Here is a 72,089-nt window from a genome sequence, read left to right as displayed (position 1 = left end):
GGAATAGCCTCATCCTTGAGATTCAGAGAAGTCACCTTATTAGCCTTCCAGTGGGCTGTGAAGACCCATCTCTTGGTCCAGGATCAAAGCTAGGGTAGTAGTTAACCTAGCAAATATAAATGTATGTAGAGCATATGGAATATTGTGGAGCTGTGATAGAGAAATATGATTTGGTTTGTTTTATTCTGCTTTTACTGATTATAATTGTGAGCTGCATAAGATAATCGTGTATACGATGGACAGATATATAAGTTTCTAAATAAATAGGAAAACACATCTTGGGCCATGAAAAAAAGAGAAGTAGACTGACGACTAAGCTTCATTTCATTTCAGGTTATAGCCTAATTGGGGAAATCAGGATGACAGTGATGGTGGCTTCTCCAACTTAAAAAACAGGTCAGTTGCTGCTAAAACATACTTTATCCAATACTTAAACCTGAATGATAGTGCTGACCTGGTGTGTATTTCAGATAATTGTTTGAGAGAAGAGGTTAGAGTTCAACTCTGCCAGGTTTGTCTTCTGAGTTATTCTATAGTATAACAGGCTGAAAAGTTTGAAGGTGAGTGACCACAAGCTATAGAAATTCCAGCTTGCTGATGTGATGTTTCATTTGGCACATTACCAAATGCTGTGTTTGGATGGGGAGGGTACCATTGAGATTGCAATACAGTCCTGGATACTATGCAGCCCTTAACCATAATGAGTAGGCTCCCTTTTCTTCTTCCCGTAGTGAAGTTTCACTATAACAAGTGAGGGATTAGAAGTAGATATCTGGGGCATAGTATTTTGTACAAGTCATTTATTTCTCCTCCTGGAGAAAAAAAGATCTCAGAAATAGAATGACAGAAACAAATTTCAGCTTCAAGAAAGGAGTTGCAGACCATGGTGAATGTATTACTGGGAATCTCTTATTCCTGGATCCCAAGGCAGAAGTGTTGCTATAGAAACCACAGCATATCCCTTTCTGCCAGCTGGAGAAGACTTGTGGTTAACAACATGGATGGAATGTCAGACATGTGGCACAGTAATAGTTGCGCTCAGGGGGGAACCAAGTAGCACTGGCACAACATGCTGATTAAACCAGGATATCCAAAGTAGCCCAATTATTTCCGTTTCTAGAGCACATGGAAGCACATACCAGCCAATCACATTTTACAAAGCCTAAACAAATAGCAATGCTCATTGCCCTTATTCTTTTTCTTTACTGGAGTTCCAATGATTGCTGTATTCTTGGTTAACCTTGGGTTATGTAAGATTCTTCTCTACATTCTATGGGAGTGGCTGCAATGAAATATGTTTTGTAGTAGCAGCTATAAACTAAATAGTGTAGCTTGAGCCCATTAGGAAGTAGGCATAATTATGTGCTATAAGGCACTGTTGGTGGTAGATTACCTTTTTCACATAGTGTCACTGATTTGTTAAGCATATTTCCTTCCCAAAGGTAGCTTATGTTCTACAGTGAAACTTGTTTTTAAACAGTCATATCTTTAGGGAAAGAAAGAAAAGAAAAGAAAGAAAAGTCCTCTGCATTGGCTTTGTGTAATCAGAGCTGCAAAAAGATTTATTTCTTGCCAAACTATAACAATTGTGTTTATCAAAATCACAATTAATGTAGGAATTTTCCTTTCTCATTCTGCATTCCTATTCAGTGTGCACTGTCCAAAGGGCCTATCCCAGCAAAGCATTTAATCATTGCTTCAGAATTAAAATACACATCCTTTCCCCATGCTGCTCTTAGACCTGCTTTTTTAAAGAGCATTCACAGGGATAGGGAATGTGAGGGATGTAATGTCATCATCATATAACTGACAGAAATTACATCCGACATTTCATTTGCACCCTGATATGACTGACATAAATTATATTATTCATGCCATTGTGTGGCGGTGTCATGATGCACATGACATCACTGTAGCTTCTACTATGCATTTTCCCTAGTTCAGGGAGTCCCAACTGGGGAGTCCCAGTCTCTCTGTTTCCAAATTGTGATCTCTGAACATGTCTTTTAATCCAGCCTTATTTCTTTACAACAACCAGGAAGCAATTTGACACTGCCTTTACTTCCCAGGCTAACCTGCAGGTCTACCGTAGCTTGGTGGTCTTTTATAAAATAGGATCAAAAGAACAAAAGAAATATAAAAGCAGTTTTAGAACAAAGTTCTTAGCATAGCAAATAAAAAGAAAGTTAAAAATAACATAACCAATACATAAAACTCACTGTAAGCAACATGTGGCCCAGGGCCATAAACAGCTTATGGGTCCCTTTTTTGAGTCCCTTATCTATAATTGCTACAAATCAGAACCTCTATTTTCTGCTGTTTTGAGGTAAGAAACTCATACAAAACTATTCCATACCCTTTAAGTTTAACAAATTAAAACTAAGAAATACTTCTTTTCCATCTAGAGCAGGGGTCTTCAAACTTGGCCCTTTTATGACTTGTGGACTTCAACTCCCAGAATTCCTCAGCCACTGTGCCTGCCTGTGGAATTCTGGGAGTTGAAGTCCACAAGTCATAAGAGCACCAAATTTGAAGACCCCTGATCTACAGAAAAACAGAAAAATCCAAGCCTTAGTGACACGTACAGTAAAGTCTCTATTTGCCTTGCCTCCTCTTGTTTTCCCTTCCTCCTCCTGACAAATGTTGATGGTAGCCTTAGGCATAAAAAGTTCTAAAGCCTTTCTTTGGCACCAGTCACTTGCTAAACAAGATGGAAGCAGAACTCCTAATGAGATGTACATCTAGCTTATATATTATTAATGTGATGCCCTACCACAATTAGTCAAACAACTATGAGTTTTTAGAACTTTCAAAAGCATCCTATCCTTTTCATAACAGAGGTCACACTAATTTAAACAGTTCAGTGACTGAGAGAGAACAAAATGAATTGCTTAGGTAGACAGAAAATGAAAATAGGCAGAAAGAAGCATGTAAAGCAGGGGTATCAAACTGCTGGCCTGCAGGCCGAATGCATCACTCCAAAACCGTGCCCACCCCATTGCTGGCAATGGGAAAAAAGTCACGATACATCACAACACGTCATGTGACATCACAAGTGACACCCATGATGTAAAGCTTATCATACTAAACAATTGCAGGGGAAAAGTGTGAGGTTGAATGCAGATTTCCATTTCTTGAGAGCCTCAGTTTTCATGTTCAAAGTGGAAAAAAGTAACTCCTTTTCATGTAAAAATAAGCTCTAGAAAACAACAGATAATGAGAATTCCAAAGTCATATGAAGATTACAATGAAGTTTAAGGAAAAGAGTCTACCCTATCATACATAACTATTATTCCAGTCCACTATCTGTAGAATAATTATGCAAACCAAGCAGAGGCATTAAAATCAGTAAATACGATTACTTAATATAGACTGTGGAATTAATCACATGCTATGGAATGTGAGTCTCTTTACTGTTTCTATGTAAACTTAAGAAACCATATCTTAGATTTACATCAGCACAGCAAATTAATCAATCTTACTTTTTTTTAAAACCATTTCTTCTTTGGCACTGAGTGCAGCCATGTGACAGCTGGTATTGGACTTTCACCAGATCAAAAAAGAATTTTGGAAGTGGGAGCAATCTCAGAACTTTCCAGAGAAACACTGCAATCCAAAGCCTTAGAAATAAGGGTGAAAAGTGCTGCCAAGCAGCTTGTTTGCTTGTGAGCTCCTGCAAGACAAGCAGGAAATAAACGTCAGCTGAGTTCTTTTCCTTGCTGTGGCAGCTCCGCCTCTCACAGTCCCTCCCCTGAGTTCGAGCTGGATCTTGTCCCTCCAACATGGGGATGCAGGGAAGGGAGGGTGCAGCTCCCACTTAAAGCTGTTGATCCCCTCCCCTTATGATGCCACTAACTGAGCCAGCCTGTGCAATGAAGCTGAGCTTCCAGCTGAGGAATTAGCTTGGGAAATGGGTCGTCAACGCTAGATGAGATGCTTGCCTCCAGTTCCTGTTTTTCAAATAGCAAGTTCAGGACCAAGGATAGCACCACACACTCTGCGTCTATTTCCCACCGCAGGCGCCACCTCAACGCAGCAGACTAAATTCTGCCCCTGCTGGCAGCAGCTTCAAGATTTGAGCGCTTCCTCTGACTATAACACCAGGGACAGCGCCTTTTTTTTGGGAAAGCAGTCTTCTTCCTCATCAAATTGCTATCGTCACAGCTTCAGTCTTCCGTGTGGAGGAACAGCATTGAGCCACGTTGGTGAAACATGGCAACTGAGGTGAGCAACGCCGGCAAGGTAGAACACACATGTACCAGAGCTATGGCTCTGCCGAATCATTGGAGCTGCAGTCAGCTTTTCCTGGTTTGTGCTTGTTCTCTCTGATGCTGCAGGAAGCTTTAAATCAATCACCCTAATGTTAGCTTTTATTGGTTGTTGTAGCTCCATGTTCCTTGGTTTGCTGTGCTAAGGGTCGCCTGTGTTTCCCGAGTTACTGATTTTTTGCAGCAATTGTACGGGTTAAATAAAGAAAGGAAGTTAAAAAAAACCAACCCTGATGATCTTTGAGGGCTAAGAATACCATCACTCACTATAAAGTTAATTGCCTGATTTCCAACCCCCCCAACCAAGGCAGGCAATTGTTCAGAGGAGCAGGTGGCCCTTTGCTTAGCTGTGAATCAATGGATTTCCCTGAACACATGGGAGACACACATAGACAGAAAATCAGAAGCCCAGGGGAGCACTCCTCAGTTGGACTGTGCTAACACCCCGGTCAATGGCCATGCTTGTGGGATGATAGTTATTGTTGTGCTATGAATCTGGAGGGAACAAGGTTGGGTAAGGCTGCTTTATGTCTGATGCTTTGGATTTGGTCTCAGTTATACCTTTTGTGAATAGGGAAGAAAGAGATACATGAGCTATGATTTTCTAGAATAAATGGAAGCTCCATTATTCAGATTAATCAATTATGGACTCGGAGGCAGGTCCCTAATATGATTTTGTTGTTGTTGTTGAAATAAGGTTAAAAATGGCATAGGAGAAGAAGGGAAAGAGATTTTTGAAGTTTTTTCTCTAATTGTTGCTATATTCTGGTTTCAAAACTCTTTTCAAGTCAGCCCCTATCAAGAACCCCATCCTTCACTGATTTTTTCACAGTCATTATTGCTCTTGCTCCATATTTCCCATGTTCCCATTTCAACCAGTAAAATCCTGTTTGTCAATAAAAGATGCATCCCTAAACAGGAGAATTAATCTGAGTCAGAGCAGAAATAGCTAAAAGCTTGCTTGTTGCTAAGGGAAGGGCAACAGTTCCTGAGGGCATAGGAGGGCGGGTGGCAAGAAGCACAAAGGACTTGTTAAAGACTCTGAGTTACCCTTAACACCATGAAATAAAGAAAGCACAAAAGTACACAAATTCTCTCTCACCACCATCACCCCATTTACAAAATAATAGGTAGTTGCTTTTATAGTTATCTAATTTCAATTTTCTTCCACTCCTAAAGTAATTAATTTCAGTCTTCAGTTTCTGATCCTGGAAGTTTTCCATTTAAGCACAGAATAAGTTAAACATCAGGTCCAATTTCTGTTCAGGGAAATCAGGATTGCTTTCAAATTTAGTACATCTGTTAGTTGTTATTATTATTATTTGTTTGAATAAATACAAAACAGTAAAACAAAATGAAACAAAGTGATCAATTAAGTTTAATATTTTTAATTTAATATATAGGATAAGCACACTGACTGGATGTTGAAAGAAAAGAAAAAGCAGTAAATTCTCCTCCCCTTTTACACACACACACACACACACACACACACACACACACACACACACACGTGTGTGTGTGTGTGTGTGTGTGTATAAGAAGAAAGAAGAAAAAACAGTCAACAGGTTGAGCTAAACATTACACTAATCTTCAAATCCCTCTGTTAACCATCTGTTATTATATTTAGGGTGTAGAAAGTCTACAAACAGTTTCCAGTCTGCCCAGTCCAGGCATGTCAAACTTGCAATGCCATGTGACATCGCATGACGTATCACAACTTTTTCCCCATTGCAAGCAATGGGGTGGGCGCAGTTTTGGTATGACGCATCTGGCCCGTGGGCCAGCAGTTTGACATGCCTGATCTAGTCCATTATCTCTAATCAAAGCAGTTAATTTCACCATCTCTGCTAGTTCAGTCAATTTCAAAATCCAAGTCTCCATTCACCATGATTCAAGCTTTTTGGAGTGTATAGATGGGCTTCAGACTCTGTATAAAGCCCAATCTAAAATCCATCTTTTCCATTACTTTATGTTCAGTTCAAGTTGTCAAAAGCTTTTTCTGCATCCAGAAAGACTAATGCAACCTGTTTGTTGCTACTTTGTAAATATTCAATTATATTCAAAATTATTTTTACAATATCTTTTAGTTGTCTTTTAGATAAGAAACCACTCTGGTCTTCAGGTATATAATCCTGTAAAACTTTCATATAAAAGAGATTATTAAGGAGAGAAATTGGCATGTAGTTCTTCACAGAAATTAAATCTAGTCCATCTTTGGGTATTAAAGAAATGTAGGCATCCTTCCAAACGTCTGGTATAAGGTTCCCCTATAAGATAGAATTCATTAAGTCCTTCATTAGAAGAAATAGTTGATCTTCAAAAAAATTATAGAAGCTGCGTGATAGGCTATCTAGTCCCAGAGATTTGCCTGTTTTAACTCTTTTATTTGCTTCTATTATTTCAAAATGAGAAGGAAGGACTCACTGGAGAAGAGCCTAATGCTGGGAAAGATTGAGGGCAAGAAAAGAAAGGGACGACAGAGAATGAGGTGGCTGGATGGAGTCACTGAAGCAGTAGGCGTGAGCTTAAATGGACTCCAGAAGATGGTAGAGGACAGGAAGGCCTGGAGGAACGTTGTCCATAGGGTCGCGATGGGTTGGACATGACTTCATAGTTAACAACAACAATTATTTCAAAAGTTGTTATTGGAGTATTCAAAATGTCTTTGTAGTTTTCCGATAGTTTGGGAAGATTTTTATTTGTTATATACTCCTCCATAGTAACTAAAGAGATTTCTTGTTCTTTATATAAATTGGTATAATAATTCCAAAAAAATCTTTGAAAGTTTTTGTTATCCATATAAGTCTTATTCCCTTCATGAAGCTTGGTTATCATCTTCTTTTCTATCTGTTTTCTTTGTTTGTATGCCAACCATCTCCCTGGTTTTATTTGTATATTCAAAAAAGTGCTGTTTTGTATATTTAAGTTTCTCTCCAATGTCTGAAACAGTCGCCGAAGAAATTTGTTGTTGCAATAATTTTAGCTGATTATGTTAGGATGTTCTAGTGCATTCTGTATGGTCAGAAAAAGTTTTTGGAAGAAGAATAATAGCTTTGGTTGCTTTGTGAAGCAGATTTTTGTAATCCAAATCATATCAATTCTAGAAAAGGATTTCTGTCTCTCTGAAAAGAATGTAAAGTCTTTTGTTAGTCCATATTTATACCTCCAAACCAAACCTAAAGTATCGGTCAGCTCGAAAAAAGTTTGAGGCAGTTTCCCTTGTTTCTTTAATTCCTTTATCACCTGATCTATCTAGTTGTGGGGTTACTACCCCATTGTAATCTCCAATTACACATCAGTACTGAAAAGAATAGGAGAGTAAGTGTTCAGACAGAAGTTTAAAAAACTTGGCTTTTTCTTGATGTGGGGTGTATAATCCCACCACAATAGATTTTATTCCCTCTAATTCAATTTGCACAATTACATACCTGCCTTGATCATCAGCAAACAAAAATGTGGATGTAGTTGGGGTTTTATATACAAAACTACCCCATTTTTTCCCCTTTGAGTTACCAAAAATAAATTCCAGTCCCAAGATGTTATTTGTTAAATACTTTTTGTCAGTCTCTTTAATACAGGTTTCTTGCAAATGTATTATATCAAAGTCCACTTTTTTCAAATAATGAAATAACTTTTTTCTCTTTTGTCAAAATCTTGCAATCCATCTATTATGAAGAGGAAGTTCCAGGGATTCCAGCTGAGGCTCCCATCTTCACAGCCTGTCCTTGATAAGCATCAAACCTCTTTTTATCTTTTTCTTTCTGATCTTTATCTTTTGAAAAATAGTGTAGTTCCAACCCATGTTTTTCCAAAAAAATCCTGTGCTTTAAGTACTAAATTTAGTCTATACTATTGATTTCTAAAGGTAAAGATAACCCCTTCCAGCTTATCCCAGTGAAAGACAATATTATTTTGTTTCAGGAGATCTGTCAGGAAAAAATATTCTTTGCATTTCCTTAATATTGTAATTGGAACTTCTCTGAATAGAAATCTCTTTTCCAGGAATGTTAAATCTCTCGTGGTAATGTTTCTGAATTACTTGTTCTTTAATAGATTTTCTTATAAACTGGATCATAACATCTCTTGGCAGTTTTCTTCTGGCTGCATATGCTGAATTTATTCTGTAAATCTTGTCTATTTCTTTAGAGAAATCTACTTTCCCATCATTAAACTATTTAGTCATTTCTGTTTCAATTACATCTCTTAAGTTGCAAATAGTTTTCTAAGTATTTAGGAAGTTTTATTGAACTGGATGATCTCATATTTAAACTAATAAAAATTGTTGGACCTTTAAGAACATAAAAATAGCTTCCCTGGCCCATTTTTGTTTAACATTATGATGTCATAACCTGTTATTTCATTTTGAACCACTTCTAGGGCCAAACAACATACAATGTGAGAAATAGCCTTAAAGGCAGCACTGAGTCTTCAACACTAATATTTCTTAAACTGCCCATTATGAATTGATTAAACTGCCATAATGTCATGGTAATGCTAATGAATTTTATATAAATTTATATTAAATTCAATGCATCCTATTTTCAAATCATATTGCATCTGCTCCAAGTTTGATATCATCCACAACCTTAGCCAATTCAATGCTTTTAATGCAACCACAGGCTAAGAAATTGAGTCTTATAAGAGATTGTTATTAAGTGAGTTCTTATAATACAGAGGTTTCTCTCTATGGATGATGGGAAGTTTAAAAAGAAATAACCCTTATTAATTTAGGCTTGTCCTGTTTAATTCTGATTGAGTTTCAACAAGTTGTATTCACTTGAAGACTGTTATATGTACAAATATAGAGACAAAAACATATATTTATTTTTTAATGTAAAGTATCCAGTAACATACCATCTTTGGTAACATAATGCTTGAACATCTTCATTCAGCTTGCTAATTTAAATTATTTTCTGTTTTGTGACCTTAGTTAACAAAAAAACCCCTCCCACTTAATAACCATACAGTATATTAGTCTAAGTGTAGATAGATAAGCATATTTCAGTGTGTTGTGAGAATATGATCTTTACATTGGACTCAAATATAAATAATTGAGATTGAAATCCAGTTGTATCACCATTTAGCCATGATGCTTACTGGGTGACTTGAGGAAAGTGTATTATTTCAGCTTCACATGCTGAAAGGCATTATAATGAAAACCAAATTCTGATGATCCCAATCAGAATTGAAATTGGACCGCTCTGTGTGTGCTATTTGAATGGGGGGAAAAACTAGAATTAAGAAATAGTGGGATATTGGTTTTCTGTATTACAGCCTCATAAAAGATCCTTTAATGCTTTGGGAGGGTGTAGCATGAAAACATATAATTATTCTGTTAGGCTATTTTCATTATACTTTGACTAATTAAGAAGATATTTTCTAAATAATTAGGTAATAAACTAATAATTTTCTTTTAAAATGTGTGAATTCAATTTTTTAACTGAAGTATACTGTATAATTAGAAGCACCTGCAGATAGCCCAAAAAGCTTATACAAAAAGAACACCACTTTGAAGATGGTGCCAAATGACTCATGAAACATCATCTAAAAACAATTTCAGCATTCTATCCATATCCCATTAGTATGCATTTTAATGCAGATTTTAGTGCTAGCTAGAGATTGTCCCAGTTCCAATTGTTCCTATTTACAGTATATGCAATGATCAGTAACTACGTACATACGTATTTGAATGATCATGTATCTGAGTGGTGCTGATGGTGTGAATCTCCATGGAAGCAGAATCATTGAGTCTACTTATGGTAGTTAGGCCATTAATATTTTTTCTTAAACAATCCTGATAATTAAGTAGCTTTTCAGAGGCTTCAAGAACAAATGATTATTCTTAAATGGTTAATTAAACAATTGGAATGTATAAGATTAAATTCTCTAAGATGTCTTTAACACCCTTACTCTTTTGTGATGCTGAGTGCATTGCATTGCTCCCTTACTATGTTATAGAATAGCATGTATGCCCTAAGACAGCAAACAAAACAACCTATCAGTATATAAATTATCTTGGGGAGGACTTTAGTATGCAATGCGATTAAGGAAGAATTATGTGTTGTCTCTGAATGAAAATGAAGAAAAGAACAAAGCAAAGCATAGAGCAATCCAGAAATGAAAAAAGTCCATGCATTTGATCTGCAAGTATCAGGATACGGTGTGAGTCTCCACCAGTATAGAAAGATTTTCCCACATTGTAACCTCCTGATTTTAATTTTCTTCAGGTCCACAATCTCCAAGAACTGCGGAGGAGTGCTTCATTGGCTACCAAAGTTTTTATACAACGAGACTACAGTGATGGGACCATCTGTCAATTCCAAACCAAATTCCCCCCTGAATTGGACAGTCGGGTAAAATCTGATATTTCATATGGTTCTCCAAGGTCACAGACTATAGCAAAATTTTATATCAAACCAATGAGTAGACTGGAACTCAGATTAAGCTATGATGTCTCATTAACATTCTATGATTGTTTCAATGACTTTCTTACTTTATTTATTTAAAGAACTTACATGCTGCCTATCTCACCAAGCAGCTCACCCCGTTAAAACACATTATATTCTTCCCGCCAAGGGACCATAATCTCCTATAAAATTAACACCTGACTCAACTCCATCCTAGCCCAAACCTGGGGGAAGAGCCAGCTTTTCATAGCCTTCTGGAAGGTTACTAGGGTGCCACTCCCTCTCCCTCAATTTCAGTTGGGAAGCTGTTGCCAAGGATTGGAGCAGCTCCAGGGAATTTACTGTAGGGGTACTTCTTTGTGGAAGGGCTGAAGTAGCAAAGTAGGAACCAAAGAATTTCAGGCCAGACAGGACTGTTATGTAAACAGGATGCAGGTGTCCTCCACCTTTCTGTCTTAGGAAAAGAACAACAAAATGTCTGTTGCCACAAAAGAGTCCTAGGATTTAATCCCTGAGCACATTCACCCCACATATTCATACAAGGTTGGATTTCTGAATTCTGTCATAATTGTTCTTTTGCATAGGCAGAGTGTGTAAAAATATTCTTAACTAACTACACTGAGTCCTTGAAGTTCTGCTGTTAGGTGGTAACAGAGTGCAAAAGGGTGGGGTTGAGTATCTGAAGAGTTGTGAATAAATCTGACACTTTGAAGGTTTTTTCCTAACCTGTTAACTGTAGCAATCACACATTAAATACACAGTAGGAGAGTGATTTCTTTAAAAAAATATGAATGTTCGCACATAAATGGATATTTCTTGCAACGTAACTTATTTTGATTTATCATTGTCTCTGTTCTGCCTTTTGGCATTTGCATAAAGGAGAACGTCAGTAGTCATTAAAATGACATGCTGCATATCACTGTTATGTCATTTTCTCTCTTTTCCCCTTCCAAAGATTGAGCGGCAACTTTTTGAGGAAACAGTGAAGACATTGAACAACTTCTATGCGGAGGCTGAGAAAATTGGGGGCAGCTCTTATTTGGAAGGATGTCTGGCCTGTGCCACAGCCTATTTCATCTTCCTTTGCATGGAGACCCACTATGAGAAGGTTTGGAGACATAATAGAACATTTACATTAATTAATAAATATCACAAGGGTTTATTATGCTGTATTAATGGCTCCCAAAGTAGGGAGCTGAAACAATATCAAGCTAACTTTTAATTTTACAAGTTATTGAAATAAGTAATGTGCAGTGGCCAAGCAATTTGCCTTTGTTTGCACTGCATACCATGCAATCTTTTTCTAATTATGTAACTCAGGGTTCTTTTCAAAAGAGTCCTAGGATTTAATCCTTGGGCATATTTTTAAAATATATGTTTTATTGCTTTTCAATTAAGAGGAAAAAAGAGCCAAACACAAGGATAAAATGGAGTTATGTACATAACAAGTGCTCTAAAAAAGGGAAGGAAAAAAGAAAATGAATGTCATTATAACAATACACAATTACAATTTTATATATACTTGTCTAACTCACATATGTATATGTGTATGTATTCTGGTGAGAGAGAAGTTCCCTAAGGATGAGCTCCAGTTCGAGTCCAAAAGCTTGGAAGACTAAACTTCTGGTCCTGGACCTGGTGACTGATCCAGATTGATCCTGCAAATATGTATATATCTCTAATACATTTATACAGCTGCTTTTTTAACCTACTGTATTCTGTATAAATGAGTCCCATTATATGGTCATACTTGTCTATATAAAGTCTACATCTATGGGCAATCAACTCATAAGTGGCAAGCGCAACCAGATCTTCAATCCATTGAATAAATGGAGCCATACATTTAGTTTTCCAGTGCTGCAAGATCAGTCTTTTAGCCATAGTAAGAGCACAGAGAATTCATTTATATTGTCCAGATATTAAATTCCATATACTAGGTAGATAGTTCAAAAGAATATTATACTCTGAAAATTGTAGCTTTTGTCACACAGGTTCCCCCCCCCCCCAAAGTTGACTTAAAATGCTACCATCCAATTATTTTACTGATAGATGTCTACATTAGTATAAAATAAACTTTATACAATCCAGCCACAGGCAAAATGCTGGGTATGTTAAGGAGAATAGGTATGGATTCCCTGGACTTTGGTTGACTTACATCCCATAAATGTCACTAGACAACAGGGAAACTGCTGCCAGCCTATCTTTGCAAGGTGGCTGGAGAGATAGGTGAGTTTTAGTAGTGATGGATCTGCCCTATCTCACTCTGGCTTTGTGTTTTGCACAGGTCTGGATGGCAGCACTTTAAGTCAGCCTTGGGGAAAAAACCTGTGTGACAAAACTTTCAATTTTCAGAGGATAATATTGATACAGGTTTTAGCACTATTTTGGACACACACTAATAGGATTCCAAAACAGTATTATTTTGAGATGATACAAAACCCATGTTCAGAAGGAGGATGACTGTCATCTGACAAGGCATGGAAAGAACTGCACTATGAAGCAGGAGAGAGAGGCTAGGAGGGAGGGTTGGGTGGGTGGGTGGGTGAACCGAGGAAAGTCCTTAAAATCATGAATGTGAACATAAAATATGATGGATAAATAAGTGCAAGGATTATTGTTTTTTTCCATTCTTATAACAGTGCACAATTTCTAAGAGAACTTGCAACTTTGTTTAATATACCTTCTTCTCAAATTTGTACAATGTATTATCTGGGAACATGAAACAGGTACTCATTTGGTTCTGACTGGCTCACTAATTATTTCTTCAGGTTCTGAAGAAGATCTCCAAGTATATCCAGGAGCAGAATGAGAAAATCTATGCTCCACGAGGGCTTCTGCTGACTGACCCAGTGGAGCGGGGCATGAGAGTTGTATCCTTCTTGGTTGAAGTCAGGGATGAAATCGGAATACATTATCATCTAAAACTAGACACCTAGCTCTAATTTATGCTGCAGACACTCATTATAACCTATGTTATTATTTTTCTATCCCTACTGAGATTTGGGGTCATGTGGATATTAGTTATTTATTTTTCAATCTTTGTAAATGATAATGATAGTGATTCCCAAAGTGTTTCACATTCACAATAGGATACAAGAGATGACTTCATGAGCACAACAATGTACAGTTTAGTGGTCTACGAATGGGGGAGTCTTGGGTTCAAGTCAACCTTTAACAATGGATGCCAGATAAAACTCACAGTGTACATTTTACACAATGCACAGTTATCATCTAATTTACCATGAAGTGAAATGAAGCATTAAGTAAATCATCTTTTTGTGTTCGCTATTGTTACCCCAACTTGGCTCATTTCTCCCATGCATAATACATTCAAATTGGTTGTTAAGTTAAGCCATTTTCATTTTTAATTAAGTTAAAACTAAGGTTAGCATACTGTGTGCATGCAGCTGCTAAGGTTTCAAGTATGTTACATAAATCCAGAAATTAGTTCTTAGGAAGTGGACAGACTATTGTAGTGCTGTAGCTCTTCCTGGTTATCTGCACTACAGAAGAGCAGGGAAAAGGAAGATGGACTCCACATTGACTGAAGACTTAACTATGCACTGGCTTGCCAGCTTGGGATTTGGCTGTGATGTGTATGTGAAGAGAGTCTAACCAGTAGCTTGGCTTGGGAACAGAAAAAAGTAAGGTGATCTGCTCCTCTCCCCCCATCCTTCCCTGCCTCCCTGTGTTTTTATGTCTGTGTCTGTGTGAAAGAGCAAAAGGTGGTCTGAGGAAAGAGAGCACAGTTGTATGGATGACATAGATCGGAGGAAAAAACGGCTGCAATTGTAGAGTTGACGGTCTCCATACCTGCTTAGCCAACAACAAGGTGACCCACTGAGTTCCAGTGGAGAAAGTGTATTTGAGAGAGGACCTCCTTAGCTGAATGTGGGGTGGAGCAGGATTTTCATGCGTTTGCTTGGTGTCCTTATCTTCTTGCTTTCAGATTGAGATTTCTATCTATGAAGATCATTGCGGCAGTTCCAGCTCAGGCAGCAGCAGCAGCAGCACCAGCAGTGCTGGGGGAGGTGGGGGAGCAGGGGGCCGGTGACTGGCACAAAGTCCCGGCAGAGACTTGTACTGCCGGGACGATGGAGTCTCTGAGATTCGCAGGCTGCGCTATCAGAGCACCCGCTTCTGAGCTCCTTCAGGGGGGTGGGAGGGGGTGTCAGGATGCCAGCAAGGAGTATCATGACGCTCCTGGGATTTACAATGGTCAGTGAAATCCTGCTTCCCAGCAGGATCCCTGACTTTGATTTGAGTGGCTGTTACCCCTGAAGGAGCTCAATTTCTATGACCGAGTTTGTTATCTCCTGAAATATTGGCACTTCCTGTGAGTTCCTGAAGACAAGATGGCCCCTGGTTATTACTCCAATTCTGTCCTCAGTCTATGGGCTCATTATCTGAACTGGCTACAACTGCTAGCTGAGGTCAAGTGATCAGCAAATAGCAACCCAACTTATGTGAGCTGGGATGGGGTAGGCTGAAGGGACAGGAGAATTTTTAAAACCAAGTTATAACCCCTTCACTGAATGTTCCTGCCTTGTTCCTTAACAGGCCACCTTAGCTCCTGTCTTTGGGTGCTATGAGTATTCCTTTTCTGAACTTCAGGCATGCTATATGCTTTGAATATTCAGTGTCCATAGTGCTTCCACTTCAGTTGCCTGCATTCTCTCCTATACCTCTAGTGCTGGTACTTCCAAAACATGTCTTTTCACTGATGCTAGGATGTCTTCTATTCTTGGAAACCATGGAACATGCCTTATGCTCTATTTCTTTCAGGGCACTAGAAAAGAATATAAAGCCACAGAATGGAACTGCTCCTTAGTCTGGGACAGTAGCATGAATACTACTGAAGACTATAATTTCTTCCTTATTTGGAAGTCTGCACCTCATTGACTCTGGCAACCAAAAGATTTCAGTACAATTCTGGGATTGTGGAGAGCATTAAAGATATTCTGAGGCTTTAAAGGTGCATTGTGAGTAGAGAGGTGGGATAATGGTTTATTTAGTTGTTTAACTTAGTCCAGCCCAAGAAGTATATTTCAAGTATGTATGTAAATATCTACTATAGCTCTAACCACCTAGACGTCATCCTGCCTCTACCCCTGAGTTGGTACACAAAGTCACAAGAAAGAATATTTTCTCAAGACTAATCAGAGTGTTTGTCCCTACAGCTCTTAACTTATTTCTCAACACTGCTGTTTTGCAACATCACCTTATCACTTGTATGCACAAGTTGTTCCTTGTGGCATGTTTTCTTATCCTGTATATAGCTGTTTGGGTCCTACAAATATTTAAGAAACTCTAGGTATTGGTGCTTCAGTGCCACTTCTCTGAGTCCCTTAGTGCCATTCTGTGAAACAAGATCGATTAGGAAAAGATGATGCCAGGTTGTCCAATGAATCAGTATTGAAATCATGGATGAAGTTTCTCACTACCTCCAACAACAAACAATAGATCCTTAAATACTTCGTTTCTCACAGATTACATATCTGTCTCTGTGTATGGTAAGCATATGCATGCTGAAAGCCTGAAAGAATAAAACTGTACACATGTCTAAAGAGGGGGGAGTCTTGAGTTGAGTGCACATTAGGGCATTATTATTCACTGAATGCCTGGCCTGAGAAACTTTGCTGCAACTCATTGTCATTACTCAGGGGGCATGGTGGGGCATCTGCTGAAAGCCCTGGTGCTAATAAAGATAAATTGCCAAACATGCCATAGCAGGCATCAGTCCCCTGTCTGGTGCTTCCGTAGGAAAGTTCTTGCTGCGTCAATAACTGCTTTCCCACTGTTTCTATCCATTGTTCCTCTTGTGACTCTCTCCCTTCCTGCTTCCCACATTTCTAGCAAAGTGTGAGCTGCGCCAACTATGACTTGCTGTCATTGCTGTTGGCCACTCCTCTCTAGGTATGGCACTTATGGATTATACTGTAGAATGATGATTAAGCCAACCCTATAGCATCTGCTAAAAGTTGGGGGAGAGAACAAAAAAAATAGGGAGAAGCTTATGCAGACCTTTAAAAAAACATGTTACAGGATGGGACAGAAAGATGCCACATTAATTTTCATACTTATAACTACTCATGGGGCACAAGACTGAAGGAGACATAAGGGATTGGAAGAGGCTATAAGTAAACAGCAATGGGGCATATTACAGAGATTGTGATAACAGAAGTTATAGAAGATATGGCTATAGGATTCCCAGATAAAACAGGGTGTCTTCAACAGCACCATGTTAAAGGTTCACTAACAACAGGAGACAGCCTTGTTATTAGTATTCTTGCCACCTTGATTTCAGAAATGGATTTCCCTGAAAGTGAGAAAAGAATTGGAGATTGACCAAAGCTTGTGGGATTGGAACTGCAGAGGCTGTGGCAGTTGCATAGAAATTAGGCCAGATGTACCCAGATGCCTTGAACAGCTGCTCCTCATGCCATATGTTGGGTATCATTGTTGCCACATGAATCTGGTCATTACTCAACCCAGTATGTCGCTACATGACAATTTCTAACAATAAATGGCAAGTGAGAATATATTTGTGTTTTGTTCTTTTTATCCATCACTTTTAGAAACAGTGTATTAGTTCCCACCTCTATGGCTAGTTGTTTCATGCATAATCATTCTGAGTCATAGTTTCAAGTGTGTGCATGACTAATTACTTAAATAGTCAGGACTATGTAAATAGTAAATAATAGTAATAATAATAATAATATAGTAGTAGTAGTAGTAGTAATAGTAATGATGTTGGAAGGGACCTTGGAGGTCTTCTAGTCCAAACCCCTGCTCAAGCAGGAAACCCTATACCATTTTAGACAAATGGCTGTCCAGTCTCTTCTTAAAAACTTCCAGTGTTGGAGCATTCACAACTTGTGGAGGCAGGTTGTTCCACTGATTAATTGTCCTAAATGTCAAGAAATTTCTAAGGTTGCCTAGGTTGCTTCTCTCTTTGATTAGTTTCCATCCATTGCTTCTTGTCCTGCCTTCAGGTGCTTTGGAGAATAGCTTGACTCCCTCTTCTTTGTGGCAGCCCCTGAGATACTGGAAGACTGCTATCATGTCACCCCTAGTCCTTCTCTTCAACAAAATGCTTCTTAAAACTTAATCAGCCAATATTCTTTTAACTTGCAGTCCAAATTGCTTGTGATGGTATGTAGTTAACCAGGTCATCATTCCAGGAAACAGAATCATCTTCTACATGGAAATTGTCTCAACAATGTGACTTGTGCATACACAAAAGCTGCAACCTATCTCAGGAGCACACATTTGTATTTATGTGAATCTCATTTCAGATTAATCTAAAAATTGTAAATTAGTTTAGATTACACTTAGTAATTTTTTTCAGAGGCAATCAGAACCTCAGGGGAAAAAAAATCTGCTAATCTATTCTGCCCTCCAATATTTGCAACTCCTGCTTTATCCTTCCATCCTCTCAGCTTCTCTCAATTTTCTTCCTTCAGTTTTCTTGAAACTGAAAAAACCGGTATGTTTTTCTGCTGTCTCCTCCTCCTCCTCTTACATTTGGTGACACTTTGTTCGGCCATGAAAATTATGAAGGAGGTATGTTAATCAGTGGGGTGGATTGTACAGATTTCATTTAATATCACAAGGCATGAGCATTATGGATTACTTGTATGGGTCACCTCTGAAGGAATTTAAGCTGCTTCCTTTCCCCCCAAGCTCAAAGAAATAAATAGTAGTAAATCTGGTAGCATTGACTATGGAGAGTGTGTCATGGAGTTGCTACCTTCTAGCCTCTATGACACACATGAAAAATGGGGTTCACTAATGAGACATAGATTATACCAAAGTAGAAACAATCTGAAGGTAAGTTTAAATATTCCGGTAAAAACAAAAAAAAATAGATGTCTGTGATTATAAATCCCTATGATCTCTTTAGATTCATAATTGTGTAAACAGCTCTCCCAAATGTTCAAGTGATGAAAGAACTATAACTAGAATGGAATAAACAGTCTATCTTCCCTTAAACACTCAAAGCAGAGAGATAACTGGTTTTAGATTATGTCATGCCCTTGCATAAAGGGTCTTACACCCTCCCTCTTGGTATGTGTGTGTGTGTTTGTGTGTGTGTATGAAATTTCTCTAATTTTACACAATGTATATCCTATGTAGTGATTTCATTTACATTAACTACTAGGAGGCATCAATTTTATCCATTGGGGATTCATCAAACATATATAACCAGATGATATTTCAAGAAGTTCAGACCACAATGTTATATCATGTTACATTATGTGATGCCCAAAGCTTCATCTGCACATACTGTATATGGTCATCTGAAGGTCGGTGAATTCTGTTCCTGATGCAGAGTTTGAATTCCATAGAATAACAACTTGCTTCCTATGTCTGATGAATCCCATAAAAGGTAAATCTGGCAGGTGGTGTTTTCTGATGGTCAATATAACTGATCACCAGAATTACAGTAGGTAATAGGCAGGATTTCTGCAGTCTGCTGTAATGGGCCTAGGATAAAGTTCCTTCATAATAACACGTTGTACTTTCAATGGGAAAATATCTACCTCAGAAACCAAGAAGAAATGTAAATAATATTTTTAGTAGCAGGGAATGAAGGAGGACTTCTGTTTTCAAACAGTCTTGCTACCATAGCAGGAAGAACACCAGACTTCTTATGATGGAAATTGCCCAGCAACATCCTTGGGAGCTTAATTTGTTTTTCAAGCAGATTTGAAGCCTCATCAGTAATGCCTGTAGTGCTGCAGAACACTGGCTTTACTTCAGACAAAGACAAGTGCAGAACTTTCCTAATTAGCTAAAAGAACATCTAAAGGAATCTTTGGTTTTGTTTTCAGATTCAATATTTAGTGCCATCTGCTAAGGGAAGTTATTTTGATATTTAAAGAATGCCATGGCACATTTAGAAGTTGGAAGAAAATAGACAACATCTGCATGATTATCCCTTGCAGAGAAAGGGAAGGAATGGGTAGGGCTTGGAGCTTGAGACTCATTACACCTGGCACGAAAGCAAGATGGATGGCAAACAGACAAATAAATACTGTTGCTGGAATGCTGGCAGGAGACCCAACATGAATTTAAGAGTTAACCTGAATTTACCCCTTTCCCAACTGATGTATTGAAGTCTTATCCACCCATCCCTGAATCACGGAAAGCTCCATCAACCTGAAAGTTTCAGCCCCCATTTTGAATTTCCACTATATCTTTATAGTCTCTGTTCTGACTCAGTGGTGCAGTTCTGATTATGTGAATGACAAGTAAAACAATTAATTGTTTCTTTTGACTTTACTCTGTTCCTGCTGCACTGATGGTCTGATTCATGATTGGGGTCACATATTAGATCTGGTTTTTGTCTCAGGACAGCAAGAACATGAATTAGAGTTTGGGGTGTTGTCATCAGTCCTTATCACAGATTTACTTCCTGTTAGCCTTGGAGTTTTTGAGGCTGCTCCCCACCACTGCAAGGCTAAAGGACCTATTTGAACAGTCCACTGTAGGTGACTGATGGAGTCTGGGCCATCCCTAGGAGGCCATTTGCACAATTATACCTTATACAACAGTTGCACCCATTCCTAGATTGGAAGGCACTGCTTTTGATCACAAATGACTTAGTCACTCCTCAGCCAGATTATTGCAACATGCTGTATGTGGGCTGCTTTTGAACAGTATTCAGAAGCTTCAACTGATCCAGAATGCAACAGCACAGAAAGTACTCAATTTCCCACAGCATCCTCATATACCATTGTAGCTTCAGGAGCTGCTGGATCTCTCAGTGGGTTTCCAAGCACAATGTGTTGGTTGTCTCCTTTAAAGCCTCACATGGCCCACCCTGCAAGATACCCATCCCTGTAAATCAAGCAAAGTAGGCATGGTCTGAGTCCCGTTAGTGAAGCAATGCCTCATGGTTGCCCCTTGGAAGCATTGCCTTCTTTCTCATGGCACTTGTCTTGTGGAACAGGCTTCATCTTGAGACCTACGGATGGTCCTACACCTGCTGGCCTTCCTCAGTGCTGCAAAGATCTGTCTATTCGTGCAAGACCTGGGGTCAGGGCATTAATGGACCTTTGATGTGGTTGCAGATCTCTGCTTTATTTTGTGAGATGTTTTAATGGCCTCAACTGCTCTTGCTATTTCACTTTTATGCTATTTTTTACCGTTATGGATTGTGATTGTTGTTTTTATTTGTTTGCTGCCCAGAGTGCTTTGCTAGTTGGACAGCCATGTACATATCTTAAATAAATAAAATAAATAAATGTCACCTGCTGATAGCGGTATAGCATTCCAGAGTGGGTCACCTCTAAACCTCTTCCTATGTTCCTCCTCTTTCACCTCATTCGTTACTTTCATAACCTTAGCTAATAAAGTTAAAACCAAAAACAAATCAAAGTCATGAAAGGAGTAGGGTCACAAGGAGCACTTTTCTTTAAGATTTCCTTCCCCTTCTTTCCTTTCTTTATGTAGGTAACAAATAATGAATTCCAGATTCTTCCAGGTACTGTTCAGGAGGGAAGGATCAGCTCTACCATTTCAGTGTTATGTTATTTCAATTCGTTATATCATTTCAGGCTGTTCACTGATACACATTTTAAGCCTCAGCTTAAAATGTATTTCCTGTGCTTTATGCTGGGTCCCATAGGCTGACTAGGGATGGAGAGAAGGGATGTGCCCACTTCAGCCCGAAAGAGCTATCCTGTCTCTTTGTCCCCTGTTTCACTTCTAATTTAATGGCTGGAGGAGACCATCAGATTTTGTACTTCTTGCATCATTTAGTTTTGACACCAGTGTATCTAGGTATTACATCATAAGCCTTTCTCATCATTGGCTGGGTATAAAATTATGGCAATGTTACACAGACATAGCAGCAACTCTGGTTTAAGGAGTTGGGGGACCCAATGCAACACCAGATTTATCTCCAAGCCCTTGATTAATACTGTAAATGGATTGTTAAAATTATATATTCAAAATGAAATACTCACCAAATATTGAAGTAAAAATTAAAGATAGTACCTAGTAGAACCCCACTGGGTTTTTAAAAATCCTCCTCATGACATTGCTGACCCAAAATTGACCAAACCTTAGCTGAACCTGGGTAAACTTGGCTGCCACCAATTTATTTTTTAAACAATCTTTATTAAAAGTTGTACAGCTAAAAGTATATAAGAAAAAAAGAAAGGAGAAAAAAAGGTGCAGAAAAAAATACAAAGAAAAAAGGTTAGTAAAGCTATTTCTATTCTTCTTTATTGTACAGCAGTTAGAGACAAATTCATTATCCCTCTTGCCTCTTTAACATAACAATAACCCCTTCAGTGCCTCCTTCAATCTTTTTTCAATCATCAAATCCAGAAATCACCATTTAACATTTTTCCATTTTCAGGAAAAAGTCCATAAAATGTTTCCAAATTTTTATAAAAACTACTTATTGTTTCATCCTTGACCAAACAGGTGAGTCTTGTCATCTCTGTTAGTTTTGCCATCTTCATAAACCTCCATTGCGGGGCAAATATTTTTCTTTGTGGATATATTTTCTAATATTGATTAGAAACATCTTTATACATCTTAGATAATTTCTCTGATATAATATCATATGACAATGGTAGCTCACTTTGTAAAAAACAATCCTTTAAATTGTAACACAATGTGACTTTCAGCTCCTTTATCCACATTGTCTCCCATTGCCTTCTATATATTGTAATCAAAATTCTTAGTCCATTTTAACATGCAGTCTTTAACTTATTCCTCTTCTTTCAACTCTCAACAAATATTTATACGTTTTTGCAACCACATGCTCATCATTTGTACACAATTCATTTTCAAATTCCATTTTATGTTATTCAGTCCCCATTACCTTTTTGTCTTTATTAAATCTTTCTCATGATTGTGCATATTAAAACCACTGAAAATTAAATCTCTGCAATTAATTTTTCTCTTGACTTCATCTTAGGTAAAGGTAAAGGTTCCCCCGCACATGCGTGCTAGTCGTTTCCGACTCTAGGGGCCGGTGCTCATCTCCGTTTCATAGCCGAAGAGCCAGCGCTTGTCCGAGGACGTCTCCGTGGTCATGTGGCCGGCATGACTAGACGCCAAAGGCGCACGGAACGCTGTTACCTTCCCACCGTAGTGGTCCCTATTTTTCTACTTGCATTTTTTACGTGCTTTCGAACTGCTAGGTTGGCAGAAGCTGGGACGAGTAACAGGCGCTCACTCTGCTACGCGGCACTCGGGATTCGACCCGCCAAACTGCCGACCTTCTGATCGACAAGCTCAGCGTCCTAACCCACTGAGCCACCGCGTCCCTTTGACTTCATCTTAATCTGTCCCTTTTTTAATAAGTCTTGATATGTTAACAATTTCTCTTTGCCTGATTGCTTTTCTATAAAATACTTTTTGTGCTGAAACCAGTAAAGATATTTTGAGACCTGGGTTTATATTTATTTCATATTTTAGTATGGCACTTCTTACATAATGATTTTGAAATCCACATTAAATTTATTATACCATGTTAATATGTCAAAATTGAACACTAGAGGGAACTAAAGTCCAGGTGAAAAAGAAAACAATCTCCTTTATACTTGTGATTTACAAAATGACACAAAATACTATAACATATAAAATATTAAAGGAGATCTTCAAAGAATGGGGCCAGAAATTAGTAGCAATTATATTAACAATATCATTAACAAAATCTGGTTTCATGGATAGGCTGTATCTAAATATGTTAATGAAGGAATGACAGATATGAAATAACTTTGAGGCAGAAACAGTGGAATCAGAAATAGTGAATAAAAAAGTGTGGATTACAAAGTAGATAAGGCATTCAAATTGAAAATACAAATTTTAGGAAAACTGTGGGCTACAAGATAGAGAAATGCTGGGAGAACCACCCCGATACAGATTTTTTACTAATACAAAAAAGTTGGTTAAGGCTTTGAAAATCAAAGGGAAAAGACAAAAGACAAACCAAGTCAAACACCTGGATAATGACTTTCCACTGAATTTAAGAAGAGGTCTGTTAAAGCCGAAGAAGAAGAAGAAGAAGAAGAAGAAGAAGAAGAAGAAGAAGAAGAAGAAGAAGAAGAAGAAGAAGAAGAAGAAGAAGAAGAAGAAGAAGAAGAAGAAGAATTTAACTCATTTTTTGCATCTGTCTTTACACAAAGGGAAAAAACAGTCCAACCTACCAAAAACAGTGCCATAAAAAACAGAATAGAAACGCAAGTTAAGATAGGCAAGAAAATGGTAAGTGAGCACCTGTCCAGCCTAGACGAGTTCAAATCACCAGGACCAGATGGATTACACCCCAAGGTTCTCAAGGAACTGGCAGACATGATCTCAGAACCACTGAACTATATTATTCAAAGATCCTGGAGCACTGGGGAACTACCAGAGGACTGGAAGGGAGCTGATGTAGTTCCCATCTTCAAAAAAGGGGGGAAAAAAGATCCAGGAAACTACAGACTTATCAGCCTGACCTCAATACCTGGGAAGATTCTGGAAAAGATAATCAAACAACAAATCAGCGAACACCTTGATGCAAACAAAGTCATCACTAAAAGCCAACATGAGTTTGTCAAAAACAGATCATGCCAGACAAATCTTATTGTATTCTTTGACCAAGTGACAAAATTAGTGGACCAGAGGAATCCTGTAAATATAATTTACTTGGACTTCAGTAAGGCATTTGATAAAGTAGATCACAACCTACTACTTGATAAGATAGAAAAATGTGGGTTAGATAGCATCACCACCAGATGGATTCGTAGCTGGCTGACAGGCCGTACTCAGCGTGTGGTCCTCAATGGAACTGCATCTACATGGAAGGAAGTGTGTAGTGGGGTGCCCCAGGGCTCTGTTCTGGGCCCAGTGCTCTTCAACATCTTCATCAACGATTTGGATGAGGGGATAGATGGGGAACTCATCAAATTTGCAGAGGACACCAAGCTGGCAGGAGAAGCCAATACTCCAGAAGACAGGCTTAAGATACAGGAGGATCTGGACAGACTCGAATACTGGGCGCTATCTAACAAAATGAAATTCAATGGTGAAAAAAGTAAGGTTCTACATTTAGGCAGGAAAAATCAAATGCAGAGGTATAGTATAGGTGGTACCTTGCTCAATAGTAGTAATTGTGAGAGGGATCTCAGAGTCCTAGTGGACAATCACTTCAATATGAGCCAGCAATGTGCTGCAGCTGCCAAAAAAGCCAACACAGTGCTAGGCTGCATTAACCGAGGGATAGAATCAAGATCATGTGAAGTACTAATACCATTTTACAATGCCTTGGTAAGGCCACACCTGGAATATTGCATCCAGTTTTGGTCACCACGATGTAAAAAAGATGTTGAGGCTCTAGAAAGAGTACAGAGAAGAGCAACAAAGATGATTACGGGGCTGGAGGCTAAAACATATAGGGAACGGTTGCTGGAATTGGGTATGTGTAGTTTAACGAAGAGAAGAGTGAGGGGTGACATGATAGCAGTGTTCCAATATCTCAGGGGCTGCCACAAAGAAGAGGGAGTCAAGCTATTTTCCAAAGCACCTGAAAGCAGGACAAGAAGCAACAGATGGAAACTAGTCAAGGAGAGAAGCAACCTAAAACTAAGGAGAAACTTCCTGACAGTTAGAACAATTAACCAGTGGAACAACCTGCCTCCAGAAGTGGTGAATGCTCCAACACTGGAAGTATTTAAGAAGAGACTGGACAGCCATATGTCTGAAATGGTATAGGGTTTCCTGCCTGAGCAGGGGGTTGGACTAGATGACCTCCAAGGTCCCTTCCAACTTCTTCTTCTTCTTCTTCTTCTTCTTCTTCTTCTTCTTCTTCTTCTTCTTCTTCTTCTTCTTCTTCTCCTTCTTCTTCTTCTTATTATTATTATTATTATTATTATTATTATTATTATTATTATTATTATTATTATTATTATTATTATTATTATTATTATTATTATAAAAAGAAAGACAACATTTAAATGAATTAAAAAGAAAGACTGTTAGAAGTAAAAGAAAGGAAAATTTGGTTTGTTTGATGAAGGCTAAAATAAGACATGTTTTTATAAACTCTGGTAAACTGGGAAAAGAGAAAGCAGAATACAGATGTGTCAGGGGATGAGGGAGCCCCTGCGCCACATGTGAGTTGGGGAGGTGGTGCAATGCAGGCCTGGGCCTCTGAAGGCCTCTCTCACCCCTGAGGCATCCTGTGCTCTGCTTAACAACCTGCATGGTCACTTAACATGGAGAGCAGGGATTGGGGTCATTAAGCAAGGTAACCACATGGGCACCTAGCTTAACCACCACCATTATTTGCAACCATAATGGATAGGCTCCATTACAATTGTAAGTCTAGGACTACCTGTATTATCTCTTCATTGTCTTGAGAAAAAGCCACTTTGATCTTCATGTATAAACTCTTGCAAGATACTTTTCATCTTTTCAGCTAAAATCACACTAAATGTTTTATAACACTGTTTAATTTCATCTTTGGTACTGGTCAGTAATTAGCCAAATTCTTAAACTCACTTGATTCAGCTTGAATGTTTATCCAGGCAGTCTACTACTGGTAGTAACTTCCCTCTGCGACTATCATGAGAAAATTTCAAACTTTTTAATGAAAGTCTGGAATCTGGGCCCAACACATGAAGCAGTTAGGAGTTGTCCCTATAAGTACAGGATCTGTTGCTCCAGATTTTGAGCCGAAAGTGTCTGAAGAACCCCTGGACTACAGGAGTGAAAGCATCACTAGGTAGAGAATCAAAAGGAGTTATAATTAAGTGGACTTTCATGTTGGAAGGAATAGATGTCAATCAGATGGGTGGATGATTACATTTTCTGGGATTTCAAAAGAATCTAGTGTTGGAAATAATATCTACAACTTGTAAGTGCCTGAGCTGGGCTTGGTAGCATTTTGTTTTTTATCTTATGATAATATTTTAGACTTAACTGATGAGTATTGCAATCTCCTTTAGTTTGGGGGGGGGAAACACTTCCACTTTGCAATTACTGCTCTATTCTTTGGTTGCTGCTGATTGCATAAGAGAAAGCTATAACCTAGCAGCCCTCGTTAAACTCTTCAGATAAGATAGCAGGGAATTATGGGAGTAGTGTGTTTTTGAAACTTGTAGGGAAAGGAACCACATCTAACATCAATTTTTAGGCAATTGAGTATGATAAAATCAAAACCTTTCTGATGATATTATAATACATCCTTCAACATTTCACACTGATGGAATGAAATATAATAGATGAAATGGGTACCTTGGACAAACATAAGATTACAAATGACCCTGTCATTTTGTAAACACAGTATAATATTTAATGCTCCCAACTACTCTAAGATATTAATTAAAGCTATAAGATTATGTAATATCACTGAAAAAAATATTAGCACTATAAGCTTGCATTGATCTGAGTTGAGAATTAGATCATTTATCCCAGTTAGTTCAAAATCAGCTTCATGTTGATTTTATGTGACGACCGACACCAGATTAAATCCCAGTATCTTGACTTAAATATGTGTGAATAGCCACTAAATTTCTGACATCATGACAATTCCTGCATCCGGATACCATACATGAAAGAGTGGTGTCTTAATTTTTCAAAGCCAGTTATAGTGTTTCAAAAACATGTTGAGTATTTTATAGTTGAGACCTGTGCTAATGGAAGTTAGTGCTTGCTTCTGTTAGCACAGATGTAGATAACAGGTTTTTTTTTTGCTTCCCTGGCTACCCAATTCCATTTGCTAATGTGATGCTGGTCATTTGGAACTGGGCAGGGTAGGTTCCATGACCAGTCTTTACAACTGGTTCCCTCCTCTGCTTTTAGCACTGATGTTGTTATAAAGGAAGGGGATGGAGGAGGTTATATCATGGTCTTCTAATTAGCAACTAGTGGTCAGATGAACCTGGAAATGCCTGGCTGTATGAAATGAAGTCTGCTGAGCAAAATGTCAGGAAATTTGCAGAGACCAGAAGCCAATAGTTAATCAACACAGGCTATTGGGCAATGCAAAGATGGGGTCAGCCTCAGAGCAGCAGAATACCTGTCTCTGCTGAAACATGGAGCACTACTGCTACAGGCCAGAAACAAGCATTCTGAAACCTTCTCCTGACATCACTTTGAATTTCTCCTAAAATACAATCTTGCAACAACGGAGTGCCAGATTGCTTTTTCCTCCTTTTTCCTCCCAAATACCTAACATTCTTTTGCCCAGTAGAAGCGCCTTAGAGATTTTCTTCTCACTCCAATAAGAAACAGGCAAATAGCTGGGGGAATTGGTAATGTAATGATGAGTACCAGAAGCTAGCCTGAGGAATTTAAAGATGGATAATTAAATTTTAGAGGTAATTACATCTTTTTAGTTTGAGGATGATCTGGGAAGTTCCCTGTTCCAATCTTTCCTTGATAATAACTTCAGCCTTTGCACTTAGCTAAACTGCTATCCATTCTGCCTATGCTGCAAGGCTCCTGTTCATGCTGATGGAGTTCTGAACAGACTCATTTTAGGGAACAGGAAAATATATTCTGCAGGTTCCCATGTATGATTACACAGGAGGAATTACTGAGATAATCTTTGTGAGGATTACATCAAAGAGTGCTACAGTAATACTTTAAGAATATTCTGCTGCAGGTAGCATTTAGAATTTAAAAATATATATTCTTCTTTCCTTGTCTGGCCTATAAGTTATTCCTATGAATATATCTACTTGTAAAGGAATATTTTCCTTCCTTTAGCTTATTCTTAAATAATCCATTTGTTAGTTCATTGACTTTTACTTTGCCCTACCATATAACCAAATGAACTTAAATGTGCTAGTAGATTAGAAAGTGGGGCTTAAGTCAGACATAAAAAGACATTCCCTACCAATTATAAATTTCAATAGGTTATGTGTGCTGCTAAAATAATTTCCTATTTTATTATAAAATAAACATTAATTTTAAGTTGGTTTGGAGCAAAGCCATTAGCTTTTGTGTAATTCAGAATAAAATCACAGTAGCAGTGAAAATAAAAACATAAGTAAAATGTGGATCACTCTTTCTGCTTGAAAATCATGTTCCTGAAAGTGATGTTGTGATATATTAAACATCACAAGGTTAGCAATGGGGATGAGGATAGGATTTTGCCCAGCTCTTCTACAGATCTGGATTTTCTACATAAATATTCCTGCTAACATAATTGATCCTGTATTTCCTGCATAACATTTTGTATTGCAATACTACCCCATGTCATGTGGCATTTGTAGACTGAGAAATCATAAACTCAAAAGTGATAAGTTTATATCATCTTGCTTGGCGTTCATGCCTAGAAAAATAACCCTTTGGGGCTGGGTAACAGAATTTTCTTAACCCTTGTTGCACTACCAGGAAAAAAGAGAAGAAGCAGGCAATACCTGAGGAGTACAAACTACCACATTCCCAATGAAGGTCATGGAGTGAATGGGCAAGCATTTACTTTGGATTCAAGTAAAAAAGAGAATATCTCAGTTATTCAAACTGTATGTCTGATGGTAGAGGAATGTCTATCTTGAATTGAGAGAAATGATTGCCTGTATCATTTAATAATGGGGACAGTTTACCTGCCGTATGAAGGAGTTACATGAGCCAATGCATCCTATGCAGTTCAGGCAGAGTACAAGACAGTGTTCACTGAGAAAGCTTATGCACTGATCAGTTTTGCAGACACTGGTGTCTGTTTCCAAGGAAAAACCTTGCAGGCAGTGAAAAATGAAAAGTATCAGTTCATCAGTTCAGTTCAAGAACACAAGGGCTGATCTCTCTCATCTGCATTTGGACAACAACAACAACGGGAATGTCATCTACTGTGAGCAGTGTCAGAATCCATTTATATCACATTTCATAAATGTATAGGTAGAACAATGTGCTTATTCTGGGGATTCTGCCATCTCTCCGAAGGGGGGGGGGAGAGGTCAGACTTTAGGCATCTTCAAACAACAGGGAACATTTGAACAAAAAAGGAAGCAATAACCATAAAACCAAGGAGAGTTCCCTTTCCCATGGAAGGGCCTGACATCTGACCAAATGGATGAGGGGAGGGGCTGAAATGGGAATGCTTTATATAGGATTGAAATGTAACTTTGTTAGATTCCGTCTTGTATTGCCACAATCGATTCCATCCTAGTAAACATTTTCCTTTTGGACTAAACTTGCATCCAAGAGTTCTTATTTCCTGAGATGTGGATTGAGGTGGGTCCTGACAGTAGACAGAATCTGCTTTAAGAGTCAACCTGGAAGGGAAAACCTTACCGGGGGACTTTGCAACAAATACAATGTCTGGCGACGAAGCAAGAGAGGAGGGAAGCCCCATGGAGGGGGAGTCTTCCCCCCAAATGGAATCCCAGAGACAATGGGAAGCTGAAGCAGCATATTCCCCCGGGGAAGAAGCGGTGGAGCAGTACGACCGAAAACCCCGATGGTCGATGGGCGTTGGAAGGAAAAGTGAGTGGGAAAAGGCTTCGGGAGAAGCGACCCTGAGGCAGAGTAACCACCAACCGGAATGGAGGCAAGAGATGGAGAGTTCCCTGCACGCCAGTGAGGAGGAGCGGATCCTGGAAAAGGCCATTGATCTGATGAAAGCAACCCTGAGCTCACTGAGGGAGGAGAGAGCTGAAAATCGCAAACGAGGCAGCACCTGGGGACGTAACTGGAAAGGTAACAGAGGGGATCCAACACCTGAAACCCCGGGGCCGTCCAATGGAACAGGAATTGCTGCCTCAGCAGTACCCACCCACCCCAGAACCACAGACGGGGACCAGGATGAGGAGCGATAACGGCCCCGGCGCAGACAACACTCCAGCCAAAGACTCCCGCCCCTGGAAGTCAAATTCAAGGGGGAGCCATCACGACTGGGATTTTTCCTAACCCAAGTCCTCAGCTACATGGAAGAGTACGGACGGGACATCCCCAGTGACAAAGCACGCATCCGAATTGTGCAATCTGCCTGCACCGCAGGGACGGTGGACAACTCGGAAGACAGCTCAGAGGGAGAACCATTGGTAAGTGGACCCCTTCCACCCATACTTAAGACAGTGACTATATTAGCTTCCCCTATGCCTGAAGCAGCCAAAATAAAAGCTCTGATAGACTCTGGGTGCATCCGCTGCCTTATCAGCCCAACGCTGGTGGAGAGATTGAGCATCCCAGTGAGGAAGCTAAAACAACCAATCTCTTTTAGTCAATTAGATGGGTCAATAGCAGGGGGAGGACCAGCCACCCTAGCCACTTTACCAATCCACCTATCACTGGGGCCCCATGAGGAGGACATAACGTTTATAGTGGCCCCAGGCATGGAATGCCCAATGATTCTAGGACTGGAATGGCTGAAGAAATGGAACCCCGGGATAAACTGGAGGACAGTAGAACTCAATTTCCCAAAGGAGGGGCAGAAGAACTTAGATTCCAAAAGCACCCCCCCAACCCAGAGGGAGGAGACAGCAGCGGTGGGGAAAGAGAAGGGATTACCAGAGATACCGGAAGAATACAGGGACCTGGCTGAGGTTTTCAGTGAGGAAAGAGCAGATGAGCTTCCCCCCCACCGCCCCACAGACTGCACCATAGAATTCAAACCTGGGGCAAAACTCCCAAAACCCAGGATGTACGCCATGAGCCCAAGGGAAATGGCAGAAATGGAAAGATTCATAAAGAAAAACTTAGAAAGAGGATTTATTGAGCCTGCCAAACCCAAAGTGGCCGCCCCGGTTCTGTTCAGGGAGAAGAAGGATGGGTCTTTTTGCTTGGTTGTGGACTATAGAAATTTGAACACAATTAGTGAATGTAATCTGTACCCCCTTCCCCTAATGAAGGATATGCTATCCCACCTATCGAAAGGAAAGATTTTTACCAAACTAGACCTGAGGGAAGCATACTACCGTATTAGGATTAAGGAAGGAGACGAATGGAAGACTGCATTCAACTGCCCAATGGGGTGCTATCAATTCAAAGTATTGCCATTCGGACTGCAAGGGCCCCCCGCAGTCTTTATGCAATTAATTAATGACGTGCTGAGAGAGCACCTATATAAGGGGGTCCTGGTTTACCTCGATGACATCCTTATCTTCACAGAAACCAAAGAGGAACATATCAAACTAGTCAGAGCAGTCCTGAAGAAGTTGCGAGCTGCCCATTTATATGCTAAATTATCGAAGTGTGAATTCCATCAGGAAAAAATCGACTACCTGGGGTATCGCATATCTCCAGAGGGCATTGAAATGGACCCTGAGAAGGTCAGGGCAGTACTAGAGTGGGCACCCCCCCGCACACGGAAGCAATTACAAAGTTTCCTGGGGTTTGCAAATTTCTACCGCCAATTCATCCCCGCATTTGGCCAAATAGCCATGCCCCTCACAAATTTGTTGAAAACGAAGGGGGGGTCACCCGTGAAACCCAGCCAGCCTCTGAAATGGTCAATGGAATGTCAAGCAGCATTTGAGAGGCTAAAGAGACTTTTTTCTGCTGAACCTGTCCTAAAACACCCAGATCCCGACAAACCTTTTGTAATACAGGCAGATGCGAGTGATGTAGCGGTAGGAGCCGTACTATTACAAGAAAATGATGGGGGGACGTTGCAACCATGCACATACACATCCAGAAAACTCACAGAAACAGAACAACGCTGGCCAATATGGGAAAAAGAGGCATTCTCGTTGAGGTGGGCATTACTAACATGGCGCCAATTTTTAGAAGGAAATAAAATACCTTTCCAGGTCTGGACAGACCACAAAAATTTGGAAGCACTAAAAACGCCCAGGAAGCTCACTCCTAAGCAAGCCCGCTGGTCCCAACATTTTCACCGATTCAATTTCACTCTCAAACACTTACCAGGGGGGAAGAACTTCCTGGCAGATGCATTATCCCGCATGCCCCAATATAACAGCACAAGAGTTACTGACTTTAAACCACTTGTACCGGAACAACAACTGGCAGCACCAGTCACCACCAGGGCACAAGAAAAAATGAAGCCGAAGGTAGATAGCCAAACTGGAATAGAATTCAGGAAGTCTTTGGAAAGTGATGAATGGTTCCAGAAAAATAGACATGTGTGCACAATTAAAGATGGACTGCCATGGGTGGGGGAGAAGCTATATATACCTGCCACACAGAGAATCAATTTCATGCAACTGTGCCATGATACAAAATCAGCAGGACACTTTGGCTTTGTAAAAACCCTACACTTAACTAAAAGGCAATTTTGGTGGCCATCTATGAAAAAGGACATAGAAAGCTATGTGGGTAGCTGTCAAATTTGCGCGATGGCCAAAAGACTGCAAGGGAAACCGCCAGGTCTGTTACAACCACTGGCAAACCCCTCAGCCCCATGGAAAGAAATAGCCATGGATTTTATCGTAGAACTGCCAGAAAGTAATGGAAACACCGTAGTCTGGACTGTCACAGATCTGTTCTCTAAGCAAGTACATTTCATAGCTTGCCAAAAAATCCCGACCACAAAAGCATTAGCAAAACTTTTTGTACAGCATATTTACAGATTGCACGGGGTACCACAACGCATCATATCTGACAGAGGGGTGCAATTTACATCGGCATTTTGGAAAGAATTTTTATCCCTCTTAGGAACCACCCAAGGACTGTCATCTAGTCACCATCCTCAGACAGACGGAGTTTCTGAAAGACTTAATAATATACTGGAACAATATCTGAGATGCTTTATTAATTTTCAGCAGTCCGACTGGGCGGACCTACTGCCTTTTGCAGAAGTAGCATATAATAATGCAGTCCACTCAAGCACAGGTTACACTCCTTTTCAAGTAGCTACAGGCCAGAGTTTCAACCCAATACCAGAACTAACCCCAAAAGAACCGGTTATCCCTGATCTGAAGGAATGGATTGCTCAATTACAAAATACATGGCCAATCGTTAGGAAAGCGTTGGAAGATGCCAGAAAAGCATACAAGACACAGGCAGACAAAAAAGAACCGATCCCACACCATTTAGGGTAGGAGAGATGGTATATTTATCCACAAAATACCTGAAATCACTCCAACCCTGTAAAAAACTAGGACCAAAATATATTGGACCCTTTCCAATTAAAAGAATCATAAACCCAGTAACAGTTGAATTAGAACTACCCAAAAATCTTAGACGAATACACCCAACCTTCCACTGCAGTCTATTAAAGAGAGAACAACAATCACCACTACGAGCAAAAATCCCACCACCACCACCCCCCATCATGGTGGAAGGAGAACAACATTTTGAAGTGAAAGAAATCTTAGATTCCAGAAAACACCATGGAATGATACAATATTTAGTGGCATGGAAACACCTCCCCTCCTCAGAAAATGAGTGGGTTAACAAACTCCATGTTAAAGCACCTAAGTTGCTTAAGAGGTTTCATACAGAATATCCGAACAAACCAGGCTAACATTTATATGTTTTCTTTCCCCACAGATGGACTCATCTTTTTTCTGAAAGGAGAGCCGAATGTCAGAATCCATTTATATCACATTTCATAAATGTATAGGTAGAACAATGTGCTTATTCTGGGGATTCTGCCATCTCTCCGAAGGGGGGGGGAGAGGTCAGACTTTAGGCATCTTCAAACAACAGGGAACATTTGAACAAAAAAGGAAGCAATAACCATAAAACAAAGGAGAGTTCCCTTTCCCATGGAAGGGCCTGACATCTGACCAAATGGATGAGGGGAGGGGCTGAAATGGGAATGCTTTATATAGGATTGAAATGTAACTTTGTTAGATTCTGTCTTGTATTGCCACAATCGATTCCATCCTAGTAAACATTTTCCTTTTGGACTAAACTTGCATCCAAGAGTTCTTATTTCCTAAGATGTGGATTGAGGTGGGTCCTGACAAGCAGTAAGATTTGAGTGGCATTGTGGCATTGTGCTTGGCAGAGAAAATAATCTCCCTGGGCTTAATCATACACAAAATAAAAAGTTATGTCTAATTAGGGCTGCTTCAAGAGTTTTGCTGTCTGAGGGGGAAGTACAAGATCACACTCCCTCTGATTCAAATACCAAATGGATTTATAATTGAATTTCTCTTTCACACTGGTGATGAGGTTGTATCTTCCATTGAACAAACTCAATGAGAGGTATGGGGCAGATTCTGCATTAAGCATTATCCACTCCATTGCTTGAGGCAACTTCCTCAGTCTAATGGTAGAACAGATCATGAGCTTCTTAATTATCCTCCACACCTCCTTCGTTCAGACAAAATAGTATTCTAGTCCAGTGTGTAAATAAAAATTCCTTTATATACATTTGTGTTAAAAGACATCTCAGGATGATTTAAAGGAGACCACAGCTCTAATTTTTGTTTGAAAGCACTAAATGCTATTTTCTTGCTAAGCCAATCCTATTTACATCCTTGATGGACATCACTGCCATCAACCTGGTAGCCTGAGAGCTTCCTCCCTCTCTCAGATATGGCCATCCAACCTGTGCCGCCGTTTCCTTAATGACGGATCTTGGGACCCCGAGAGGTGGCATGGCGCAAAAAAGAGGCTTTTGGGTTTTCTTTTAAATTTTTTTAAAAGGTTAGGGAGGGGGGAGGGTCAGGCCCGACAGAATGAGGGGAGGATTCTACCGGACCTTTCTCAGTCTAGGTTGGCTGATGGCCGCGGCAATAAGGGGGCCAGGGAGAGTCTTGGGACCCAGGGGGATGGGGTAGGGACAGCGATCCACACGGTGATTGGGAATGGCGGCAGATGGATGAACAGAGGGCCATATCATAATCTGGGATCACGCCCCCGCTATCTTCGAGCTGTGGCGTGCTCCAAACCTCTGGCTCTCACCTGCTCTCCCGGGGAAGGGGGAGGGCAGACACCTGAGCTCAGGCTGATCTATTTGAATGCCAGGTCTGTTGTGAATAAAGCTCCCCTCATCCATGATTTGATCGAGGAGGAGGACGCAGACCTGGCATGCATCACGGAAACATGGTTGGGCCCGGAGGGAGGGGTCCCTCTGATTGATTTATGCCCTCCAGGTTTCTGTGTGCTGCATCAACCTCGGGCTCAGGGTAGGGGAGGTGGCATGGCGGTCATTATTAGAGAGACCCTCTGTCCACGGGAGGCCACTACCCCTCAGATAGACGGATGTGAGTCCCTCCTCTTAAGGTGGGGTCCTGGTGGTCAGTTGGGCCTGTTGCTTGTGTACCTCTCTCCAAGCTGCGTAGCAACGGCTCTGCCCAGGCTGCTTGACGCCCTCTCGGAATTGGCGGTTGAATTTCCCAGACTTATGGTTCTGGGAGATTTTAATCTGCCTTCTCTGGGCAGTGCATCGGAGGTGGCCCGAGAGTTCATAGCTTCCATGATGGCCATGGACCTGACCCAAATTATTCAGGACCCGACTCACGAGGGGGGAAACACGCCCGATCTTATTTTTATCTCTGGGCAGTGGCTTAATGGTCTGAGGGGGGTTACTCCAACATCTCAACCCCTTTCATGGACAGACCATTATCTCCTGTGGTTGGGCCTCTGTCACATCACCCCCCGCTGCAGGGAGGTGGAACCGACCAGATGGTTCCGCCCCAGGTGCCCGATGGACCCAGATAGGTTCCAGACGGCGCTTGGATTGATTCCTACCTCCCTCTCCCACAGCCCGGTCGAGTCCTTAGTTAATGCCTGGCAACGGGCTGCTTCGAAGCCTCTCGACCGCGTTGTGCCTTTGCGGCCTCTGACCCGTCGCAGATCCCAGCTTGCTCCTTGGTTCTCCATGGACCTGTGGGAGATGAAACGCCGGAGAAGGGGCCTAGAGAGCACTTGGAGAACCAGTCGGTCCGAGTCTGACCGAACACAGTTAAGATCCTTTTCTAGATCTTATCTTGTGGCAATTGAGGTGGCAAAGCGTGCTTACTTTGCCACCCTCATTGCATCCGCAGATAACCGCTCGGCCGCCCTGTTTAGGGTGACCCGCTTCCTTTTACAGCTAGGGACGGGAGAGGACCCCTTACGAGGATGGGCCGAGGAATTTAGTAAATATCTGGTGGACAAAATTGCTCAGATTCTGGCTGGTCTGGACTCTGACTGGGCAGTATCTGACGAGGGGAAAACGATGGATTTGGCTGAGAACATTTGGGAAGAGTTTGACCCTGTGACTCTGGATGAAGTGGACAGGATCATGGGGAAATTAAATGCCGCCACATGTCTGTTGGACCCGTGTCCCTCCTGGCTGGTCTATGCATCTCGGGAGGTTACACGAGGCTGGCTCCTAGCAGTTATCAATGCCTCACTGAGTGAGGGGCACTTCCCTGCCACCTTAAAAGAGGCGGTGGTAAGGCCCCTCCTCAAGAAACCTGCATTGGATCCAGCTATTTTAAATAACTTTCATCCTGTCTCCAACCTTTGCTTTCTTGTGAAAGTTGTTGAGACCGTGGTGGCACGGCAGCTCCCTTTGGTCCTGGAGGAAACTGAGTATCTGGATCCATACCAATCGGGTTTCAGGCCCGGGTATAGCACGGAGACGGCATTGGTCGCGCTGGTGAATGATCTCTGGCGGGCCCGAGATAGGGGTTATTCCTCTATCTTGGTGCTATTAGATCTCTCAGCAGCTTTTGATACCATCGACCACGGTATCTTGCTGCGACGTCTTGAGGGGTTAGGAGTGGGAGGCACCGTTTTACGTGGTTCTTCTCCTACCTCTCGGGCCGTTCGCAGACGATGTTGGCAGGGCGGCAGAGGTCAACCCCTAGGCCCCTTAGTTGTGGGGTGCGGCAGGGGTCGGTACTCTCGCCTCTCCTGTTCAACATCTATATGAGGCCGCTGGGTGAGATCATCCGTGCCTTCGGGGTGAGGTATCGTCAATATGCTGATGATACCCAGCTTTTCATCTCCACCCCGAACCAACCCAGTGATGCCCTCAATGTGATGTCCCGTTGCCTGGAAGCGGTACAGATTTGGATGGGGAAGAACAGGCTCCGGCTCAACCCGGCCAAGACCGACCGGCATCTCGTTTAGTCCAAGAGGTTCCATTTTTGGTTATGGGAGAAGAGATGTTACCTCCCGTTGATAGAGCACGCAATCTAGGTGTCCTCCTGGATTCTCGACTCAGTTTTGAAGATCATATTGGAGTCGTGGCTAGGGGGGCATTTGCCCAGGTGCGCCTGGTACGCTAGTTGCGCCCCTTTCTGGACCGAGATGCCCTACGTACAGTTACCCACGCACTCGTTACCTCCTGTATAGATTACTGCAATGCTCTCTACATGGGGCTGCCCTTGAAGACCACCTGGAGGCTCCAGCTGGTGCAGAGTGCGGCTGCGCGGGTAGTGATGGGAGCACCCCGATACTCCCATATTACACCCCTCCTGCGTGAGCTGCATTGGTTACCGGTTGTCCTCCAGGTGAGATTTAAGGTGCTGGTACTTACCTTTAAAGCCCTACATGGCTTAGGCCCGGGATACTTGCAGGACCATCTGCTGCTGGGAATGACTTCCCATCGCCCAGTGCGCTCACACAGAGAAGGCCTCCTCAGGGTACCATCGGCTAGACAATGTCGGCTGCCGACCCCCAGGGGGAGGGCCTTCTCTGTGGGAGCGCCAGCCCTATGGAACCAGCTCCCCCCTGAGCTTCGGATGGCCCCAGATCTCCAGTCCTTTCGCCGCGGCCTCAAAACACTCCTTTTCCACCAGGCTGACCTGGACTGACAGGGATTTTAATTTATGTTTTTAATTGTTTAACTTTAATTTTTAACTTATTTTAATTTTAATTTATTCTACAGGGCCATTAATTTAATTTTTCTTTTAACTTCTGTATTATTGTATGTTATTGTTGTCAGCCGCCCTGAGTCCTTAGGGAGATAGGGCGGCATATAAATCCCAATAATAAATAAATAAATAAACAAACAAGCAAACAAATAAATAAATAAATAAAGTACCCATCCTATGTCTTGTTACAGATGTGCCCACGGTTATTCATCCCAATCATTAATACCTGGGCAAGGAGGGGGACCAAGAAGTATTTTACAGCATTTACAAGAATGTGTTGAAAAGATCTACAATTTCTTTCTGAAATATGCTAGTGGAAATTTGGCCTGGACTGTAATTATATGCAAATAAGTTATGTGGCAAATGTTTATCAGCAAGCAGGCTTCATCTATTTTTTTCTGATCCATTTTCAAAAATCTAGACTAGTGGAGAAAAGATGGGGAATTTGTGGTCTTCTACATTTTATCACCTCTGTTAGCCAGGCTGGTATGAATTAACACTCCGAAGGCATGTCTGCCACTCCTTATGATGGCTTTTTTCTCATTCTTCAGCCTGAAGCTTCAAACGGTTTGTTATTCTGATTTTGTTTCTGTCCTCTAGAGGGCACTACCTTCATAACTGTTGTTACAATTCACTAATGATATTATGCATTGGGAGGCGGAAATACTCGGTAATTATTTCTAAGCTTCTGGACTTAGTGGGCCATGTAACCTGTCTCTTTATTTTTCTTTTATGGAAGTTGGATGAAATCACATGCCAGGCATCTTACACAGCTGAGCAACATGATGTGACAGGCAAGGAATTCAGCTCCTGTTTGCTGAAGCAGCATCTCAGAGCCACTGCTAAACGGGGCTAGTGGGAACGGAAGCTATCTCCAACAATTCATTTGTTGTTTATGATTCATTTGACACATCCCCTTTTCACCAGGTAGTCCTTAAACTCTTTTTAAAATTAGTAATTATTTGTACATAATTCTTTCCCTTCAGTGTTATCATGAATTTGTCTGATGTGTGTTTTTTCTTTCATTTTAGCAAGTGTGATTTGGTGAATTTCCAAGACTTTCCACGTAAAATATCACTACGAAGTTATTTTCCATTCATGAAACACAAAAGCACAGTCCTCCCAGCATGTACTAAATTTTGGGCAGAAGCACAGACTCGTAGACATCCAGTGGATCATCCAAAGGCCAAATTGTTTCAACCTCAGAAGAACCATAGACATTCTCCACTTAAGCTTGTGCACAGAGCCCTGATTATTTCATTGCGGCCTTGAATGGCTTTGCTAACTTGTCCCTGAGCGTTCACCTGAAAAACAGCATTTTGTGCATGGACTTTTATTAGCTAGGTTTGAAACAGCAACTTAACCATTTGCATGCTACTTAGCCACTATCTCTTTTAAAAAATGGCGGAGGGAGTTGCATTGTTTCTGCCCTAACTGGGACCCTTTCTCTCCAAATGGAGAGAATGGTAGGTTAACACTAAGATGTCAGGGGAGATGAACTTAGAATGAGTCCCCTTTCCATTTAGTAAGGGGAGAGACTGTGCTAGATGGCCATCTGGTTCTAAGCCAGAAATGGACAACCTGAAATTTTTTGGGTGGTATGTGGCTGCCAAGCCCTTGTAACCTCTAACATTTCCTAAAATCAGCAGCAAATATCTTTATAATGGCAACATTTTTTCTCAATTTACTTGCCAAATAAAATGTAAATACTAGCCTCTGATAGATTTAAAGTATCCATTTTATTTAACTTCCTATCTCAACAGACCCGAATGAGAAGGGATGAAAAGCCATCTCAGTAGCCTTCAGTCATATGATTATGTCACTGTCAAGATTCTGTGGCCCTTGACGCAGCTGCCAAAAATATCTTGAACATACTGGTTGCCCATGCCAGTTCTCAGCTAACTTTTCAGCTCAACATGCAACATCCGACCTTTAAATCATTGCTGAAAGGTTCTATCCAGGCTACCATTTCTACATGCTCAAAATTTATTTGGGATTTTCTAAGCTACTGCAATTTGCACTTCTCTGCAGAACATTGAAAATGTTCCTTTTAATCATGTGTACCTTGGGTTCTTCAATGGTGTTTCTCTGTTTTAGGTCTTTCCTGTTATTAAGAGGCAGCTGTGTGATAAGACAGATTCATCGTTTATGCAATAACAGATCTTTTTAATCACATAGCAGGAATGAAGTCATTCAACTATAAGTGACAGAATAGCTGTAAAAGCACTTTTGTATCACCGTTCCCTGTACTTTCGCCTTGGAACCTAAGAAAGTGCTAGCATTCCAGGAAACTGGATACCTTAAAACTGCAAATGGCTGTTTTATTATTGTTCATGCAAGTTCATTCCACAGCTCCAGAAACCTAGAAAGCTACCTAATATTAAAGTTGAGCATAGGTTCCTTCAATTCAGCATTTTTTATTCTGTCATTTAGTCAATTCTGACTCTTCAGTAGGAAATGGACCTCATTTTGTCAAGATTGCCTGCCCAGAATGGCAGTGGTTCCTCAGATCTCAGGTGAGAGTTTTCTAGCTGTGCAGACTTCACTGTACATATTTAGTCATCTGAATGTTTAGGAATAAGAAATTAGAGTGAAATGGTCCATCCAGTCTTTCACAATCCAGTACATGCCATCTGTGTGACCAAACTTCCAGAATTCTCAGCAATTCTGGAAAGGCAGGTGTAGTTGGTAGTAGCAATAAATGCTTCTTCAGCACTGTTTCATGATCCTTTAACAAACATCCTTTACATTTTGTTGCAACAAAAACATATACAGAAAGAAAACACCTCTAGTTCTTAGGATGTAGCTTGCAGTGCAGGGTGAGACTAACTGGATTTTCCAACAAGGTGATGTGAGGTGTGCAAACAATGTGTCACTTATTGAAGGCTGCAAGCAGAGAAGGGTTAACAGAAAATCTTCTAGAATTGCACCAAGGATATTCAAATATTTTGATCCGATTTTACATTGCTATGAAGAGAGAAATCCAAAAAGAATAAAAAAAAGCATAATTAATCTGTGCTGCCCACTAGCCTATTTAGTCTACAGGAAAAATGAAGATGTACCGTATGTAAATTCAAGAAATGAAAATATAAATGTAAACCTCCACTATAGGTAAAGAGAGTTAACATAACAGTAGTCAAAAGTGACTCTTTCCAGATGTATTGAAAGCTGGTTAAAAGAGAACACCAAATACATATATCTAAACTTTGAATAATGGATTATTTTCCCCCCAGAATGGTACAACATTTGCTCAGCAAAGAATGGCATCTTCTTTGCAGCTTTGAGCTCTTCCTCTTTTTACATATCTTTTTGTTTAAGGATGGACAAACTTGTTCCTGTTAGATTCAGAAGCAAAAAAAGGGGGGGGGAACCCTCTCAAATATTCCCAATCCACTATTGAAACTTTCTCTCAGTTGCAACTGAGGCTTGGAACGGTAACGAGATCGGATCCCATCACCAGTCCTTTTATCCACAGCAGGTAGAAAACAAAGATCTCTTTCACAGGCCTCTGCCCACAGCCTACCCTGCTCTTGTGGCTAGCATGTCAGATGGCAGGTTGGAGGATGTGGGTCAAGGTTTCTCAACCTTGATAACTTCAAGATGTTTGGATCTAGAATTCTCCACTGGCTTAAAGTTGCTAAGGTTGAGAAACACCGATATGGAGGTTTGTAAGAGAGATTGTGGGCGGGCAGGGGGGAGAGGGGGAGAAAGAGAATTCATATTCTCTCTGATTTCTCATTTATTCTAAGCCAGAGAAAAACTGGCAAGATACTGTATGATGTTTGTCTCATTACACTGTGAGATACCAGAGTCCATCTGGATTTGTGTTTTAACTTGAAGTTATATAATGTCTGGATCGCTATTAATTTCAATAATTAAATAATAACAATTTTACCCTATAAAAATAAATGATAGTCTTTTCTTTCAATCGCAATTAACTGATCATTTCAGAATTTGGGAAGGAATGTCAAGCAGAATAAAGTTTCTTTGAAGCTTGACCAGGAATTCCTAGCCATCTTGCTCACATTGGTTGACACCTATAGAATGGCTACTCTCTGCTCTTTTTTCTTCTGACCAACATCATGTGCCTTCTGGCCTTTCTTTACCTCACCCTTTACACAGCGGTCATGGTTTCAGTGAATCTAAGTCAGGAGCAAAATTACTAAATGGAATATGCACTTGCATACATAAAGCACAATCTGTGTTCTATTGCAACTCTACTGGAACATGTGCTTTGTGTGTGTTACAACTTAGGTCCCCTACAAAGTGATAGTATTTACTGTGCAACAAATAGAAGATGTAGTGCATTACAGCTGTCTCTAAGTGGTTTACAGAGTCAGTATATTGCCCCCAGCAATCTGGGTCCTCATTTTACCAACCTTGGAAGGGTGGAAGGTTGAGTCAACCTTGAGCCGGTCAGGATCAAATTCCTGGCAGTAGGCAGAGTTAGCCTGCAATATTGCATTCTAACCACTGCGCCCCAGGGCTCCTTTGCCTTATAATCACAATATTTTGTAAAAAAATGTCTTGCTCACATCTAGTCTGTGTTTGCAACAATATAATAAACTTTTTAAAAGGATGGATATGAAGAATGATTTGGCTCCCACCTTTCTTAAGTTGCACAAGTGGATGTAATTTGAAGGTGGAATCACAATACATAGAAATACATCATACATGTAGAGAGCATAGTCACTCCTGCTGTCTCATTTCCATTTATGTGTACACAACAGCACTACAGTTATACATTTCCCACTTCCCACTTCATTCACCAGAGAAGGTTTAGCCTTTCTCTCAATGTGAACCTGCTATATACTGTAGACAGTTGTTTCTCTACTGCCATTGGCAGATGGAAAAAAAAGTATCTGGAACAAGTTTGCAGAGAGGCAAGACTTCAATTCCAACACACACACACACACACACACACACACACACACACACACACACACACACACTTCTTGCCATTCAGCTAATGATTATTCTCATATGTGGCCTACAAAAGTGAGTAGAACTCTTATTGGCCACAATAAAAGCATTAAAGGCTGCATTTGGTCCCTAAGTTGCCTGTATCTGTTTATTAGATTTATATCCTGCCTTTCTTCCAAGAGCTCAAGGAAGCATGCACCACATCCCTCCTCCAATTCTATCCCCTACTCCCAGCCTCCTGAAGTAGTCTGGGCTCAAAAACTGAGACTGAACTAAAGTCACCTGGTGAACTTTCATGTTTGAATGTGGATGGACCAAAGTCTCTCTGGTCCTAGTCCAACACCTTAACCACATATCGACACAGGATTGGGCCTGATCCACTTGCATATGGTCTCTACCTGGCAACCTTCCAAATGCATGGACTTCAACTCCAGATTTCTAAGCCAGATTTACAAAATAAAGCATCTATAGTAGGAATGTTGACAAGCAAGTGGGAAGTGTGCTGCTGCAAAAGCAACTTCAGTCAGAGATGCTACCAGGAGGGGACTTCTAATCAGATGTGCCTGGCCCTATAGGGAAGAATTCAGCCGGAGTGGCTGCTATACGTTTTAAAATGAAGTAAAACCAAGCAACTTATATCTATTTATGCAACTGCTCTTAGGCATTCATAAGTCTGCCATAAAGTAAACAGGCACCTAGCTTAATACTAATCTCGTTTTCTGGCCTATTTTCTTCTGAATATTAGCTATTGCCTCCAATTTCACCCACATCCCAAGCATAGTTGCAAGTAGATGCTTGTTGACAATGTAGAGTTTATTGGTGTGTGTGGGGGGGACTGTTAAAGGAGAGCAGTTCGCCAGCTGGAAGATTGTTTATTTAAATTGCAGACAAACCAAGATCTAGGTTTGTATTGGGCTGGAGAGGAGGAAAGGAGGAGCATGAGGAAGGACGGGAAGCAATTGTGTCATAGGCCAAACCAGCAGGCACAGAGTAATTCTATTGATTTAACCAAGCAAGCAACTACCAGCAAGAGCTACCTTCTTGGTTACAGGCCAGCTCCTAGGAAAATGGCCACCCTACAGAGGTGACAAGCATTAGTGGGGCCTCTGCCCTCTCTGTTTTCTCAGAAAACATGCAAAGGGTCCATTTGGTAGCGCCGCTGTCATCAGCTGGGCTGTATAATGGATGCTCCCACCTCAGTTCACGTTTCCAGTGACCACCATGAGAAAACTGGATGAGAGGATATGGAGGGAAGGAGGAAAGGGGAGGCTAATTTCATCCATAAAGGCTGCTTCTGTCCTTTATTGGCAAGGCTTAAAGTGCATAGGAGTAAAAGCAGAGTCCAAGGCAAAGTGAAAGGAGAGGGGCTGATGGCAAGGTCGAGCCCAGCCAGCTCCCTGAAGAAGGATATCCACCGAAAAAGGCCACTTGAGCTACACACAGAGAAAAAGAGAAAAAGAAGCAGGACAGAAGACTTGTTAGTGGCACTTAGCAAGGAGATGGCCTTTAGGGGAAAGGATACAGGGCTACCCAGAGAAGTCCAAAAATCCCAGCCACCATCTAGCCATGGAACTGCCGGTGATATCTGGGAAGCAAGCACCCTTGTCTCCACCTGCCATTTCTCTCTGGCAAACCAGAATTGGTGGGAAGCTGCTCAGTAATGACTAACTTTCAGAATGTTTGATGCCAAGTTTTCTTAGCCTGAGAAAATTATCTACTGTATCATTCTTCTCCCCTGCTTAACAAAGGTACCGAGCAGGAAGTATTACCCTCTACAATAATTTGTCATTAGTTAAGGTGAATTTAATAGCTTGTTAGCTAGTTTGCTTCCCGCTCCAAACATCCCTTCCCATCAGCTACATATCCTAACACAGAATTTCAGAGTTTCACTGCCTGACAGTTTCTTGTGAATTTCCTAGCTGACTTCGGGAAGTAGCTCCATGTCATCACTCACCAACACAAGCAGTGCCGTCCTCGTTTGGTTCAAAGCCCCGGTTACAGCGCTTGTTGCTGCGGCAACGGTACCCACCATATGTGTTGATGCAGATGGGTCTGCCTCTTGGACACACAAAAGGAAACTCTGCACACTCATCCATGTCTGAGAAGAAAGGAAGTGAGAGAGAGAGGAGAGAAAGAAAGCATGGGAAACAATAAAAGACAGACTCAGTGCCGTCTGTCTCAGAAATCAGCCACACTGGTGGGTTTGGATACCAAGGACGTCATTCTACTTCAGGGAAACCCGGCTGTGGGAACCAAGAAATGTCATCCCAGGAGCATCTGCTGATTTTCTCTTGGCAGGTGACTCACCAACACAACGCCCATTCTTGTGCTGAGAGAATCCTTGGCCACACTATGAGGGGAAAAGGAAAACAGATCAATAGAACATTGATTCTTAATCTAATTTTTGTCGTATCTATTTTGAGGGATTTATTCTGGAATTTGAATGGTTGCCTCAGGTCGTACACTATCTAATACAAGTAGTCCTCGACTTACAACCATTTGTTTAGTGACTGTTCAAAGTTCCAATGGCACTGGGAAAAATGATTCATAGCCGTTTTTCACACATACAACCATTGCAGCATTCCAATGGACACATGCTCCAAATTTGGGCACTTGGCAACTGGCATGCATTTGGACAGTTGCACTGGCTTCTGACAAGCACAATGAATGTAGGAAGCTAGATTCACTTAATGACTGCATGATTTGCTTAACCATTGCAGCAAAAGGTTGTAAAATGAGGCAAAACTCACTTAACTGCTTTGCTTAACAATGGGAATTTTGGGCTCAACTCTGGTCGTAAGTCGAGAACTACCTGCATACAGCTACCAATCTTGAGGGGCATTTTTGTTATAATATCACTTTTGATCCTCTTGTACAATAAATAGTAGAAGCTGGTGCTTCCTATGTAGCAGCGGAGACTTCATATGGAAATCAGGGCAGACAGTAGATTTTCTGGATAAGAAGGTGCAGCAAGAAAAAAAAATCTGCACTGGGCAAATATCAGTCATTGCAAATTTGAATCTTTGAATCACTATTTATTGTGAATGTAGTTGAGCAATCACAATCCAGTATTTGCAAATGGGAAGGTTCTCTTATTTTATTATTATGGTTGGTTGCATGGTCTGCCAGATATGTAAACTCAAATTGGCCTTTTTGTCTACCTATCAAGTCCTTCCCAAATGCCTGGGGTAGGCAGATGTTGTTGTTTAACAATATTAAAGGTATTGTTGCAGGATATAAGCTGTTCCAAGTAAAGCCTTGACAGATTCATACCCAATCTTTTCATTAAAGAGATGGCGTGTTCAAATTCTGTTTGCAAATTTTAGCAGTCATTTTTTAGTAAACCCCACCATCCCATTATAGGCAACATTCAATATAGAATTTAAAACAATCAAAACAAAACACATAACAACCCAGGCAAAAAGCTGTAACAGTACAAAAATCACGACAGGGTCTCCATTAACATATTAAACCTAAGAGGGTAGGTGCCATCTTTAGGGGGATCCTTCTCCAGACGTCAGGGGGCAGGAACATAGAAGACGTGGTTCCTTGGTTCACCATGTGACACTATTTAATTGAAGGAACCTGGACCGCACCCACTTTGTCTGAACATACCAGGCAGATGATTGGTGACGAGGCAATTCTGCAGGTGAACCAGAGCGCCGTGGCATGAAGGGCTTTATAGGTAATGACCACGGGTCGGCAAACCGCGTCTCCTGCGGCTCCCAGCCGCCCGGTGCGCGCGCACCTCTTCGAACGGGCAGTGGTGCGCACGCACCTCTCCAAATGGAGAGTGGCACCGCCCGTTTGGAGAGGTGCGCGCGCACCTCCCCAAACCTTTGGAGAGGAGCGCGCGCACCTCCGCGTGAACGGGCAGCGGCGCCGCTTGTTGGGAAAGCTGCCGTGGCACATTTGCAGGCTGCCGAAAGTGGCAGCTCTGCAAACGGGCCGCGGCAGCTTTCCCAACAAGCGGCGCCACTGCCCATTCCGAGAGGTGCGCGCGGACCTCCGCGCGAACGGGCAGCGGTGCCGCTCTTTGGGAAAGCTGTCACGGCACGTTTGCAGGCTGCCGAAGGCGGTAGCTCTGCAAACAGGCCATCGCCGTCGCGCAACTGGGAACCGGTTCCATCACACATAAAAAAAATGGCAACCGCGCGCATCTGCGCATGCGCAAGAAAAACCCATTTTGCGGATGCGCAAAATGTTTTTTGCGCATGTGCGTGCATGGACGCACGCATGCGGCTCCCACTTTTTTTATGTGTGATGGAACCGGTTCCCAGTGGCTCTTTTCCTTTTTCAGGTTGCCGACCCCTGGTAATGACCAACACCTTAAATTGCACTTGGAAGCCAACTGGTACCAACACAGACATATGAGCGTAACAAGAAGTGGTTGCATTTCTACATTTTACACATATACAGCTACAGCTCCTAGAAGGTCTTCAAGGGCAATCCCATGTAGAGTCTATTGCAATAGTCCAGTCACAAGTTGAATAAAGCCTGAGTATCTGAAGGCCTCCTGGACAAGAAAAGGGCTCAACTGATGCACAAGATGAACCTAAGCAAAAGCCTCCTGGCCACAGCTGCCACCTGGTCTTTGAGCCGTAGATGCAAATTCAGGAAGGCCTCCAAGTGGCAGCCCAGTCTCGAAATGGGGAAGTGTAACCCCTTCCAGCCTCCTCCAAGAAAATGTTCCCTACCCGGGAGCCCAGACAGCCACAGCCACTCAGTCTTGTGAGGACCAAGCCAAAGTCTATTGCTTCCATCCAGACTGGCTTAATTGTGAAGCTTACCTCAAGAGGAACTGGAACAGTGGGTGACCCTGATGTGACTTCGGGATAGACAATCTCCAGTACAGAATTGATCTCAGTGCTCACTACAGCTCTTATGATAAACTTGCCATCTGGCCAAGTCACTTCCAGGCTGCTGGGTTCATCCTGTCCTACAAAGAAAAAGCACAGGGAATTGTTGAATAATGGAGAAAACTGCAGCCACCATAGAAAGAGGAATGGTTATTGAAAACCATCTTTCCTTCAGGTTCATGCTTACTTTTCCTCCTCCCAAATTTTAATATCTGTTCCCAACAGAGATGAAAGAACTTGAGATGCAACGGGGTTGTATTGTTCCATCAACTATTTTGTGCCAAGACCAGCAGGAATTTGTAATATTTGGGCACATAGGCTCCTTGAATTTCTGAGCCACTTGGCTTCACTTACAGCGCAATCTAACCTGGCAACGCCCCACTAAACCAAGCCACCTCAAGGATGCAGAAGACTAATGAGGCATGGAGAAATGCAGTGCTTTCTGCAGAAACAGCTGAAGGAGCAAACCAGGCCTTCACTGTAATACAAACAGTCTGCTCTCTGGGAATGCAAATTACGGTGAACACCCTTTACACTCCTGAGGATAAATTACCTGTCATTAATACATAAGGTAATAAAATTAACTTGCTCAATATTTTCAGAGTAAAAGATTAAAATTATAAACCACTTCATTGCAGCAGTGGTTTAATATCCGTGGATCCCCAATAAGTAGGGAGCTGCTAGAGCTCTTAAAAAATTTGCTGCTGAACTGGCAGACTTGGGAAATCATCTGAAAGCATGAAATGTATTGTAATGTAGGTTCTTCAGCATGCTTGCTGGACCTTAATAGAATTGAAGGAATGCAGGGGTGAGGCCCTGAACTAAAACATTTTGGAGGAATAGAAAGATAAAGATGTAAGTGAAAGGACAGAACTAAGGTTTTATTTGGTTTGCAGTGTTTCTGGTGATGTTTGGTGAGTGTTAGGAGGGAATGAGAGACAAGGAAGAACCATAAAAAAACCTAAAGTACCTAAACCGGTCACAAGAAAACAAAAAAACAAAGTCCACATTAAGGCAATGCCTTTTTTGGAGAAAGTTAGGATTTAGAAAATAACATGCAAGCTTTTGAGTTTTCAAGAACTCTAATTAATTCAAAAATAAAAGAAGCAGCGTGGAACAGAGTGGGGAAATATAAACTGAAGTTTGTTAATAATTGACCTATGTTTGCAACAATTTCAGGGTCATATGGCACTATCTGTCTTCATATGACCCTATCAGATACAGAGGTGGCGTTAGGTTGCACCAGGCTTCTCTCTCTCAAATTTGATTTTGAAGAAAAAAATAAGTACTGAATATTACAGGTAGTCCTCAACTTATGACCACAATTGAGTCCAAAATTTATGTTGCTAAACAAGACAATTGTTAAGTCCCATTTTACTACGTTTCTTGCTACAGTTGTTAAATGAATCTCTGCAGTTGTTAAGATAGTAACACGGTTGTTAAGTGAACCTGGATTTCCCCGTGACTCTGCTTGTCAGACAGTCACAAAAGGTAATCACATGATCCCAGGACACAGCAACCATCATAAATACATGCCATTTGCCAAGTATCCAAATTTTGATCACACAATCATAGGTCGCAAGTGTGAAAAATGGTCATAAACCATTTTTTCCAATGCCACTGCAATTCTGAACAGTCACTAAACAAATAGTTGTAAGTCAAGGACTACATGTGTTGGACTAGTAGGCAGATGGCCGGGGCAAAAGAGACCTGAGGCCACACACCACTCTGCATTCCAAGCCCTGCCTCTACTCCTCACTCACCCAAGCCGAAATGGGCAACAGGCTCCATCTCACACAAGTACCCAGACCCTCCATCAATGATGCGCAGATGGGCACCACTGTGCCGTGTGAACAGCACCACTTTAGCACCACGAGCAAATGCCCCAAAGCGTGTACGTGGAATCACCCGCAGCCAGTTGTTGCCAGCACCCTGTGGAGATGGACAGACAGACTCAGCCAAAGGATGAAGTGGTCATGGAACTGAGGAAGGACTTTCATGCTTGTTCACATATAGATTTGATTTTAAGCACATTAAGAGAGGTACCTCATTGACTTTGAAGACTGAGAGTGGTTGTGCCATGGATTCGCCATGTGAAAGAATTAGATCCAGCTTCCCATCACCATCAAAATCTACCACCACACCTCCTAAAATGATATAATCTCAGTAAGGAAATGTATCCTTGGTCATCACTTTTGTGAAAGGACCACATTACATAACAGCAATATTGAATAATATAATGTCCAACATGAGAAAATTAGAATATAGTTTCTTCCTCTCTGTGCTAGATTCCATTCAGTTTCCTTGCAGTGGTGCATTTGCGATGTCCCTCTATTTCACAGATGCCAAATCCTCTATTAATAAGAGCTTTTTCTGCTAATGATATTCAGGAATAAAGTCTCCTGACTGTTAAAAGGAACCACAGACAAAGGTCATTCTTCTCTTCCTTCATATGCTTTAAGAGGCAGCCAATCACAAGAACAAACCAGAGGCCAAGGGGTCAGCCCACATGGATGTTTTGTCTCTGAGCCTAATGCAAATAATTATGCTCTTGTTATGATGCATCGCAGGATCCAGGTGAAGATTTGCCAGTCTCTCCCTTTCTCCCTCAAACACCTGCAGCATTTGCATATGTTCATTGAGTGTTTACAAAACACAGATTTCATGTAAACTTATCATATAAGTACACTGTTATTTGAAACCATTGCACTCAGAATTTGACATTTCCTAACTGTGCCACTGCCAACAACCCAGATATCTAGATTTTCCTGGCACAGCGAAGGGTCACTGGTACACAATTCATCACTGGTAGAATATTGCCAATAGGTTACAGCAACCTCTTTTATAGCTGTTTTATTCTTGCTAAGTGATGCATGATAATCATGCTCCACAAAAGACATCACAATGATTCACCTGTGCCACGCCCCTCTGGTTCCACAGCATCACCAGGGTTTAGTTCTTCAATAGCTGGGTCGGCATGTTCTCGGCGGATAACCCTGCAGCAGAAAAGGACTGCAGTAATGAATGTTGTCCTCCCAGAAGAGGACCTTAATTTTGAAAATCTATTTCTGGTGATCACCACCCTGTATCTACAGCCTAGATCTGTAGGCTGTATCTGCTTTTGCCACTGTTCTTTTCTCTAGAAGAGACCTTGCACATTTGCAAAATGATAAATTTGGCACGCACTCCCTAGACTTGCCATATGCTGCTGCTATCACTTTATTAGTCAGAGAAATGTAAGCAACTCTGTTTAACAAGCCATTGATTGCCTACAATTAATGGGAACTGTGCATAAGTGCTAATTAGTGAAAGCCAGAATCTCCAGGGATTGGTCTAGGCAGAACAGACTGTTGTATCAGTAGTGAGATAGTCACAACATTGTCAGCTGGCTGGAACTGAATGGGGCCCTTTGCATTCTGCTGGAACCATCTCACTCCTGTGGATTATGACACAGGAGAGTAAATGCCACTGTACAATGGATCAAGAATTACCCCTCCCAGCTGTCTCATCTCATGTTCTCGATTTGCATGCAGAACTTTTTAAAGATAAGATGATTTCCACCAGACTCTGCTGGGAAACCTTTGTTGCAGTATCCAGGGCCAAGCAAGATAGGGAGCCCACTACCCTAGCCTCTGGTGGCCATGTGGCTCTCACCCACCGGAAGAGGCGGTTGGCAGACGAGCCACGATATGCGATGTTGTTGAAGAAGACCTCCAATTCCTGGTCATTGTCAAAATCAGCAGCGATGACGGTGCGGACAGGTGATGGCATGGACAGTTTGGGCGTGGCAATGTCCTGGGGGAAGGACGGGGATTAGTGGGGCAGGGCTTGGGCTTGAGCATGACCAAGAGGAAGTAAAGATTAGGAATAGATTTAGGTGGCTGGAGACTTTGTTGCTGGGTGGAAAAGTAGGAAGCTAATTGCCGTAGGCAATATTAAAGGTCTATATAGTTTTATGAAGGAGGGTTCTGCTGATGGATAGAAACCAAGATGACGAAAATGCTGCCAAATCTACATTGCAGGAATAAGGAACATTCTTGAGCTGGGAGATAATCCTTAAAAAATGGAATTTCTGGTCATCCAATTGGGGTACAGACATCAGCCTCTTTGGTTATTGGACCTAATCTATGTGCTCCATTCTTTCTTACATTACTTCATTACCAGAGTCCCCACATCCCCTTTCCCTGCTGGGAGCCCGGGACATTCCAGGCATATGCTGGTTTTGGACTTCCCTTTTCCAGATGGAACTTACTCGGAAGCGGATACGCCCACCTGCATTAACTTGCAGATAGAGCCGGTGTGGTCCATTCCAGTTACCATAGATTAGGTCAACTTTGCCATCACGATTGAAGTCAGCTAGGGCCACTCCACGACCATGTTGGTAGGGATCATCCAACCCTATGAAGGATGATAGGGAAGTAAGCTAGATGAAATTTCCCACGTATTATACTGAACTGAATCTTATGCTGTTGTGGAGCTCAAGGAATTTAGGCTCCCTGGTGGCAGAGGACAGAAGAGGGTTTTCTGGCAGCTAGTGCTGCTTACTGAACCTGTCAGCGGCTGCAGGGCCAGGGACAAAAAGAACAACAGGTCGTGTAGTATGGCTAGTTGAGGAGGCATTGAGGAACTGGCAATCTGCTATTTCACCTCCCCCCCCCCGCCCAATCTCCTTCTCGCCAGTGTGTTCCTATTCCCTTGATGACATGGAAGGAATGTTTCTAAAGAGAATAGGTGTCATCAGCAGCACGGCGGTGATGGATGCCAGTCTGACATCTCGTTAAACTCCAGTGATCATCAGCCAGACGCTAAATAACTGGTGGTTGAGCCTGGGTGCACTTATTACCCCCTCCTTCTCCAGGAGTAGGGAGGCTGGGATAGGGGAAAAAAAATCTCAACTCTAGTAGGATTTCAAGTGTTCAGCAACTACATAAATCGTTTTAATCTTATAAGACACGCCGCCCCCAACACCCTCGCCCAGGCTAGATACTCACCAGTGCTGGGTGCTACATCTATGAAGGTACCATCGCCCTGGTTCTGAAAGAGGAAGTTGGCTCCGTTCTCATTATCACAAAATATGTCAGAGGCAGCTTCACTGAGAATGGGACCCACCGCTATGCCCCGACCCCCTGGGAACAAGAGGAGTGAAAGCTCCAGAGCACTCCCAATCACCTGTTCCCCATATGAAGCAGAAACTGCACTGGAAATAAACCCTAACCTGAATATAAGACCAAAACCCCAACAATGGATTCATTCTCCTATTTCCCGCCTCTGTCTACAGCAAATCCTACGAATTGATAAACACTGAAATCCATTGTGAGGATCCCTGTTTTACCCTGAAGTTCCATAATACCTACAAAAATATTTGGTAAGAATTCAGGACCTTTGAGGCTGAATACTGAGCCAAGATGAATGGGACTAAAATCAGAGACTGGGCCAGGATAGTGTGAGGCAAGTTTTCTCTCGCTCTCAGGGGTCTGTTTCCGGCAGCCACAACTCAATTGGTGGCTACAATTGTGTTGCCCTAAAGCCTCAGATATGCCGTTAGGCCTGAGTTTCGTAGGATTTTCAGAAAGGACCAGTGGAGGATTCTGAAGCAAAATGGTATCCAACATGGAGAACTCCCATTTCTTTTCTGCTGGAAGCCATTTTATTCTCCCCCCCACAATGCATTATGGAATGGAGAATTTCAGGAAAAACAAAAATAGGCTACTGTTCCAGAGGAAATGCTAACACGGAAACACCCCCCCCCCATAAATTATGTTCTATGGCACTGAAAGATAAATTTATTCTGAAACCTAGGGCAACAGAACAAAGGAAAAGCTCACAGAAGACACTTTTAAGAGTTCCTTCAAACCTGCAGTTCATTCTGATCAAAGGTCTTCCCAGTTTGTATCCTCAGGTCTTCTTCAGCAAAATAGCAACCCTCTGCTTCCCTCATACCTGTGAATTTATTGACTCCAGCTTCTGCAGCCACATCATTCAGTGCCACAATGCCATGCTCTAGGTCACTGGCAGCTGTGTCCATCTCAATGAGGGCATGAGGACCAACTCTTCCATTGGCATAGTTCGCTATGTAAATGGAATAGCGGCCAGACCCCTGTAGGAAGGAAGGGAGTAGAAGCGCTGAGAACCGGATCTCCAGTGAAGCATTCCCATCAGTTCCCCACATGTGGGTAGAATAGCTAGATTCACACAACATGTGAACCCACCAAACCAGATGTTCCTATATTATGCCCAAATGTAAACTGTGATGGTGTGTAACACAATAATCTGATTCATATAATGAAATGTCTGAGTTTTCAAAATATAATGAGCCACAAAATATGCAAGCCATGGTCTGGCATATTGTGGGCCTCCAGTGGGTTGCAGTTCCACAGCTGTGATAAGGATAAGTCTGGTAAAGAAAATGCCATGCCGGGCCCTTAAATATACAAGCAAAAACAGTCTACTCAGACATGGTTGTTTTCTTTTCCTTGCTAGAGGGCTTCCAAAAGGAACATGCCAGGTCTTCACATACCCATGTTTGCCCCAGGCTTATTTGTCAGCCACCATCTGCCCCCTTTTGTTCTCCCATGGCACCCTGATTTAACAATAATCATTGGAAAACAAACCACGCAAGGTAGAGAGAGAAGAAAATGCAGGTGACAGAGGCATAAATCACCCAGACAGGCTGGTGTTTATCAGCAACACGGCACTCGCCTGGCACTGTAGCCCCTGATGGGAGTCCTGACAGCTGTGGGGGAGGGGGGCAAAGCCTGGTCACAGGGAGGCTGGGTGGAGAACAAGGCTTCTCCAAAAACATTTTCTCTTTACACAGCTTAGATTATGCTTCTTTGGTTCCAATTTCTTTCTTCCACATATATGCCAGAGACCAGTGCTTCTGAAATGATAGCCTCAGCGAGCCCACCTCATGCACTCACCTGCCTGTCTACACATGCCACGGAACGTCCAGCAAACCGGCTTGCCACACCCCGATTCACCTCATCACTCAAGATGTCCTCCCAGCGCCCATTGCGGAACTTGAATAGTTTATCTGTATAGGTGGCTACACCTGGGAAAGAGAGAGAAGACATCAAGCATCTTATGCCCTCAGGCTGTACTCTATCTCACTACATTCTGAGCTATGTTTTCTCTAGATTCCAGTGGTCAGAGGTGGAAAGATTTGGCATAAACCCATCCTGAAACAACACAATTGCAACGTGCAGATTTGAAATTTGTATGTACGTGCAGATTGTGCATGTAACCATCAAACCATCCTTACCCCACCTTGTCTCTACAAACCATATCCTTCTTTTTCTTGTCCCGTTTGAGCACCTAGTTCCTGACTGTCAGTCTTTACAGCTTCCCCACTCCAATACCCACACTCACGAGTCTCTAACTGCTAGCTAGTATGCAGAGCTGCGACTGGGACTGCACTGCCGCGAATGCAGCAACTCCAACAAAGCTTAAGTGTTGGTAAGGGAGGTCCAGAAGAATACATTCATTAAGGAAAAATGTGCCAAAGCAGCACAGAGCCATGTACATCATAAAGGGAAAGGGGAAAAGAAAAAATCAATGGCCAGACCCTGATGCTGGGAGTAATGTGATTGGCTGATTTAAAGAGTGGGAGTCTTTGGGAGCTGAAAAGCTGTAATTAGGTGTGTCAGGAAGACAGATAAGCAGAACCAAGAGTAGATCGATGAAGCAGGTAAAGGGCCCAGCCCAACTCTGGAAGGAACAGGGGCTTGGTGGTGTGTTTTTTTTCTTTCATAGGGAAAGAGCCACAGAGATCTAAAGAAGGGCTTTGAGAAAGTGGGAGGAAAGCAGTCGTTGTTCCAGGGTTGCCACAAGCTATTCAGAAAGAATCTAGAAGCAGTCAAAATCCAGCATGAAATTTTAACAGAAAAGCCAATGGTCAAGCAGCATTTCCCGGAACTTCTCACAACCCCGTCTGAAGCCCAGAGAAGAAAAGGGGCCTGTTAGTCTAACTGCAATTTTTATTAAGCAAGGGGTAGGCCAGAGGTAGGCAACCACGGCTCTTTTATGACTCATGGACTTCAACTCCCAGAATTCCTGAGTCAGCTGACTCAGGAATTCTGGGAGTTGAAGTCCATGAGTCATAAAAGAGCCGAGGTTGCCTACCCCTAGGCTAGGCCATAAGATTAGGCTGGCAGAGTACAGACGTGGAGTAGTGCAACATATGTAACTTTGGCAAGAGCATATCATAAAGGAGTCTAGTGCCAGCCTAGCAGCTAGATACTCATCCTCCCAAAGGAAAACAATAATGGCAATGGAGCCACAGAGGCCTAGATGCTTCAGAGGTTCACCATCTTTCCTCTGTCCTATTCACCTCAAGGAACATTGTCCCAGAGGCATTCCTTCATCCCCTGCAATTCTAAGCCCTCAGAGCTGCAGTCACTGCTGGCAACTAGAGATCTGGCAAAACCCTGAGTCAGCAGCCAAGTCTCTCTACACTGCCCCCGCCTCACTGTCTGCCAGCCCCACTGCTGCCAGAGAATCGACAAAATCACTCAGCTGGGAAATTAACTCCAGGCTTGAAACATCCCACCCTGGTGGCCAGTGAAGGTCAGGAAATGAACATCAGTGGTACAAGGCTAGCAGGTGAAGTCCCAGAGTAAACTATGCAGAGGGCAGCCTATAGGATGCCACAAACAAGAAAGAAAGATGGCTGAACAGACTCCTGGTCTTTATCCAGTCCCCTCTGAGAATCACTTTCATGTTTCTGTCACCTCTTTTGGGAAGTTTAAATAGACCTTGGAACAAGTCAGCACTGCTCAAGCTGCTACAATGATTTCCAGACATATAGAATGTTGTAGTGACAATGTATATTTCCCACAAATAGTAGGTTGTACTGACAATGACAAAATTCTATTTTGGCACTAGTGAGGTAATGTGAACTAGCAAGTTGAGGCCATAGGTTTAATGGAGCCATGAGATGGAAGTGTCAAAGCAGGAATGAGTGAATATATTATATGAGGGAGATGCAATATGTAATCAGCCGTGGGAGACTGTGAATATGTAGGATACATTGATTCTGATTAGCAGGATTTGAGGGTATGAATATCATAGCTGGATGGATATCAGAAGGTGAAGGGAAATGCATAGAACATTCAAGAGGTTTAATGCCTTAATTTGGTTGTCAGTGGTAAGTTAAAAGCCAGGGATGGATGACTTTGACACACACCAGAAAAGGCATTATTGGTGTTTAGGAAGTAAATTTCCTCCCATCCATCTCCATCAATGTCACAGGCCGCCACACCAATTGCATTGCCCTGACGATCCCTCAATGCATAGTAGACGGAGCTGTGTTCATCCACTGCAAGATTTAACAGCCGTCCCTGGGCTTTGTCGTACTTCAGCACCAGATTGGGTCCATTGTACCTGAAGGAACAGAGAGTAAGAAATGAAGCAAGTGTGAGCAAGAGTGGTTTCAGATATTAGCCCTCCTCAATAGTTCTTCTTTTCTTTTGTCTTCTATTGCTGCTAATGTAGTTCCTCAATTAGGCAACCAAGCATTCCCAGTATCTTCTATTCTTGGAGAAGAGAAAGGAATGGACTTTAATGAAGAGAACAGTGGTGGGAACCAATATGCCTTCCATATTTTCTCATCGTTTCCACCGCTCCGCCTTATTAAGAAGCCAGTAACTCAGCCTGAGTTCTAGCACACTGGATTAATCACCTCCCTGCCTCTTTTCTGCCATAATGGATTTGTTAGATTTTAATGAGTCACAAGGCTCTCAGCAACTGCCACAGCTACCTTTCCAAAAAACTGTCCTATTTTGTGAAAAAAAGTCAACAGAGAAAAAGGAATAGAGCCATTGTTTTCCTCAAGTCTGCTGAATACATCACACATTTATGAAAATGCTTTGAAGTACAGATTTAATACATTAATCTGGTAAGATTTCAAGACACGTAATTCACCAAAGTTGATTAAAACCCTTCACAGGACAAGGTACAAAGTTCAGGACAAGGAGTGATGCTTATGGAATTTAGGATTATATTTTTAAAAACATCAGGAAAGTCTATTTTTTCATCCAATGCAAGACAAATGCACATAAAAATGTTATCATTTTGTTTTACCACATTGCTTTATACTGTTCCCTTCTTCCTTCTTCAGATCAGTGAGATTCATTGGGAAAAATAGGTTAAAAAAGAAGGGCTGGATTTTGTGTTTCCTATATTTATAGAGACAAAGTTCCTTTTCTAAATCTTTTCTGACATGCTGAAGGATTTGGGGATTAAGTCAGGCACCACTGGGGCTTCTCAGGAAAATGGAGACCAAATCGTAAAGGCCCAAAATAAATTTCTTATATTATGTCAGACAGCTGATGTATGCAAGATGCAAATAGAAGTTTCTCTTCCTATTCAGAAATCAGGATTTATCTGGGCTTATATTGTTAAAAGACATGTAACATGGGCTTGACCTAAAGCCCTTGTCAGGAAGAGACAAGGGGAAGATCTCTGAAACAGAACTGACAAATCACGAATACTGCTTTTATAGAGTATTTATCTGTCTTGTTAATGGATTTGGCCAAAGTATACTCTTCCTCTAGTTGTGTAGAATTCTGTTTGTTTGATTAAGGGAGAGTTCTGAATTCTTTGAGACATCCATCCATGTTAACATCGCACAATGCAAAGTTGCAGAAACGCCTGAGTGATTTCATCTGGCAGCTAATGATGTGTGACTCTAATGTGGTTAGCATAGAGTTTGCTAAGGCTGAAAATGTACAGCACAGAGACAAAATACAATAGAGAAGGGCAGGGAGGGGAGTCCTGGGAACTAGTAATAAATATAGAATTTGGTAAAATCCTGAGGGCAATATTTGAAAACCCAAGAGAAAATATCTGCCCTCAAAGGAGATCAAGAGGGGAGCCTTTCAAGAAACGAGTTAATGCAAAGGGCCAAACCTGCATCAAGAGGCTGAATTTTGTGTGTCAGTGGGTCTATGAAATTTATTTATTTATTTATTTAATGGGACTTATATGCCGCCCTATCTCCCGAAGGACTCAGGGCAGCTAACAACAGTAAAATACAAGTAAAAATACAAATATTAAAAATTAAACTATATCTATAGCCCCAACTACAACCAATAAAACCTTAAAACCATATTAAAAACCCCTTATCATCAGTCCAGGTTGGCCTGTTGGAAAAGAAATGTCTTAAGGGGATGACGAAAGGACCGGAGGTCTGGGGTCATCCGGAGCCCCAGGGGAAGCTGATTCCACAGGGCAGGTGCCCCCACAGAGAAGGCCCTCCCCCGGGGGTCGCCAGCCGACATTGTCTGGCCGACGGCACCCTGAGGAGGCCCTCTCTGTGTGAGCGCACAGGGCGATGGGAAGTCATTCCTGGCAGCAGACGGTCCTGTAGGTATCCCGGGCCTAAGCCTTGTAGGTATCCCTAAGACTAATGCCCTTAGTAACACATTTTGGCTACCGTTGTAGGTGTATTTTGAAATGAGAATTTTGTAATCTGAAGTAGGAAAAACTGCCTTCAGAAAATATGGTAATCCTCTATTTTAAGATGTGTGTCTTGTTCACATTTGGTGCAATATATATATTTTCTGATTCTTCACCCTTTAATAAAAGTAGATTCAGAAAACACTGAATTTGGTTTATGTTATGGCTGAACTTATTATATATAGATAAATAATCTGCCTCTTGGAATCTTTCAACTACTTGAATATTCTTCCCATATTCTTCCTCTATAAAGATCAGTGGGAAAGAAACTTACATAAAATAAAAGCCACATGTCTGGCTTAACATTGTTTTGGGTTATTCCAGCATCTCATTCCAAAAAATATTCTTTAGTTTATTTAATCGTTGCAAGATTTGAAATGCACTATATTACAAAGCATAGCCCTGGCAATCCTAGGGTGGAAATCTTCCCACAAAAGGTTGCACTCTGCAATGCAAAGTGGTCTAAATCTGGGCAGCTGCAGCCCATGGCTGAATGAAATGCTTTGTTATCCTTTATTAAGAGCAATATCAAAAGGAAATTAGAAATGCTGGGTATATTAGATCTGCAAATGATACTTGTAAACTTTGCACAGACCATCTTCTGGTGGCAGCAGCTCTAACATATTTCTCATTCTTAAACTAGGAAATCCAAGGTATGGGTTTTAAGTGCCTGGCATGGGAATATGCTGCTACAGCTTGTGGGCCTCCTGTGTGCCAGCCTGTCAAGGTATTACTTAGCACTAATATCTCCTCCGCCATGATCAAGTGCTCCTTCCACAAGTGTGATATTGTTATATCCTTTCACTACCAAATTACATTTTTTGGCCCTCTCAGGAATTTAGGTGACTTGTTTATTGCTGTTGGTTTTTTTAATGTATTACCTTTTAAATATGTTATGATTACATTCTCTTTTGTTTTTATTATATTTTGTTCCATTTCTGTCAAGAGGCTTTAATACCAAAGAAGTCACTATTGTGCCTTAAAGATGTATATGCATGTGTTGGGGAGGTCAATTATGGTGCATTTCAGGCTAAATGTAAGGAAGCGTAGCAAAAACAGAAGTCCTTTTCAGACTACAAATAAATCATATCTCAGAAGGAAGCTCCAATTGCTCTGCTTCCCTCTGTTAAGGCCATAACTAAAAAACTAGCATACTGTTTCTGCTTTAGCAAGAATACTAACAACTTGGTGACAGTTTAGGACAGAGTGATGGAGGTGTCGCGTCTGGAATGCACATCCATGAAGGAAGGTCAGAGGAACGACGGGAATAAAAAGGATGGATGGATTCAGGTGAACACATAGATTAATGAGTAAGTTTGTCAGGTAAAGTTCCCTTCTAAGAAATTGATGCAATCAAGGATTAATCAGGAACAGGTTGAATGTAATTCTTACTCAGAGAAATATCTTATTGTAAAAAGCCTTCCCCCTCCCACTTCAAGTGGATGATCTCTTCCACCATTCCTAGTGAATTTGGTTGAACTGGCATTCTGGCTAGTAATTATAGGATTGTGTAGCACAATGTACTTGGACAACATCATTTGGGGCAAAGTTACAACCTTTCCCATTTAGGCACTCTCAAGATGTTTTGAACTATCTTCCCCATATTTTCCAACCATATGTCGAATGGATTTGTTATTTGAAATAGATAGAGGGAACTAATTTAAGGAAAGCTGCAGGGTAGATATCCTGTAAAGAAGTCTACAAATCTAAGGAAACCATGACTTAGTAGTCAGTAAGATTGGAAGAAGTGCTGATTCCCACACTTAGAATTTAATATCATTTACAATGATTATCCATCATCGTTATTTTAAGTAATTGCAATATTATTAAATATGAGATGTGCAGCCCAGTTTTTAGTCTCCTTGTGTTAAAGTATCATTTACAATCATTCAGAAGGGACCATTAATTTCTTTTATTAATATTTGAGAATTAGAATTGATTTCTCCAGATTTGGAGCCCCTATCGTTCCTAACTACTAAGTAGAGTTAGGGGTGAGGCACCACAGCCCAACAATTAGATGGCAGCAGGTTATGGAAGCCAATAAGTCTACATGTGACAACAGCCTAGTCAGAATAGTCAGTTCATTATCTGATGCTTATTTGTTCATGACAGGATTATAGAATTCCTAGCTAGAGATTATGAGGATCCTTTAAGAGCATCTGGACTCATACCATTCTAACACAGAGTCCCTTTGTAAGGGAGATGTGTGGTTTAAAAAATGTGATAAATAAATAAGGTATTGTTTCCTGTGTCATAACTTGCCTCTTCTTAATGATGCATTAAAGTAGCCCCGGCAAGTATGCACACATTCCTGATTGTTCATTCACGGGAAACTTCCACTTCTCCATATGCCCATTGGTCAATGCATGTCTAGCATGATCACCCTAAAGAAAAAACATGCTGTTTCTCTTTGAGCAGCTGGCCAGGCTGGTTTCCATTCCCTTCTATCCTTCCTCTTCAAGGGACTGTCAGATTAGGGATAGAAGGAGCACACAGCTGAATGCCTGCTCACTCCTGTGCACCAATTCAAGCCAACCACACTGTCAATAATGCGATGAAGCACTCTCTCACTCTGCTGCAGCCAATTAACACAATGTCAAGGTGCACACTGAGGCTGTCAGAAGAGCAAGAGAGAAGGTTGCCTTTGCTCAGAATGAGAGAAAGTTTGTTTTTCTTCAGGTCAAACCAGGGCACTCCTCCACATGTCTGGACTTGCCGTAAAGTTTTCCTCACCCGTGAGAAATACCTGTCTGTCCACAGTTTTCTAGGCTTAATAAGATAATCTGGGTTCCAAGAAACACACCCTTTGTATAAAACAGAATTCTCCATCCAAGTTTTCCAGTTGCATTGGGATTACAAATCCTAGAAGCTGTCATTACAACACAACTGGAGGCACCAGGTTGGGGAAGGTCAGCATGAAGAATTGAGAGGGGAATTGTGAAAGGTTAGCTAATTAAGGTGTGTGTGTGTGTGTGTGTGTGTGTGTGTGTGTAAGGTGGGAGATTCTAAATTGTTCTCCAAACTGGAGCAATCAGTGCTGATGGGGAAGGAGAGATTAACTCTTGTCTTGCATTCTTTATATATATATATATATATATATATATATATATATATATATATATATATATATATATATATATATATATATATATATATATATATATATATATATATATATATATGAAACTTTTGAGAGAGGTCATTCTTTAATATGGGGTGGGGTATTATCAGTATGACTATGACTGTATGTCCCCACTTCAGGATATATAGTAACAGCTTTGACCTGGTGCCTAGAGGCTAGAACTAGGTTCCACCTACAGGTAATCCTCGACTTACGATCTCAAGCCCAAAATTTCTGTTGCTAAGAGAAACATTTGTTAAGTTAATTTTGCCCATTTTATGATCTTTCTTGCCACAGTTGCCAAGTGAACCATTGCAGTTTTAAGTTGTTAAGTAAATCTGATTTTTCCATTGACTTTGCTTGTCAGAAGGTCGCAAAAGATAATCACATGACCTTGGGACACTGCAACCTTCATAAACATGAATCAGTTGCCAAGCATCTGAATTTTGATCATGTGACCATGGGGATGCTGCAGTGGTCATAAGTGTGAAAAACCATCATAAGTCACTTTTTTCAACCCCACTGTAACTTTGAATGGTCACTAAATGAACTGTTGTAAATCGAAAACTACCTGTATAGTAATTGACCTAGTCATCTGGACTGAAATATGCTGCAAATAGGTGAACCTTAAAAACAATAGAGTATAGTACAGCAGAGTAACAATTATCCTACAAGGCTATATTGGTTCCCAGTTAGCTGCCAGGCCCAGTCTTGATTCGTTATAGCTTAGGTCTTCTCGAAAAAATACTGGGACCCTCTACTCCAGGTACCAGATGTTTATCCAGTACATGCTGGCTGACATGATATGCTGCATGTCCCCCCAGGACACGAAGGAAATGGATGTTTGAGGGCAGGCCTTTTTTGCATGCTGTCCCCTGGCCTGGAACAGCTTGCTGACCTAATCTGGGTGGCTCTTTCTCTGTGATCATTCAGTAAGGCGGAAGACTGCTCTTCCATAGAGCTTGTGTAGCAGCATGTGGACTAAAGTTTGTGAAATAGTTTAATGTTTTATTGATATGAGCAATCTTTGAAGAGGTGACATACAAATGAATCCAAATGAAAAACTGCTAGCCATGGAAATTGGAATCTGTTAGTGAAAGATCCTGGGAGACCACTGAGATAGAACGCAACTTCAGGCAACTGAAGTCCCTAGCAGCCCAGTGGGGATGAAACAGAAAAATATGGGGCTCTAAAATGATGGCCCTAGTAGTGCGTGTGTTTAAAGCAGAACTGCCATCTTGTCTTTCTGCTATAGGGATGGTATGAATAGATGCAAAACAACAAGAGCTAGGAAAAATCAAGGTCAAGAAGAGATTGAGAGGGCTCGGTGAAACAAATTTGGTTATAGAAACAAAATTTCCCTGTTTTCTAGGAAATCCTAGGCAGAAGAGCTTTTTGATGGATATATGTTATTTCCAGGTCAGCAGAACTGAGACATGTTTTATGACAGTACAAGTTATACAAGCCGTGGCCGGGTATAAAGAGACAGTCCCCTCTGGCCCCTACTTGCTAGGTCATGATTCCAGCCTGGACAGGTTGGGGAAACTGGGCTGGGAGCTGAGGAGGCTACTGGCAGAGGCAGTTAATCAGGGAAGGGATATGGGAGACAATTAAGTTGTAAGCGTTGAGGGTGCCACTGTACAGTAGTTCCACTGAGAATCCACAAACACATCTGAAATTGAAGCATTGCACAGATGTTATTTTTGGTTTATTTCAATGGCTCCGTGTAAACTTTTACATGTCCTAAGAACAAAGTAGAATATTAATATCTACACTTTTCCTTCCTTTTACAGCCTTAGCCAATTTAATGCCCTTCAGAGGTTTTCAATGACATTTCTCATAGGCCTCAACCAGCAAAACCAGATCCCACTAATTGGGAGTGTTAGGAGTTTTAGTCCAGAACATTTGTAAAATCCCACAAACATAACAGTGTCCAGGTTCTTCTGAGAAACAGGGTCTGAATTCACAAACTGTAGTAAACTTTAATATAATTTTAGTTTTGAATTAATACAACATATGCATCCAGCTATTGTGACTATAAAGTGATTTAGGGCTTTTCTTATATGTGAATTAGACCATTATAACTTGTTCAATATACCATGATGAAAATAAATAATAGTTTGGGCATGGCTTACAAATAAATCTATATTTGGATGAACTTTCATCCAAATCTATATTTGGATGAACTTTCTAACTTTGGATGAATTCACATACTGTATGGCAGTTAGCCAAACTCACCCAGAGTTGCTTGGGACTGTAAGATAGGCAAAATAATAACAATAAAACAATAACAACAACAACAATTTTTGATTTTTGTATGAAACCAGCCTTTGGAATGTAAGCATCTGCCTTACAACCTGTTAACGCTAGACTATTCTTTCTCCTCAAATATGGCTCATTGTGGGGTGGCAGCCCCTCCCCCCCAACTTCCCATGCATCTAGCAATACTTAGCATTTTCCTTGATACCTACCCAGCCACGACAATCTCGAAGTCTCCATCCTGGTCTACATCAGTCACAGCCACACCATAGTTGAGCTGAGTCGGGTTGCTGTCATAGTCAGGGGGAAGGACTTGATCTGAGACTGCTGTGAACATGGGCTTACTACGCTGGGATCCTTCACCAGGCCAAGGCAGAACCAAGCTCCACAACAGCAGTAGCAGCAATCTTGGCACCTATAAAGAGAGGCATATGGCTACATCACCGATTCACTTACTGAGATTTTTTTTTAATGCAGAACTCCTGTAACAGATTATTACACTATGGAAAATAACAATGGGAATAGCACTTAGACTTACATACCACTCCAAACTGCTTTATAGCACTCTCTGGTCAGTTTACAAATGTCAGCATATTGCCCCCAACTATCTGGGACCTCATGTTGCCAACCTCAGAAGGATGGGAGGCTGAATCAAACCTGAGCCAGTCAGGATCAAACTCCAGGCTTTGGACAGAGTTTGCTTGCAATACTGCATTCTAACCACTGTGTCACCACAGCTCAAAATCTAGCTTGTTTTGCCCATTTCACTGCTATTTACCCATGCAGACAAGCATTGGCAGGGATCTAATATAACCATCCTGTTAAATTCTTAGGAGTAGGCTTGCCACCACTCCTTGTAGAATTGGGTAAGCAGTTTCGGAGACTTTGGTTTGGTTCTGAATTGGTCAGCAGTTGCCTAATGCTCAAGTACCAATAGAAATGTTGTTTTTTATTCCACTGTGGGCAGGAAACATCTGCTTCTTAATCTTCTGAGCTTTAGGGGGGAAGCATTGGAATACTAGCTCTATGGAAAATTCCAGCTGTTGTGAAGAGCAGGATGTGCTGACACTATAGTTCATACCAAACATTTAGTTTCAGGATTGAAAATGAATTCAACTGTCTCAGAATTTACACTGGAATGTGAAAACATATTAGCTTCAGAATTCCACACCTCTGCTGAAAAGGTGAAGGGAAACAAAAATACACTAGGTTAGACAATTAGATCTCACATCCATTCATCAGAATTAAAAGGAAGAGAAAGGACCTTAATTCATTCTTTCAAGAAGAATGTTCTATCTATCTCCTTTGATTCCATCAAAGACTAGGAGTTGCGTAGGAGTATCTAGCCTGAGCTAGAAGACGGGAAGGAAAGAATCCATAAAAGAATATCAGGCAACATAGTATAGATTTACACCCAAAATGTAGTGATGTGAGCAAGCATTTTAATAACATCCCATTTCTGTTTTAAGTTGATAACACTCTGCTTCATAATTTCCCAGTAATTCTGATGATGATCAGATCCTGAGGGCCATCTAGTCTGCTTCTTGAGGCAGGATCTTCTTAACATTAAAGCACTTTCACAGAATGTCTGTTGATTTCTCCTATGGAATAATCCATGCAAAAGAGAAGATGGCAGCAAATAAAACATCTTATGACAGAAATCACCTTTCAGTTCAAGATGGACTCTTAAGATAGGATAGCCTCCTTTACTTCATGAGAAGGCAATGTTGCAATGAGGTTTGTTAATCCTTAAAACAGATGAATATCTTTCCCCTCATTTGTAAAGACATTAAGAGTAGTTAAAGCTTAGCAAAAAAAAGGTACTTCTTCATTCTGTCAGTATCTGCATATGAAAACTCTTATATTTTATGTTAATAACTATCTTTCCTCCCCCAGCCAGGGCTGTCAGTTTGGAGTATTTTTATAATCAGTATTGTAGGTTAGAATCAATAGTCCCTTTAAAGTCCCTTGGAATGAAAGTGTGAAGGGGGAGAAGCCCATCGTTTCATCTTGTTTTATCCACCCTGATTGTGTGAATAAGGCGGCTGTCAAAATGCATTATGGAATAGGTAATCTGTCTTGTGAACATTTCTACAGATAATAACTCATTAGCTCTATTACTGGCCTTTGGGGACTGTCTTAACCCCTCTCAGCAGTACCCTGTGGTATTAACCCTTCTAGAAAACAGATCTCAAGGTAAGCTCTTGCAAATCTTCCTGCTGGATCCAAACCCAGAGGTGGTCTTGAACAATTGTGAGTATCCAATCTACCTATACTGATAGGAAGATGGTACTACAACTAGGCATGTCCTACGCTTTTTCTCCTCCTGCTCGAAGATCAGCAAGCTTCCAAGACTTTCCATGAAATCACCGTATGCTCAAAATTATTCTCTGAAGAGGTAATGGATGAAATTTTATCTATTTCATTATGGTTTGCAATCAAATTTAGGGCTGCAGAATTCATGATGCGGCCCGAAATATAGAAAACCTACTCAAAACAAAACTGAAAAGAGTGAACTTGGTTATTCCTGATATATAAAGAATGGTGCATATAATTGCAGTTAATAATGATTACTAAGAATAGTTGTGATATAATAATACTGGGAGGAGCTATCAGGTTTGGTCCTCTCATTAGGAAAAACTCTACCTATTGGCTTTAGAAACAATGAAGAAGCCATTTGTAGGTGTCTATAGGTCAAATGACTAGGTAGGCAGTACAAGAGCAAATGCATCTTTCTTGTGTTTTTTCACAGCAAAACAATCCATCAGGCCAGTAGCTGGTACTATCCTCCAGTTTAGGCACAGATTAACTCTTCATTAAATAAGTTCCCATAAACATAGGATAGTAACAGGCGCCTGGTGACAAAGACAACGTGTTCTTCTGTTGCACTCCCAGCATTTGGCTTGAGCTAATTAAACTCATACATCAGTGTGCATCTCTAGATAGATCATTAGGGAAATGGCCATTAATTAAGTTGCCTTCCTAAACACACACAAACATGCACTCAGAGCTTGCACCTGTGCGTAGGCAGTGAAGAAAATGTACTTGATCCTTGTAACCTCTGCTTTCCACTTGTGGGATTTCAATTTTCCCCTTGGACCTTGGAAGACCTGACTTTTATGCTCCTAGCGCCATCGGAAAAAGTTGCCGAACACATTACAAAATCCTTATATGGAAAATAGTTCTGTTTAGGCCTATTTTGAACAGTTTCCAATAGTTATTGAGGAAAACTGATTAGGAATCATAATATATTTCATCCTATGTTATAGCCAATATACAGTATCACACAGGAAAAGACAAACAGATTAGAAATTAATCTCGAATCCAGCTCCAAATTTCATCTTTGCATTTGTTCTGCATTATAATTTGTACACTGCTTTCCTGGAAATTCTAACACAAATCTACTCAATTTGTGCCTGGCATTTGCATAGCTTAGCCCCTCCCAAAGTATTGGAGCATTAATTCTCATTAAGCTTAGCCAGCATATCTCACTAGATTGGGATGACTGGGATTTGGACCCCAATACATCTGAAGAGTCTCAGGTAGGGGAAAGTTAGTGTAATCGTTATTATCTCCATTTAAATCCATTTGTGATCTATTCCCAAGTCGGCTAGTGAAGTTTCTAGTCCAAACTCAAAGGTAGTCCTTGATTTATGACCTCAGTTGAACCCAAAATTTCTGTTAATATGTGAGACACTTGTTAAGTTAGTTTTGCCCCATTTTACGACTTTTTTGCCACAGTTGTTAAGTGAATCACTGCAGCTGTTAAGTTACTAACATGATTGTTAAGTGAATCTGACTTGCCCATTGACTTTCTTGTCAGAAGGTCACAAAAGGTGATCACCTGACCCCAAGACATGGTCACTAAATGAACTGTTGTAAGTCGAGGACTAACTGTACACCAACAAACTTGTGAATGCTTCCCTCAATGCTACTAGATTCCCTGACTATTATTTCTTTTTCAAGTGAAAAAATGAACCAAGAAGTTGGCATATAGCAAAGCAAGAGATCAGCCTCCACCATCATTACAATGAGTGCCTCTAAGTCACCTATGATCTCCAAACTTACTTAGAAGACAAAAATTGTAGGTGGTAGCAGCCTGGGGCTTTGTTTAGAAAAGGACCACCTGGACTGGAAGGTGAGACCAAAGGGAGTAGCGGGGATCAATTTCACATTTCTCTTTTTAAAAATTGACAGTTTTGTGACTATGGCAGCCATTTTGTGATATGGTTCATGACATGACTCAAAATTCCCAATGTGTCTAGTGGACTCCAAAGGTTGCCTATCCCTGTTTTGTTCTCAAGTTTCAAGATTTTACTTCCTGGGTTGGGGGCGGCCATTCAGCAATTGCTGCTGATATGCCTGCAAAAGTCACTAAAGAACGCAAGTGTCAAGAGACAGCATGACATGATAAAGGAAAAGCAAGGAGAATCTCTCCATCCCCATGTTCAAACAGGATTGTATAGAAAAGCAATGGATTGAAGCGAGGTATTCATGTGCTGCCTATTTTGTTGTTTTTAATCGCTGCTCTTACCTCTTCAGGTCAGTTCTGAAAGTGAAAGATACTGATAGATTAAGAAGATTCAAGATTGAATCCACTTACATCTTGAACCAAACCTAGATCAGAAATAGTCTTAGATGTCTGTTAGGATTACAAGATACGGATATGGTTTTTTATGTCCTTGGCAGCTGGGAAAAAAAATAGTGGACGCCATTTTGTTCCTGCTGTGGACATTGATGGAAATCATCTGCATGACTTTGTGCCCTAGACCTTATGGTTTTTTTATACCAGGGGTCAGCACTTACGTAGAGAATGCAGTGTGGTCAAAAGTGCCCCTTCTGAGTCTATGCTGCAGCAAATTTGCCCCAAAACATAAGACTGTGATTATAATCCCGCTTTTTGTAGTTTTCTTCTAGTTTTCTACTCATGTGGTTCCAAATGCTGACTGGATGAAAAGCTTCTAAAAGAATGGTGTTTGGAGCAGGGATGTGTATTGTCAAACTAGAGAGAGGAGGCACTTTGGGAGGGTATGTCAGCAGCTGCATATTTCCATGACTTTCATGATCTCTTAGGGTGTGGCTGATTACCCTATTTGTACCCATATATGCAGAAACCAGTAGGGTTGGTGACAGTGGATGTCTCCTGTTGGAAAGAAATGGGGATTTGCATAACAGTCTAACACTATGCAATAATCCCCTAATAAATGCATGCTTTGATTTCTTGCCATTAGTCAGAGGAAGGAGAACTTGCATGTGATTTTCTCGACTGAGAAAATCCTAGCAAATCCTATACTTTCAATTGAGTGGCCAAAGCACAACCAAAAATTTAAGTGGAGCACTATTCCGCATTAGCCAGCAGTTTCTGCTGTTTTCCTAAATGATAGTTGAGCTACAGAACCACATCACCAATATAGTATAGATCAGGGGTTCTCAACCGGGTGTGGTTGCACCCCCTGGGGGTGCGAGATGATATTCCAGGGGGTGCAAAAACTTGGTTTTTCAAAATTATAGCGTATATGCATAATTCGTGGCCTTTATTTTGAATTTTGTAAGGGGTGCGAGAATATATCAGAAGCGTTCTAGGGGTGCGGGATATAGAAAAGGTTGCGAGCCGCTGGTGTAGATGATTCTCCAAAAGTCTCAGTGGCACAGGGTTTTCTGCCTCATTGTAGACTAGTGACATCACTAGTTCACAGAGTATTTGTCCAAATGTATTCCTGCATCCTTCTCAATGACATCATGTCTGTTCAGCCAATGACGTCTGCTGATATCAACCTAGTTAAGAAATGTCACAAGATGCCAACCCACCAGATTCGTGTTCAAAGTGCAGGAGGGCAAACAAGTTCAACCAATCAAAACCACTGACATCATAAAATTCAGGTTTGAGCCTTAGTAATGGCCCAGTATTGCTTCTGGTTCCAATTGTTGTTTTTTTCTGGAGTCACTAACTAGGAAAAGCTACTGGCTTTGTCTGCATTGCTGTCTTTCTAGAGTTTGCTATTCCCAGCCTGCATTAATACTGCAGGCAAGTGATATTCTTTCCCCACAAAAATCAAAGAATTTGGAACCAGACCTATCAAATCTTCAGGAAGCAGTCAGAACTCCGGGCCCCATAGAGTTACACTTCAGAGTTGGAACCATGCCTTTCCTCGGCCATGTCAAACTGCAGGGTACCAAGCCAACCTCAACACTGGCATTGCCACCACTAGCAGCTGCTGCCGCCACCAGCAGCACTAGTGCAATCTGGAGAGCAGCAGTCACCTTGGCACTTCGTTTTTGCTCACTGCCGGAGGCGAGCACTCCAAGAAACAGCTCCCTGCTCAGAAAGATCCAGCGTGCTATTGGACAGCCGATGGCTGTCTCCACAGCGGCTCTTCCGCACATCCCCAGCGCAGAAAAGTGCTTCCTCGTCCCCATCACATCTGCCAAACCTTCACTTCCACTTCTTACTCCCTGGTTTCCGAAGCCCGGGCTTCTTCACGCAGCCCCTCCCCACCGCTCTCTCCCAGAATCCCACCCCTCAACCCCAAATTCCGCCCGCCAGTCTCACGTGGCCCTCGACGGTGCTTACATGGCCCCCTCCCGCCCCGCATCATTAGCCAACTGCAACTTTTCTGCCCGCCCAAAGTCTCCCATCTCTTTGGGAATTTGGAAAACTTTGCTCGGGTCGGGATGTACACAGTAGGGTAAGAAACAGTTGTACTCACCGGGCAAGTGGATTGCCGGGGCAGCTCCATGCCTACCGGCCGGCCGTGAAACATTCCGAGCGGGCGGGCAGGCGGACTGCCCTGTTCACGTGCCGATTGCTTGTAGCGTTAAGTGTCCGCTCGCCTGTCCACCGCTCTTTCGGGCTTGGCGTGCGTGAACGTGTATCTCTCCAGCTCTATCAAGTCAGCAGAGCGAGCGCCTTCTTATGTAAAGGCTTGTGCCCGCCAGGCGACCAATCACTGCGACCCGAGCACAGCAGGCACCCAATGGCAACGCCGGGAGGTGGAGTCGCCTGGCACTGATTTACTACCTGGAATTGCAGGGGAAGCGCGGCCAGGCAGCGCCGATCAATACGGAGCCAAACTGTGACGGGCGGTGAAGCTGGTGTGTGTATGCATCCGTGTAAG

The 72,089-nt window shown here is 41.5% G+C and overlaps 2 protein-coding genes across 2 annotated transcripts in view; one reads left to right on the top strand and one right to left on the bottom strand.

The window, feature by feature from the left end:
• GOLGA7B (golgin A7 family member B) overlaps window positions 1-17,200 on the top strand; it is a 24,652-nt gene extending 7,452 nt beyond the window's left edge. Inside the window, exons 2-9 of the mRNA XM_081328406.1 lie at window positions 334-396; window positions 4,020-4,224; window positions 10,496-10,621; window positions 11,631-11,783; window positions 13,444-13,545; window positions 14,625-14,706; window positions 15,461-15,657; window positions 16,983-17,200. Coding sequence (XP_081184532.1) covers window positions 4,213-4,224; window positions 10,496-10,621; window positions 11,631-11,783; window positions 13,444-13,545; window positions 14,625-14,706; window positions 15,461-15,468 — 483 coding nt within the window. The 5' untranslated portion in view covers window positions 334-396; window positions 4,020-4,212 and the 3' untranslated portion in view covers window positions 15,469-15,657; window positions 16,983-17,200. The remainder of the gene's footprint in view (window positions 1-333; window positions 397-4,019; window positions 4,225-10,495; window positions 10,622-11,630; window positions 11,784-13,443; window positions 13,546-14,624; window positions 14,707-15,460; window positions 15,658-16,982) is intronic.
• Window positions 17,201-40,354: 23,154 nt separating this feature from the next.
• Window positions 40,355-71,840, bottom strand: CRTAC1 (cartilage acidic protein 1). Its single transcript, XM_081329128.1, has 15 exons — window positions 71,682-71,840; window positions 65,187-65,389; window positions 57,322-57,518; window positions 55,058-55,188; window positions 54,078-54,234; window positions 53,129-53,263; window positions 52,390-52,535; window positions 51,796-51,932; window positions 51,051-51,133; window positions 50,184-50,284; window positions 49,901-50,069; window positions 48,069-48,217; window positions 45,586-45,628; window positions 45,233-45,376; window positions 40,355-41,241 (listed from the first exon to the last, which is right to left on the bottom strand). Exons 1-15 carry the CDS (start codon window positions 71,733-71,735, stop codon window positions 41,228-41,230), a joined length of 1,863 nt encoding a protein of 620 aa, XP_081185254.1. The 5' UTR covers window positions 71,736-71,840; the 3' UTR covers window positions 40,355-41,227.
• Window positions 71,841-72,089: the final 249 nt, after the last annotated feature.

The sequence above is a fragment of the Vipera berus genome (genome assembly GCF_964194415.1).
Source record: "Vipera berus genome assembly, chromosome: 5".
NCBI lineage: Eukaryota > Metazoa > Chordata > Lepidosauria > Squamata > Viperidae > Vipera > Vipera berus.
Note: the sequence above shows the minus strand (reverse complement) of the source record. Positions and strands in the feature narration are given on the sequence as shown.

Coding starts and splice junctions, on each gene's coding strand:
- CRTAC1 (XM_081329128.1), bottom strand. CDS start 71,735: ATGTTTCACGGCCGGCCGGTAGGCATGGAGCTGCCCCGGCAATCCACT. Junction 50,285..51,050: donor ACCAGAGGGGCGTGGCACAG/GTGAATCATTGT, acceptor ATATCATTTTAG/GAGGTGTGGTGGTAGATTTT. Junction 48,218..49,900: donor TGTTGCCCATTTCGGCTTGG/GTGAGTGAGGAG, acceptor TTTTCTTTGTAG/GACAGGATGAACCCAGCAGC.